General features: G+C 42.0%; 2 protein-coding genes across 4 annotated transcripts in view; one reads left to right on the top strand and one right to left on the bottom strand.

Annotated features, from left to right (window-relative positions):
- The first annotated feature begins 12,753 nt into the window (after window positions 1–12,753).
- Alg6 (ALG6 alpha-1,3-glucosyltransferase) lies at window positions 12,754–53,635 on the top strand. The gene is made up of 15 exons (XM_032901782.1): window positions 12,754–12,842; window positions 15,605–15,859; window positions 24,326–24,410; window positions 28,878–28,967; window positions 29,907–29,995; window positions 31,829–31,911; window positions 32,642–32,706; window positions 33,265–33,450; window positions 34,008–34,143; window positions 36,085–36,170; window positions 37,849–37,933; window positions 39,936–40,006; window positions 42,550–42,618; window positions 42,725–42,923; window positions 52,160–53,635. The coding sequence occupies exons 2-15, from the start codon at window positions 15,778–15,780 to the stop codon at window positions 52,355–52,357; spliced, it is 1,524 nt and encodes a 507-aa protein (XP_032757673.1). The 5' UTR covers window positions 12,754–12,842; window positions 15,605–15,777; the 3' UTR covers window positions 52,358–53,635.
- Window positions 53,636–59,319: 5,684 nt separating this feature from the next.
- Itgb3bp (integrin subunit beta 3 binding protein) overlaps window positions 59,320–72,089 on the bottom strand; it is a 58,835-nt gene continuing 46,065 nt past the window's right edge. For all 3 annotated transcript variants that reach the window (XM_032901779.1, XM_032901778.1, XM_032901780.1), the window contains 2 exons: window positions 61,518–61,565; window positions 59,320–59,519 (listed from right to left, as the gene is read on the bottom strand). In XM_032901779.1, coding sequence (XP_032757670.1) covers window positions 61,519–61,565 — 47 coding nt within the window. In that variant the 3' untranslated portion in view covers window positions 59,320–59,519; window position 61,518. The remainder of the gene's footprint in view (window positions 59,520–61,517; window positions 61,566–72,089) is intronic.

Below are 72,089 nucleotides of genomic sequence, written 5' to 3'. Positions count from 1 at the left end.
TTATTTATTTATTTATTTATTTATTTATTTATTTATTTATTTATTATGTGCACAGTATTCTAGGCTGCATGTATGCCTGCAGGCCAGAAGAGGGCACCAGATCTCATTATAGATGATTATGAGCCACCATGTAGTTGCTGGGAATTGAACTCAGGACCCCTGAAAGAGCAATCAGTGTTCTTAACATCTGAGCCACCTCTCCAGCCCCCTTTCTTTTTTATTTTATGGCAGCTCACAGTTAATAAGTTATGTTGAGTTTTAGAAAAGATTGAATTATGGGCTTTTGAGCAGCACTAGAAGTGTTAGAATTTTGGGAGTTTTTAGAAATGGTCTAAATGGAATTTTACATTATGAGATGAATACTATACTTTAAAGAAGAGGAAAGAAAGTTTTGTTTTAAGATTATTTGATTGGGTGCCAGTTGACAGGTGGTGACAGTTAATTTTCATTGCCAACTTCACTGGATGCAGCAGGACCTCAGAGATGTACTGGCAGCATGTCTGTGAGGGTGGAGAAGAAAAGTCTAATGTAGTGTGGTCTTTTCCGTTCTAGCCCTAACATATTTTTCTCATTACTATATTGCCCTGCCTAGTGGCCTTTTATGGGACATGGACAGGAACCGAGTAGAGATTGAGACACCATTTATTGAAGTTGGTCATTTTTTAGTGTGTCCACAGTTGAAACTAGTTCCACGGGATCTAATGCCGCCTTGCACCTCTTTGGGAGCCTGCACTTAAGTGGTGCACACACAGACACACAAGCACATACACACAGGTAAAAATAAAATGTTGATAAGATTTCAAAAACACGAATGCCCAGAAGTTGAGGACTTTCTAGCATGCTCGATATAGGTTCGAGTCCCAGCCTGGGTTGAGGAGCAGTAAAAACCAGGGATATACCAGGGATGTTAGCATATTTGCATATATCTGTAATCATAGCTACTTGGATCTCTAAGAGGATCATGAGTTCAAAACCACCTACCTCAGTTACATAAGGAGTCTATCAGAACTACATAATAAGATTCTGTCTCATAGGAAGAAAGAAAAAGAGAAAGAAAGAAAAGAAAGAAGAAAAGCAGGAAAGCTAGGCAGAGTGGTACATCCCAGCACTCAGGAAGCAGAGGCAGTGGATTTCTGTGAGTTCAAGGCCATCCTGGTCTACATAGTGAGTTGCAGGTCATCCACAGGCAGTGAGACAATGTCTCAAAATTAGTCAATTAAAAGGGAGAAAGTGAAGATGAGTTAGGAATATAGCAATTATAAAAACAGGTTCCTAGCATGTGGGAGGCCCTTAACTCAGTCTCCTGAAGAATGACACTGATAACAACAACGACGACGACGACGACGACGACGACGACGACGACGACGACGACGACGACGACGACGACGACGACGACGACGACGACAACAACAACAACAGCAACAACGACAACTACCACCACCCCAGAGATGTCAATTAGTTTTATTAACTTTCAGACCTCCACAAAGGTGTTAGAGATATGAAATTTGCCAACATATTTATAAAAAAAAAAGAGAGAGAAAAGAAAAACAACCAAAAACTAAATGTAAAAGACTCAAGTACAAAAACCAACATAAGAATAAAGAACATCATTTTGGTGGGCTGGAATGGTAGAGCACTTCTCTAGAATGCAGATCTTAGGTTCAGCCCTCAGTACCGAAAACGAGGAAGATTTATGTGTTTCCAATAGACTCAGCTACACAAAGTCAGAGTTCTGTGGCCCGCACTTCGGTAAAAATTGAAGTTTTCTCATTTTTAAAAAAATCCAAGTTTTCTCATTTGTAGGAAGGGGTTAATAATGTCTGTCTACCATTTTCGTAAAGCCACTTTGAAGGTCAAGTGAACTGTGTACAAAGGACTTTTGTCGATGCTTGAGCGGCACTCAAGGACGTAGTTAATTCTAACTCTGTGCTATTTGGGTGACTTATGCCCTGGAGGGGGCAAGGGTGCGATGAGACTTGGCAGTTTCAGAAGGATGGCAAGCCGAGGTCAACTGAGGAAGCTCTACTGACAGGAAAAGAGAATCTATTTCAAGGAACGATTGGGAACAGATGAACAGGTTTCACTCGAAATCAGGATGTTGGGGATCTGTGTAGAAAGGGCTTGTTTTCTTAGTGAATGGAGGAGAGGCTAAAAGCTACTCTTAAAGTATGATTTGTATATAGACTTTGTGGTACATTCATAGTCCCAGGACTTAGGAGATGGAAGCTGGAGAAGGACCTGAAGTTCAAGGTTATATATACCAAGACTGAGACCAGTCTGTGAGGAAGTTTGAATTAATTACTGACAGAGTGGGGAAGAAAAGGCTCGGCAGTTAAGAGCATTGGCTGCTCTTCCAGAGGACCCAGGTTCAATTCTCAGCACCCACGTGATCACAACTGTCTGTAACTCCAGGTCTAGGGGATCTAACACCCTCACTCAGACAAACATGCAGGCAAGACACCAATGCAAATAAAATACAAATATAAATAATTGAAAAATAGTTCTGATAAGATATATTAACTATAGTTTTAGACAACAAAGTATTATAGGCCAATAACAGAGATGTATTTCCTCAAGGTTCTAGAACATGGTGGTAGGCTTCTGAGATACCACTGAAACCCAGAAGTCTGACTCAAAAACCAGAAGAGTTATGGAATCTTGAGATTCCAAATCAAAACATCCTTAGGGTTTATCTATCTATCATTCATTCATTCATTCATTCATTCCCACTTTTCTCTGTTCTTTCAGCTCTCAGACTTGGTATTATGTAGCCCAAGCTAACCTCAAATTTGAGTAGCTGGGTTGACCTTGAACTCTTGATCCTCTCTTCCTGCCTCTACCTACAGAGTGCTAGAATGATATGTATGGCTACCAGTCCCAGTTTATTCAGTACTTGGAATAGAGCCTAAGGTTTTATGAATGGTGGAGTAACTGCTCTACTCACTAGGCTGCACCACTCTCCCTGAGGGTCAATTTCCTACAAGCCCTTCTCCTGAGCTCATAAGTGGCTCTCCTGTCATTTTGAATTCTTTATTGTATGCCTATATCCAGTGCTCCTCTTCTATTAAACTGTATTTTATTATTATCAGTGTGTGTGCTGGTTTGAATGATTGTCTCCCGGGTTTATGTGTTTGAGCAATTGGTTTTCCATTGGTGGTGCTGTTTGGAGAGGTTGTGGGGAGGGACAGTCTTGCTAGAGGAAGTCCGTCACTGGGTCTAGGGCAGGTTTTAAGAGTTTAACATCTTGTGACATTTCCAGTTTAGTTTCTCTGTTTATGGGTGTGGTACAGGCGTCTTACTCTCATCAGCATGCCTAGAACTGTAAGCCAAAATAAATTCCCATAAGTTCCTTTTGGTCATGGTGTTTTTATCATAGCAACTAGCCAATACGTGTGTGTGTGTGTGTGTGTGTGTGTGTGTGTGTGTGTGTGTGTGTGTGTGTGTGGCACATGGGCATGCATACTATGACATATTTGTGGAGGTCAGCATACAACGTTGTGAAGTCAGTTTTCTCTAAGTTTCCCACAAACTAAGCAGGTCTGTGGGAAAGTGGGATTACTGGTTGTGCCTCCTTGCCAGCCTCTAACTTTCCTATCCTTGTAATTACAGAGATGCTCTAAATTGAATTTGAAATGTCCCTTCTACTTAGAGGTGGTGAAACATGTAGGAGATGGGGCCTCGTGGAGAAAGCTAGATTGATGGATGTATGCTTTAGAAGGAGGTTCAGAGACCTGGGCTTCTTTCCCTCTCTTATTTCACATTTGCCATGAGCCCAATAGTCTTTTCTCACTAGACATATGAGCCTGTTTGGAGGGCACCTGCTGGGGTTTTCCAGAGTCTCATGTCACAGGGCCAAGAAGTGGATGAGGGACACATGATTCTAAATAGAAAGTTGCTTTTTAAACTATTTACTATTTATTTATCCAGTGTGTGTGTGCCCACTTGTGTGTGTGTGTGTGTGTGTGTGTGTGTGTGTGTGTGTGTGTCTGTGTTCACACACATGAAGAAGGAGGTCAGAGTACATCTTGCAGGAGTCAGTCCTCTCCCATCATGGGCATCCTGGGATGAAACTCTGGTCCTTAGGCTTGGTGACCAGTGCCTTCACTTGCTGAGCCATCGCTGGCCCTAAGAGACAGTGAGTTAAGAGAGGGAAAGCAGGTTGGGGATTTAGCTCAGTGGTAGAGCACTTGCCTAGCAAGCGCAAGGCCCTGGGTTTGGTCCCCAGCTCCGAAAAAAAGAAAAAAAAAAAAAAAAAAAAGAGAGAGGGAAAACAGCTCTTTCCTTCCGCTGCTGCGTCCGCAGCCATGAGTATGCTCAGGCTACAGAAGAGGCTTGCCTCTAGTGTCCTTCAGCTGTGGTAAAAAGAAGGTCTGGTTGGCCCCCAAGGAAACCATTGGTTGGAGAAAAAGCTTTGGAGTTTCTATAGTAAGTACTGGCTGAAAGAATACCTGTATTGCATAAAATTTACTTTGAAATTGTCATGTAGCCTATAAAACAAATATAAAACTTTAAAGAGTTCTTTGACAGTTTTAGACGTGTATATAGAAGATATTAGTCATCTGTATTCCCCATCACTCTCCCTCATCCCTCTTACTCTCTTGCTTAAGTTCTTCTAAACAAGCCTCCTCCTACTTCCGTGCCTCTTGGGTGAGTGGCCCACTGACTTTCATTAGGGTTGCTCACATGAGTCTAGGTGGGAGGTTCAAGGCAACAAAAGCAGTAGATACATCACTGAGGGAAGTGGTGCATCTCCCCTAGCAATCGTTATCTGGCAATAGTCTCTTAGGGAGGGGTGAAGCCTCATGAACCATTCCCTCTTTTTATAATGAGATGTCTGACATGCTGTCTTGTTCAGGTGACCACAGCAGTAGTAATTCCATAGTACAACAGCTGTGTCATGTCCAAACACATGTTTGTGTAGCACACTTCCCCATCTCCTAGCTCTTACACCCCTCCCCTTCTCTTTCATAATGTTCCCTGAGCCTCTGAGGAACTGATACGAATGCCCCATTTAGGTCAAGCATTCCACCATCATTTGATGTTGGCATGCTGACCAGTTATAGGTCTCTTTGTGTATTAACCACCAGCAGCTGCAACGGTGTCTCTGACAAAGACAGAGAGCAGCATTAATCTATGAATTTAATCTGTGGATGTAAACGTGAGTTTTAGAAGGTGACTTGTGACTGACAAGGTTGCTCAGTGGGTAAAGGTATTTACTTACACTACCAAGGCTGACGACTTGAGTCCAGGTCCTGGGATTCTCATGGTGGAAGGAGAGAACCGTCTCCCACCAGTTGTACACACACACACACACACACACACACACACACACACACACACACACACACGGTGTAATAAAAATATTATAGAAGATGGTAGAACTATAGGGGTAAAAACACTTGTGGGCGTTGAGAATTTTGGCTAACGGTGACTGGGAAGAGACAAGTAGGGTTTCAGATAACTGAGATAGTCCTTCTCTCTGAAGACTGAGCTACAGGGCCTCTGCGAACCAGGCCACCGCATGATTTTAGAATGATGAGTAAGGAGGGAATAAGGAGAAAGGGAAAATGAAAAAAAAAGTTCTAGTTAGATTTCTGTGTGAAGAAACACTGACTGAACACAATTGGAGGAGTAAAATCTGACCTGATACAATGATAATCAATTATCTTTTCAATATTACTTCTATGTTTATGTGCAGGAGGGTGTGTGCATGTGGGTACAGGTGCTCTCTCGGTGGACAGAGGCACCAGATCCCCTGGAGCTGGAGTTACAGGTGGTCATGAGCTGCCCAGTGTTGGGGCTGGGACCCAAACTCTAGTTCTCTGCAAGCGTGTGTGTTCTTAGCGGCTGAGCTATCTTTCCGGCCCAAATAAAATCTTGGCTAAGACTGCTTAACTGCACACCTTATTTTGAAATTTTGTAAAGTACAAACTCAAAAGCATTTGGGCTAACATGACAGTTTTAATTTATGTGACCATTTACTTATAAGGCAGATTGGTACCAAGGCAGACATCATCAAACCACAAGCACACATGGACGGCATACATACACAAAATCACATATGAAAATAGATTATTTTGTTTTTAAGAAATCACTCTTTGGTAATCTCATACACTACTACAATGAACTTAGACCACATCCATCCTCGTGCTCTGTACCACAAGTCCTCTTAGACACCTCGTCTACCTTTCTCTCTCAACTTCCCTTCTCCTCCTCCTTTCCTCAGTCTTCTGTAGCCCACTGAGTCCAATTAGAACTGTCCTTTGTTCATGGGCCTTGGACCATGGCCACACCCCTGAAGAAAGTGGACTCAATCCCCCAAGCAGCACCCACTGGCAATAGCTCTGTGGTAGGGGTGGGACCTCAGGAGCCCCTCCTTCTTCACGCTGGACCACTGACTGGTTGATCTTGTTTAGTTAGGTCTACACGCTGAGTCCAGGAGCGCCATAGCCCCGTTAAGGCTAAAAGACTTATAAATAGAATTTAAAAATATACCAAGAATCTCATAACATTTACTAACGTTTTTCAGTTTTAAAGATAGACTGCTTATCTGTTGTTTTATAGCATTGAGAAATTCTTAATCTAAAAACTATACTTCTAAAGATACGGCTTGATTTATTTACTTATTTATTTATTTATTTATTTTGTATATGAGTACACTGTAGCTGTCTTCAGACACACCAGAAGGGGACATCAGATCCCATTACGGATGGTTGTGAGGTTGCTGGGATTTGAACTCAGGACCTCTGGAAGAGCAGTCGGTGCTCTTAACCACTGAGCCATCTCTCCAGCCCACGGTTTGATTTTTAAGGTACAGAGCTGAACCTGACTATTGACTAAGCGGACTGAGCAGGCAGCAGCAGCTTGGCTTTATTTAAATTGGGTTTTAAGGATTTATTTTTGTTTTAATTGTGCGTGTGCGTGTACGTGTGTGTGTGTGCGCGCGCACGCACGTGTGCAGGTGTCTGCAGATATCAGAGGTATCAGATCCTCCGGAAGTAGAGTTACAGGTGGTTGTGAGCCACCCAACATGGGTGCCAGGAACTCATCGTGAGTCCTCGGAATGTGCAGTATGTGCTCTTAGAATGACTAATTTTTTTTCAAAGTTTAAATTGATAAAAACTTTGAAAAAACACCTTTTGAAACAGGAGAATACATGTGTCCCATGCATGTAAATAAACATATCTGTGTGCAGATATGAATCTGTGCTTGTGTGGAGGCCAGACAAGTGCCACCCCTGCCATCCCCACGGCCGTATCTGCAGCTACACGGAGGTTCGGTGAGCTGTGCTTACCTGCCAAGCTTCTCTGTGTTGCTTTAGTCACCCCGGGCAGCACGTAGAGCCATAATAGTAAGATCTAATGTGATAAGGTAGGTGTCCTGCGGCTTAAAACGCATGTGGTGGGAGCCTGAACTGCCTTACAGTCTGCCCAGCCTTCCCCATCTGCTGCAGGGGCGGCAACTTCCTGTCTTTGTGCTCCTTCCATTGGTCAGACAAGGTTGCTCTTGAATCTACCCCTCTACCCTCCATTACACCAAACAGCCCCACGATCTCTAACCCTCAGTCTTCGGCTCTTCCCTCTGGTTCTCTTCCCCTCTATAGGGGCGAGCCTGATGAAGGGGTCCCACCTGATGAGAAGGAAGACCCTACTTACTTGGCCAGACCTGCCACTCCTCCTGCAGGAGGGATCCCTGACACCAGCGTGTGTAGACCCTCTCATCGTCTTTCCTTCCCCGTTCTTTCTCTACCACAGTAGCCCACACACCCGGGAGCCTGATCTGGCAGCCATCTTTAGCATCTGTGGTGATGACTTAGCCCTGACACACCTTTCCTCAGGCTGCTGTGCTGAGATCTCTTCCACGCTGCAGCAGGAGCTCTTTTCCATTCCTCCATGCAGCAGACGTGCACTCTAAAGGTAATACTCCATCACCCCCTTACGTTTAGAGTCTCTTGCCTCATTCCAGTTCCAATCTGTTTATCCTTTTGGCTTAGAAACCACTACCAGGATACCCCATATTTGAGGATCTTTTAAAATCTCATTTTTTTTTATCTATCTATCTATCTATCTATCTATCTATCTATCTATCTATCTATCTATCTATCTATCTATCTATCTATCTATCTATCTATATTATCCATATCTATTTATCTATCTATCTATCTATCTATCTATCTATCTATCTATCTATCTATCTATCTATCTATCTATCTATCTTTTATCAGTCATCTGTCGTGTATGTTTGTGTAGCGGATGGCTTCCAGGAGTCAGGTCTTTCCTTCCACCATGTGGTTCTAGGGACTGAACTCAGGCTTCATGGCAATGCCTTTCCTGCTCAACCATCTCTGTGTTCCCATAGTTCATGTTTTTAAATGAAAGTGGAAGAACGCCTCTCCCATCTCGGGTCCCTCCTGGACTGCATCCTGTCCTCCCGGCTATGTCAGCAGGCAGCACCTGTGCAGTTAAGTCATCATCCCATCCTGCTGCTGATCTCAAGGATATGGCTACCAGCCATCCTTCCAACGAGGCCGTCATCTTCTACTCTCCTCTTGTTTCAAATGACAGCACATTTTGTTTTATACCATACATCTTGGTTTGGGAAACTACCATCCCATGGTCATATTGCCTCTACCATGTGTAGTAAGTTTTGGGGCCAACTGAAACTTGCAATCACACTTTTCATACTAGATCCATCCTTTAACTACCTCCGGGGTCCTTAATGTTAGCTCTTTGTGAGGGACCCAGCAGCTTCAGCTACAGCCAGAACAGCCAGCCTCCTAGTGGCAGCACCAGGTAATCAGGACATAGAGGCATGACATCACCTGGTTTGCCTTTAGTACACCTGTCACTGCCCAGCCAGCATCTGGGAGGAGCCCAGGTGCTTAGCACATTGTTACAGACACAGCTTCTCGCTGAGAGAATGTCCGGCTCTGACAAGGGAGTTCATCGTCTTTCCTGTTCCATTCCCCACACACTGGTGTTTATGAGATCCACAGCTTCACTGAACAGAGGGGACTGGGCTTGCCAGACCCACTCAAAGCCTCAGTCTGTGAGCATTCAACTTCATAGATTGACTGAAGGGGACTGGGACAGTGACGTCACTGCTGTTGTCCCTATTCTAAAACGCTGCTGTCTGTTTAGACACATCGAGAATGCTAAACAACGGTGAAGACAGTAGATGACCCGCCCACCTCCTGATTGGCTGCTCACCAGGCTGCCTAGGTCCTGGTCAGTGTTCTCCATCCCTGGGCTGGGTTTTAATCATTATGCAAATTGTTCTGTCCCTTTGAAAATTGGATTGGTATTTTGATTTATTGCAGACTTTTGGTAAAATCTCTCCCCAATCACTGTTGCCTCAGTCCTTCCCTCCGAACAGGTATGTGTGTGAAGGCTACTGATTAAAACCCTTTGCTGAAGTTGTTTATCAGCTTTAGTAGTTCTCTGATGGAACTTTTTTGGGATCCTTAAATATACTATCATATCATCTGCAAATAGTTATTTCTTTTAATCTGTCTCTGCTCCTAGAACTTCTTCTTCAGTTGTTTGAGTTTCTCTCCAATTGGGAAGAAGTAACCTATGTTTTATCTTAATGGCTATCTGCTGAGCCAGACTTGTCTCTGATTTGGAGAATACAACGGATTTTCTAGTAGACAGAATGCTGGTCTACAGTTCTCAGTCTTGGATCTTAGTTCCTTTACCTGAAACTTTTAATGGCTCTATTAAAATATAATTAACATATAATGAACTGCTTAATACTTCGAACACACAGTTTGATAAAAATTGCTATAAGCAGATTCTTAAAGCTCTCTTCTCTGAAAATGTGCATACAGTTTGGTCCCTTACAACTCTTTTCTCGTGCTCACTGATGTAGTCTTCTTCTGCCCTTCCTATCCTCTTTCCACAGCCCAGGAGAGCTAAGTAGTATTTTGCTAAGTAGTATGCTGAGTACAACATAATTTATTCATTCACATGTTGAAGGAATTCCTTATTATTTTCAGTTATTAAAAGTAAAACTGGTTTTTAAAAGAAATAATAAAAATACAGTGAGGGGAAACATAAATTCAGGAGCAAAAATGACAAAGGAATTCCCACAAACCAAGCAACTAACCAGTAACAATCACTAAGACAATGTATTACAGCATCTTCTGGAATCTACACACACACACACACACACACACACACACACACACACACACACACACACACACACTCACTCCTTATTCACCCCCACATATACACATACTTACACACACATTCACAATCACAGCCCATACATACATTCACCACACACACGTACACTCATATGTTCCAACCTCACACATATACACACAACTCACTCCCCATACTCACACACACACACACACACACACACACACAACTCACTCCCCCCATATACACGCCCACACATACATTCTCACCCCACAGACACACAGCCCACACATACAACCACACACCCCACACATGTGCACACACACACACACACTCCACACATGTACCCACACATATATACTTCCCACATGTACACGCACAATCACACATCTCACACATACATATACACATACATTAATACCTTCCTTTTTTTTCTTTTTTCTTTTTTTTCAGAGCTGGGGACCGAACCCAGGGCCTTGCGCTTACTAGGCAAGCGCTCTACCGCTGAGCTAAATCCCCAACCCCCATTAATACCTTCCTAACTCATACAAACACCACATACACACATATACACACACACACTCATCCCACACACGGTAATACACACTCACCTCACACACAGTTTACCAACTCCAAGATAAACACTGGGTCAAAAACTATTTGGCTTGAGAGGCAGGAAGAGGAGATTAATAACTTTATCACTTTTATATATATTTTCATATTCATGCTTCCGAGTTACTTGTTTTATAAGCGTTCTAGTTTAAATAGTAGCTGACCTTTTTCCCTGGTCTCAGTGGGACATAACATAGCAGTGCTCCATCTTTTGTTTGGCAGAAGCTAAGAACACTAACACGTGGATTTTGGTTTGCCATGCATGGTTCTTGTTCCCAAGGTGTTTCATATATACGATCCTGCAATGTGCTGGGCTTCAGACAGCATGTGTAAGCATGCTAAAGACTTCCTCAGCTCAGCTTCCTCCTTGTGGGTTACACACATACTCGCTGCTTATTTTCCTTCTCCATTAGCTCCTTTATTTCTTCAGCAAATAAAAACCTTCCGTCTATCTTTAGCTCCAGCGTCTTTCCTAGGTTCTGATTCACAAGCGGCACTCAAGTATTACTATTTTGTTGACAAATTCACTACAGTGTAGCATCTTCTTCCAAATCAATTCCAAGCTTCCTGTCTCGACACCTTGGGGGCCATCCCATAGTATTTTCCCCCTTTACTTCACTTCCCTGCACACACAGTATGGTACAAAGACTTGTATACATCTTCTGTCCCATTGACCCCTCCTAGTCCTCACCCTTGTCTAACCATAGCCGTTCCCTCTGACTCACCCTGTATCTCCAGTTTTGAGTTTCCTCCAGGCCAGCACTGCATACCCTCGGCTCTCTGATAAATGTCACTGATGGGCACTTACTGATCACTTCATTCCCACACCCTGGAGCTCCGAGTTCCTCATAACACCACCTTTCGTTAACCACCATGTAAGCTGGTGGTTACAGAAATGTTCTGCAGTTTTTCAGTTGCCACGAATTTGGTGTCAACTATTTCTATTGCCTGGATTCAGACACCCCTGCTCTTGGCTTCATCAACCTGTGCCTGATTTCTTCTTTCAAAGCTAAGGTGACTCAGGAGGAAGCCTTTCCTGTCAGTTAATAGTAGCCAAGCCAACTCATGTTGCAAAGACAGGCAGACAGACAGACAGACTTGGAGATCACTGGCCAGCCAGTGGAGTCAAACAGGTGAGCTCCAGGATGAGTAAGAAAGAGACTGTCTCAAAAGTAAGGTGGGGATGGATAGAGGAAAACACCAGACGTCTTTGACCTCAAGTACAGTTACCACATACTTCTTCTCTCACTCCCTAAGCAAAGCAGTCCTAGCAATACTCAATTTTTTTTTTTTACTTGCGTCGGAGTTGGTGTCTACAAAATGTCACAATTCAAAAGCAGGGTGTGAGGGAAGGAGGGGGGATATTATTTTTGGCAAATGTGGGAATGGTTGGTTCAAGTTGCCTGATGGGGCATGCAGTGTCTATTCTGGGACGGAGTTGGTTTTTTTTTTTTTTTTTTTTTTTTTTGGCGGGTCGGAGACAGGGTCTTGCTATGTTGCTCAGGCTGACCTTTAACTCCCCATCCTCTTGCCTCAGCCTCCCTAAAGATGAGATTGTCACCCCATGTGACTAGTGCTGCTCATAGGCTCAACCAGAGTCTCTTGAAACTGTTTCTCAGTAGAAGCAACTTCCCAGCCTTACTAGGCAAGTAGTCTTTGCTTAGCTCTAAGAAGGTAGGTTGGCTTGGTGGCTGCTGGAGGACACTGGCCCAAGAAGAAGACCTGACGCCCGGGATGAGGACTGGCCAAGGGCTCGCCACTGCGGAGAGGGCAGGAGCCGCCCCTCACAGGAATCTGTGGGCTAAGCAGCCGCTCCAGCTTTGGCCGCAGGCCCGGGAAAGAGGAGCAAGGGGCTTTCCACCTGCCCCTGACCTAACCCCGGCCGCCAGGCTTCTCGGATTCCAGGGCTTGCACCCCGCCTCCCGAAACGTGGCAGCCCCGCCCCTCCACGATGACTCCACCCCCTCGCCTTACGGGCTCGCTCCCGTGAGGGCGCTGAGAACGCGCGTGCTCCTCGGGCTGTGAGTGCGCAGGCGCTTTCTCTGGTTCTCTGTGGGCGCCAATTCTGGAGACCAGAGGCTGGTAAGAGCCTGGGGTTGCCCAGGTCTGGAGGCGGCAGGCAGCGTGGGGAGGTCCCAGTAGCCGGCTCGAGCGGGTGACTCGGAGCTTGCTGGAAGGTCTCGCCCATCCCCGGGACCTCCGGGGTGCGGCCGTCCTGCAGTGGTGACGCGGCCGGGCCGGAATGGCCCGGGCGACCCTGTCCCTGTGGTCCTGCGGCTCTGTCCCTCCCAAGCCAGGAGGCTGATGTCCCGAGGATACCTAAGCAGGAAAAGGAAGCAGCTGGGACTTGGCGGCCTGGCCCCTTGTTGGGATGTGTCTGCTACCTGTGCGTGGCCTCCTGAGAAAGTTGCTGAGCTGCTTTTGCAGGTGGCACAGCAGTCACAGTTTAAGGGGCCGGGGGTGGGGTGGGGAAATAGCCAATCGTGGAGTCACCGAGCGGCAGAGGCAGGCAGATCTCGGGTTTCCAGGCCAGCCTATTCTGCATTAGAGAGTTCTAGGCTAGCCATAGCAATACGGCGAGACCCTGTGTTTCACCGAATAACCACATATGACTCCCGAAAATGTCGTATCCCTTTCTCCTCTCATCTCCTGCTCCCATTTGTCCACACCCCACACCCCACACACCCCCGACCTCCTCTATTCAAATGGGTTCCTGCTTTCTGTCAACCGTACTCTAAGGATGGAAGGACATTGAAATGACTAGAGATGATCTTTGCTCCCATAGCAGTTTTGTTCTGAATAACAAGTGAATGGCATTTCCTCCTAAGCTCTTTTGTGGGAATACATGCTTGCGGATCCATACTGTACATAGTGTACGGGAAATTGTTGCTCATTAATTAATCACCCAGTGAGCACATCTTTTCACTGTTTCTCAGTTCAATATTCATTGCAAGACCTCTCCAGGGAACCGACCTCCTCATTAACCCTTCCCCCATGCCCTTAGGTAATTTTCCCCTTTATTTGTGGCAAGTTTACTGAGTCAGAAACTTTAAGTGAGGAGAACTTCAATTTAAAGAGTGCCCTCACCAGATTGGCTTGTTGGCAAGTCTGTGGTGCTTTTCTTTTTTTTTTTAAATAGTTTTTCGAGACGGTTTTTCTGTGTAGCCCTGATTGTCCTGGAACTCGATTTGTAGATCAGGTTGGCCTTGAACTTAGAAATTTGCCTGCCTCTGCCTCGAAAATGCTGGGATCAGAGGCATGCACCACTATACTGGACTGCATTTTCTTGATTGGTGATTGATGTAAGAGGGCCTAGTTCATCAGAGAGGCTCTGTAAAAGTGGCAGCATGATTTAGTGGCAGGGAGACACTGACTAAAATTTAAAAATTAGTCATTATTCTGACTCTTAAAAATATTTCTGGGGGGCTGCAGAGATGGCCCAGCAGTTAAGAGTGCTTACTTCTGTTGTACAGGACCTGAGTTTGATTCCTAGCACCTGGGTCAGGCAGCTCACAACTGCCTGTAACTCTAGCTCCAGGCCATCTGCACTCTTGTGGACATGTGCATACACCACACACACACACACACACACACACACACACACACACACACACATTAAAAAATAAATCTTAAAGATTCCTATAAGTACATACCTGTAATCCTAGTGCTTAGGAATCTGAGGCAGGAGATTACAGGTTGGTAACCAGTCTAGGCAACATAGTGAGATCTTGTCTCCACGTCTAAAAGATTACCATCAAATAGTCAGCCAGTTTCTGTTTGAACTTGGAGAGGAACTTCCTTTATGAGAAGCCCATTTGTGTTTGGACAGCGCTCATTTTCACAGATAGTTCCTTAGTGTTTATCTACGTATTGGTGTTCAGGGTTGAACCCAGGACCTACCACTGGACTGCACTCCTATCACATTTTCTTGCTAATAATCAACGCATCTGTTAAATGGGCCATCATTCGTGGGTCTGTGCAAATCCAACAGTGTTAGTTTTCCGTTGCCTTCTTGTCGGTGAGCACACACTTGATCTCTGCCCCCATGTTTAAGTACAGCGCTTTGAATGTATTGGGATTTATACATTCTTGTTAGTTCTAGAGTTAGATTTACTCCATGGTCGCTAGAGAAAACGTTTTGGCCCTGAGTGCCTCGTCTAATGTAGCTGGTCTTCTACCATTGTGCTTTTGGCAAGCTGGGGCAGCATGGTACCTGTTAAGCATTCTAGCATTTGTCAGTTCATGATGCCGATAATCCAGCTTGTCAAAAGACTTGTTCTTTTACATTTTCCTGAAGAAGTTTCTAGAAAATCGGATTATCTGGAACAGAGGACAGTTCATTTAACCTAGCAGTTATTACTCTCAGAGTTTGCTTTCTGTGGCCATGGTAAACACCATAACCATAGCAACTTTAGGGGAAAAATGTTATTTTGCTTTGTATGTTATAGTCCAGAACTGACAGCCCTCTCTTATGCCCCTTTCTCTCCTCTCTCCCTCCCCTACCTTCTTCCCCTTTCCCCTCGGCAACTTCCTTGGCCTTGGTCCTCGGGGCCAGTGAACTCACCCACCTGAGAGCAGCTTCCTAATAAACCTGCCTTTAAAACAAAGAAAAACAAACAAACAAACAAACAAACAAAACAAAACCCCAAAGCCTTCGTCCGTCTTATCTTTAGACACATTGCACCTTGTTTTACAGTATATGTCTCAGTCCTGGGGGTAAGGAGCCCTCTGTGGCTCTCCCAAGCCACCGCACCAGACCTCCCCACATTTCTGAGTGGCTCTGTGTGTTCTTTGTTGGAGTGCTGTGCTGAGTCAAATCTTGGTTCTTTCTGTTTTCTCCCCAGGCTACAAAGACATAATCAAGTTTTCATTGTTTTGAAGCCAAGTATCAGTAAAATCCTCTCAAGCTCCCAACTGCAGGGATGGTGGCATTGCTCTGAAGAAGGAGACAAGTGACTGACTTTGGAGGAAGCACTGTAGCCCTGGTTTTTGTTTTCCTCCCTGAGTTTGAAGAGCTATGGAGAGCTGGTCCTGGATGACAGTCGTGGTCTTACTTGGACTCACGGTGCGGTGGACGGTTTCTCTCAATTCTTACTCAGGTAGTGTACTTTTCCTGTCCCAAAGATTGGTAAGATTGGTAAATAGTCTTCCATGTGGCTTTCTTTTGGTTTTGCTATTTGACTGAAATAGAAGGATTTGAGTTTTTATTGCTATGACTGAGAAAATATATGCATCTAATTATAATGAAAAAGTTTAAGTCTACTGCGTGATACTAGAAGACAAAAATGTACTCTGGCTTGGACTATGACAAACTGAGGTGTGATTATGTCTTGAGCTTGTCCTTGAAGATGGACTTGGAGTCAAGGGGTTGTGTTTGTGGCTGTTTGTGGTGGAGAGGCAGGTTACTAGATTGAGAAAGGAGACAGTGGAGCGGAGTACAATTGAAAGGAGGGCTGGAGGGCTGGAGAGATGGCTCAGTGGTTAAGAGCACTGACTGCTTTTCAAAGGTCCTGAGTTCAATTCCCAGCAACCACATGGTGGCTCACAAACCATCAGTAATGGAACTGTGACCTCTTCTGGTGTGTCTGAAGACAGCTACAGTGTACTCACATACATAAAATAAATAAATAAATCTTAAAAAAAACAAAAGAGCAGAGGGATGGAGCTTGATGCTGCACACTGGGTTTGGCATCAGATTCAGTTCTGCAGGTGTGTGTATTTAATGCTTTGTGGCAGGTATTTAGGGCGCTAGAAATATAAAGTAAATATTGATGTCATAGAATTCAATTTCAAACAGATAATGAGTCATTGTAAGATGTGATAACTTAGTTATGTTTGAGGTACAGGGTGACAGAAGTGACTGATGGAAAGTACCCTAGAGCAGACTTGAGATAAGATGTCTGACTTAAGGGTTTGAGGGAAACATAAGAGAATACAGCTACCCATATGTAGTGTTAGAGTGACCTTAAACTCTAAAAAAGAATTCAGATTCGAAAAGTCTTCAGAAGGAATAAAAATGGGAGGAAAAAATGAAGAATTAATTGAGTGTGTCTGTGGAGAAGTAGTCTGGGGAGAAAAGAGAACCAAGATATAGCTCAGCACAGCTATTTTTGGAAGTGGCTGGAGTTTTGGTTCTACATTTATCTAGGCAATCTGGTGGTAGAATTTTCTGGCAATAAAGAAAGATGGTAGGAAAAAGGCCAGAGGTAAAGAGACGGAAGAGAACCAGTAACAAAGAGAGTCATGTTGAGCATTTACTGACGACTACTGCTGTACTCTTTAGTATTTAACAGAGCCATGGAAGATGGGGAATATCCAAGTGTACAAACACAAAATGGGGCAGCCCTGAGGAGTGAGGGTTATGACACTGGACATGTAGCCCACACTGGTCATTCACCAGCACTAATACATCTGAACATAAGTTGGTATAAGAAACAAAGTGGGCGGGTGAGATGGCTTAAGCTGCCTAGGCTTGGCCCCTGGCACCCATTGCTCCATTTCCAGAGGATCCATCATCCTCTGGCCCCCATAGGCACCATGCACATGTGGTACACAGATATACATGCAGGCAAAACAACTATACATACCAAAAAAAAAAAAAATTAAAAGAACAGAAAAACCAAGACGACTATTAAATGACAACGGGGTTCAAATGTGATCACTTGGGTTGTCAGTACTTGGCTTCTGAGAAAGAGGAGGACCGGACCAGCTCTGCTAACTGGTGAGGTTGTGTCATGATGGTACAGCTGCTGAGTCATGGTGAGAGCCCCATACATGCAAACATGGATGCTGAGTGTGCCAGCAACTTTTCTTCCACCCCTGCCCCTTCAGATGAATTTGAACTTTTGAGAAACTTTAAAATCGCTTGAATGTTAAGTAGTAAAACATGGGATTAAAACGTAGTTATTTTACCTTTTAGTTGCCTAATCTTGGGGGAGTTATTTAATTTCTCTGAGCTTTTATACAAGCAGGAGTGTCAGTAAATTGCTTGAGGGATTAATTCAAATAGTAAGTATGAACTGAGCTCTCTTCTTGTAGGAACAGGGTCAGCACATGGTCATGCCTCACCTCTGTCGATCATCACAGCAGATTATTTAACTCCAAATTTGGCCGGGGTGGTCACACACCTGTATTCCTAACACTCAGGAGGTAGAAGCAGGAAGGTCAGAAACTCAGGGCCCACTTTGGCTGTATAGTGAGTTCAGGGCCAGCCTGGTTTATATGAGAGCTTCCCTAAAAAACAAGCCCTCCAAATAGTATTGTTGCTGCACGGCCAAAAAGAGGCCTTAGTAATTATTAAGGCTTTAATAATAAGGAATGATAAATGGTATATTTCCTAGAGAAGATAACAACAGCTTGGTGGGCAGGGTGAGAATGCAAATATATATCACTTAAATTAAATTAAAGTGACTAGATTTGGAACAGTAGAGATTTTACTGGGCAGAAAATGGGTGAGAAGAACATTCTGGTGCATGAAAACATGAAACAAAGCAAGAAGGCTGGAAGAATACAGTATGTGCGCGTGTGTGCGTGCGTGCGTGCGTGCGTGCGTGCGTGCGTGCGTGTGTGTGTGTGTGTGTGTGTGTTGAGACAAATGAGTCAGACTGCCAAGCTAATTGTGAGGGCAGAAAGGACATAAGATCATATTCATTTTCAGAGCTAGTTCTAGAAGCGTCCTAGAATTTGGCTAAAGAGAGGCAAATGGTATTATCTATGTGCAGGGGTCACAGCATGCTTACCAAGTTTATTACAAGTATTGTTTCATGGAGCTGGCTATGCAGTTCACATCAGCCACCAGGCAAACAAACAGAACCAAGATGTTGTATAGGAGCCGTGTAAGCCTCCTAGTTCCCTAACTATAGCAACAGAATTTAGCAGCTCCCCGAGGAATTGTGAAATCAAAGAAACCCTTACACCCGAGTGCTTTGCCTTAGGTCTGGTGAAGAGCAGACAGGTTCGGTCCCTGATGCCCCGTAAGTTAGGTACGTTGGTACATTGCAACAGTCCCAGCTCTGGGGAGGGAAAGCAGAAGGATCAGGGTCAAGATCATTGTTGGTTACATAGACTGTTTATCAGAGCACTTTTTTCCTTTTAATTTACATTTTAAATGTTATCCCCCTTTCCGGTTTCCCCTCCAGAAACCCATTATCCCATTCCTCCCTCCTATAAGGGTGCTTCCTCACCCACCCACCTACTTCCTTCCACCTCCCCACCCTGACATTTCCCTACAGTTGGGCCTCGAGCCTTGACAGGACCAAGGGCCTCTCCTCCCACTGATGCCCAACCAGGCCATCCTCTGCTACATATGCAGCTGGAGCCGTAGGTCCATCCCTGTGTGCTCTTGGATGGTGGTTTAGTCCTTGGGAGCTCTACTCAAGCATGTCTTGCTTTAGGGAAAGGTTAGGCCTGTCTCCTGCTGTTTCTCAGATTACTTCAGCTTAACATCTGCATTATGTCATGGGTTGTACTTTGGGTAGCATCCAAATCCTTGTCACACTAAAGGTTAGAAATTCAGGTTAGCTTTCTTTAATTTACTGAATTATTCTTCCTTTGAAATGTGTACACCATCTAGGAAACTACTTAAATATATTATTGAATTTAATTTCTTCTAAAATTCATCCCCATTTTGTTTTTAGCCTTGGTTTTTCTCAGAACTAAGATACCGAATATTGTCTGTTGCAGTATGGGGAATAGGCAGGTTTTTATTTAGTACTAGTCTGTCATTTCTCACAGAGATTTACAACTCCTGAATTCTACCTAAAGTATTATAACAACATTTGAATTTGGTTTGTTATCTCCCTGAATCCAACCCCAAATCATATTGGTAGCTAAGGAAAAAGTTATTTAAAGAAATCAGCTTTTGCAAAATATCATTTATTAAAAACCATGACAGCATAAGATTTAATTGGTTGATTTCATTTGGTTTAATTAACCACACTCCTGTTTGTGAAATGTTGCATGTTCTTACCAGAAACAAGAGATGAAATTTATAGAAAAATGCAGTCAACTCTTCGAAAGTTTAAAGCTTACTCTATGCGTTGTACAGACTGCTTATTTATATTTAAACTCCACTTTGAATAAGTTAGCATTTAATAAAGTGTAAATTGTAGTGTTACTTAATCCCATTTTCCTGGGGATGGGACAGAACTGGGATTCTGTAAGTGCACGTAGGTGTGTTTTCTTTATGTGGTTCTCCTTCTCGTGTGAGTACGTTTGTAGACTTGATCACTGTGGAAGGAATCTTTTGCCCTTCGGAGTGAAGCTCCCACAGGCACAGTTGGGCTGTCCTTCTGGGCTGCTTTGAGGGCACTTTAGCAGTTTTAAAAACTTAAGTACTGATTTCATAGCCAGTGTCAGCTGAATTTATTGAAGTAGGTCAGACTCTGGGTAAAGACTGGCTCCCCAACCCTGAAGAGTCGTTATCCATGCTGCTGTCCGTTAGCAGGAGTAAAGCCTTCCACACCTACTGTACGGCTCCTAGAGCGCTTTAGGAAATCTACATAGTTTGATTGTTTTTCTTCAGGTGTAGGGAATCACCGAAGTGTTTTCTGAATTTATTATCCTAATGGCATTGAAAAAAGAAAAGGAACCCCTCCTTTTGTCTTCCCAAAGAAACCATGTATTCAGTGGTTGTATTCACTGAATTAGATTCACACACACACAACACACATAAAAAATGTAAATAGCTTGCTGAAGAATTCTTTTCCTTTAAGAAATTATTAGAAGAAATTATTTTTATCCTCCTGTTGAGTTTAATTGAGTACATTTTAAGATTAGTACATGCCTAACATGATGCTTATTTTGATTAATGGAAAACAAATTTTTCTGTTTCCAGTAACTAAAATTCATACTTGGCTATCAGTTAGGAGGTAGTATAGCCAAATGACAACATGATACGGGAAACATACATTTTTATGAGAAGTCACTAATTAGCCATTTATATTTTAGTTTATAAGGGAAGCTCATGGGGGATTTAGATTTGAATTGATTTTGTTTGTACTTTGAGACAAGGCTTGTGTAGCCTGGGCTGGACTAGTCTAGCCTGTGCTGCCAAGAATGGTCTTGAAGTTCCGATCTTTCTGCCTCCCCTGAGTGCTGGGATTACAGGCATGTACCACTGTCCCTAATTTGTCTTGAGACAGGGTCTCACTGTATAGCCAGACCAGGCTAGTATCAAACTCACAGAGATCTGGTTACCTCTACTTCCCAAGTAGCGGAATAAAGGTGTATGCTATCATCCTTGCCCCATTCACTCTTAACGTTTGAAGTGATTCTTACATTACACTCAACTCAACCTTTTTCCTTTTTTATGGTGTTAGGGATTGAACCTTGCACGTTCTTCTAGCACTGAGATACATCCATAACCCTGAGGTGATTAAAGAACTTATTTATTGTGCGTGTAACTTATTTAGTGCAGATGTGGGGACAGCTTGAGGGGGTGTGTCTTCCCCTAGTCCCTTACAAGGCAGGGTTGCACTTACTGTTTTGGGCTGGCTGGCCCAAAGGCCTCTGGGTGATTCTCTCCTCCTCCCTTGCTGTAGTGATACTGGGACCACAGATGCGCGCTACCACACTTAGCTTGTTACGTGGGTTCCAGGGATCAGATTCAGGCCAGCAGGGTTAGTGGCAAGCACTTGACCTGCAGAGCCCTATCCTTGGTCCTCTGAGGCGGTTCTTGAAGGCATCATGCATGAACTGATAGAAGTTCTATATGGAATAGAGAGTAAGCAATGAACAAGTTTTAAATACCATACAGTAAATGTGTCTGGGGGCAGGAACCAACACATAGGCTTTATATGCAAGCAGACCTGGATAGTTAGCCTGCCATCACAAGTGGATGCTGGGCATTCATTAATGGGGAACGAAGGACCCACATTGTTTGATTAAAAGCCTTGCTGTGTCCCACTACCTACACCAGCGTCTTTGCTGTGTCAGCAGTCACTGGGAGTCTGTCAGGTGCTGTTGAGTGGCACTGGGTGAACATATCCTGAGGAGACAGAGGAGTAAGATGGTTCATTCTGAGAGACAGGGCAGTTGCATATGTACAAGCGTGTTTGAACTGTGGGTCATTTCTTGTGCCAGTTACTCATGTACATGCCTATACACATGTGTATGTCTATACACAAGTATAGATAGTGTATAGAACTGCTAGTCTGCTTTTCCCATAATTACAGATTGTGTCCTTGTGCAGTCTAGCATTGGTATGATCTAGGCAACAAACGCGAACAACTTTATTAAACCTGGGTTAGATTTCAGTGAGCAGAGCCTCATGATTCAATGTGACAAACCTTCTCCTAGGTTAGAAGCAAATATGGCTATTTTGATTTCTACCTTTTTTGCTGACTTAAAAACCTGTGACTCGTGTACTTTTTTGGGCTTCCTCACATTTCAGTGGTCAACTGCTTGTTAAATAGGTGCTTACCATTTGCTAGGTGGAGATTTGTCATCTATGTGGGTATGATGCATGATGGGTAGGAGTTAACATGGGTTTTTAGGGACTGGAGAGATGGCTCAGCAGTGAAGAGCACACATAGGCTGCTCTCCCAGAGGACCCAGATTCGATTTCCAGCACCCACATGGCAGCTCACAACCGTCTGTAATTCTAGTTCCAGGGGATCTGACACCCTCACACAGACATACATTAAGGCAAAACACCATTGCACATAAAATAAAAACAAACCATTAAAAATGTACTATTTAAAAAAGATTAAAAAAGAGAGAACATGTTCTAGAGCCAACTTTCTGGGTTGATCCAGAGCACACTTTTACTGCTCAAGTGACCATTTCCTCTTTTCTCAGTCTTAAAGAAGGGAACTAATAACACTTAGTTGATGGGTTCACTGTATTTAGCACTAGACATACTTGTCAGTTATTAAAGGTTTGTTATCCCTTATTTATAACTTTGAAGATAACAAATTACAAGCTACTTTTCTCAAACATCTATTTACTTATTTATTGTGTGTGCAATGCTTGGCGTGTGGAAGCCAGGACAAATTGGTAACTGGTTCTCACTTCTACCATTTGTGGCCTAGGGATTGACCTCGGGTTTGGTGGCGGATTGCTTTAGCTGCTGAGATATCTCACTGGACTTGGAGTTTTATATAAATCACTTGAGAGTAGCCTGACCCTCATCAGTACATAGCCGGACTTTACTTCGGTGTTCAACATTAAGTTTTTTATTTTCAGTTTGTAAAGGCGATGTTTGTAGTTAATTTATTAAACTTTTTGGAAGTATTTGCATTGTTACTTTCTTATTGCTGTGACCGAATACCTGACCTGAAACCACACAGAAGAGTTTCTCTGCCCTCCAGTTTGAGGATTAGCAAGACTGTGGGGAGGGCACTGTGGCAGCAATGGGAAAAGGCTGTTCACACCGAATCCCCAGTGGGAAGGGAAGAGACCTGGAGTAGGGTGTCTGGCAAGCCTCAAGGTCCTGCCCCATTGACCCACTTCCTCAAGCCTCTACCCTGAAAGGTTCCACAGTCTTCCGGCTATGGACCAAGTGCTCAAACATGAGCCTACAGGAAACACTTCATATTCAGACCACAGTGCTGGTGGCAGATTTTCTCATGAAGTGAAAGTAAACATGGTGGTTGGCAAGGGTATCGGTGCTTACATGTGTGCTGGACAACTCGGGCTCCACGTCTGGATTCCATAAGGTGACAGGAGATTTCTGCCTCTTGAGAGTCGTCCTCTGATTTCTACACCTTTCTCTCTCTCTCTCTCTCTTACACATACACACACACACACACACACACACACACACACACAATGTTGTTGGATTTTGTGTGAGTGTGTGTGTGCGTGAATGTTTGTTCATTACTGAGTCTATGTATTCTTTTTTCTTTTTAGATTTATGTATTTATTTCATGTATGTGAGTACACTGTGGCTGTCTTCAGACACACCAGAAGAGGGCATCAGATCCTAGTACAGATAGTTGTGAGCCACCATGTGGTTGCTGGGAATTGAACTCAGAACCACTGGAAGAGCAGTTAGTGTTCTTAACTACTGAGCCATCTCCCCAGTCCAAAGTTTTCTTTTGTTTTTTTGTTTTTCTTTTTGACTATGTTTTTCTGGAACTCACTAAGTAGACCAGCCTGGCTTTGAATTCATAAAGATCCTCTAGCCTCTGCCTCTCCAGTGCTGAGATTAAAGGTGTGCTAGCAAATTAAAAAAACAAAACAAGATAAAAAAAAAAAAAAAAACCAATCCTGCATGCCATACACTTGTAATAAACTGAGTGGTGCTACAGAGGCCCTGTGTCCTGAGTGTCTGCTGTGCTGGGCTCTGCACTGGGTGTCCGCCTGTCTGGTATCTGCTCTAGCGGTCCTCTGAGTTCACTGTGTGGCTCTTGAGCTTAGGGAGGGTAAGGAACTTTCCTGTCATGTGGTCACTCGGTGACTTGCACTACTGGATTCAGGCCTCAACTCTGACCTTGGTAACTCCTGCATTCCTTCTCTAGTTCAGTTGTCCCTGTAATATAGGACATTTTTATAAGGAAAATAAAAATCCCACAGAGTATGCTAAAAGTTCATTATTATTCTCTTTTTGCTTTTCGTTCTAGGTGCTGGAAAACCACCTATGTTTGGTGATTATGAAGCTCAGAGACACTGGCAAGAAATTACCCTTAACTTACCAGTCAAACAATGGTATGGATAATTTTGGCTTGGTTTTATTGTTTGTTATAGTTAATATAGATTATCTGATGGTGTTTAAAAGAAAAACCCCACTTTCTTCATCTCTTGCATATTGGGCCTCATCTTTGAAGTTTCGCAGTCCTGAAAATTATCCATACACATACCCAGTTGGCTACGTTTTGCTATTAACCTGAAACTTCTAATTTTTAACATCTTCAAGCTGTATTTATCCTTATCATGTGTGACAATGTGGGCGTGCACTCATGCCACCGCCTGCCTGTGGTGGTCAGAGGACAGCTCTGTGGAGCTGGTCTTCTCCTTCCACATTTACCCAGGTTCCAGGGATCAAATCCAGGCTGGCAGGCTTTGTACAAGCACTTTCACCTATGGAGACATCCCGCCAAGCCCTAAGCTATGATCTGATACAAGAACCTGTGTGTCTTGGAAACCCTCTGGATGGAGATCAGCTGAAAACAGCAGCATGAGCAGACAGTGTCTTCGCTGTTTCCTTATCTGTACTTTTTTCTCTAACACTTACCGTGACATCAGCTCTAGGTAAAAACAGAAAGGTCTTGGCTGTGTGTGTGGAGCTGAAAAGGAATGAAAAGCTTTCAATTTGTTTTCAACTGAAAATTTTACTTCTGTCCCTTTGGCCATCTCTGAGTAGCCTGCATCTAGCGTGGGTCCTGGCATGCTGCAGACCCCAGTGACCATCTCTCGAAGGCATTCATTTCTCTCTTACGTGGTCTTATTTCTGGGGTTCTCTCTGTAGTGTAAAGCGAAGGTCACTCTAGCCGTCAGTGGTTTCATGAAGGAATCTTAGTGATGTAAGGGTGAAGATTGTAGGTCAGAGGTCAGATCCCGGCTCTGTTCACTGCTGCGGTGACTTTGCAGATTTTCTAACTTTCTCTTGTAGTCTTATCACTTGCATAATGGAAGTGATCGTGTGCATACTACGTTGGTCCGCAAGGGCTTTATTAAGGCATTTCACACATGCTTGTTCTCACAGCCTTTACCTCTTCCCCTTTCCCTACCACTGGTGCCCTTTCTCCCCAGCCAAGAGCCCCCTTTCTGTGCCTTACATATTCCACAGCCCTTTCCTTTTAAAAGGAATTAAAACTTTTTTGTGTGTGTCTGTGTGTGGGCATCCAGAAGATGGTGTTGGATCCCTGGAGCTGGAGTTAGAGGGTGTGAGCCTCTCGACATGGGTACTGGGAACCAAACAGTGGGCCTTTCCAGGAGCAATACTTACTCTTAATGTTGAGCCATGTCTCCAGCCCCTCCCCCATTACAACGTCCCCTCTTCTTGCCCCTTAATGTCTTTTCTCCTTTCATGCTCCTTTTCTAGTTTCTCGACCTCCATATATGCATGTGTATGTGTGTATACATATACATATATACACACACATATATATATATACATGTATGAAAATTAAGATTTAGGACCCACATGTGAGAGAAGGTGGAGCAGTAGCCGAGAGCTGATACAGGCAGAGAGAGAACTGGGCCTGGCTGGCTTTTGAAACCTACAAGCCCACCCTCAGCGACACACTTCCTCCAACAAGGCTCCCCCCCAGTCCTTCTAATCTCACCAGTCCCACTCCAGATGAGTAAGCATTGGGATGTCTGAGCCTCTGGGAGCCATCCTAACAAACCGCTTGCACTTGCCAGACAAGGGGCTCCAGCACTCTGCTGTCTTCTTTCACACTTCTCTTCTCTTCTCTCTGTTTACGACAGTCCCACCTTGTAGTCCAGGCTGGCCTGGAGTGATGCTGCTGTCTCGCCATCCTGAGTAGCTGTGATTACAGGCCGTGTGCCTATGAGCCTGCCTCCCTTTCTTAGGAATTACTCTAAGACTGGGACACAGTCCTTAACCGTCCTTCCTCCCTAACGCATGTGTCTGAATGCTTACAGCCTCCTGCCATCTTAGCACCTCTTCCACTCAGCAACTGTAGTGAACCTCATGTTAGAGGTTAGAGTAAGCAAGAGGCAGCCTTTTCTTTATTAGAAACCCAACCAAGTTGTTCTGGTTAAAATGTAATCTTGAAATTACTTGAGCTCCCATTGCTGTGTCCATCCCAGTAGTATGGTGGTTAACAGTAAATTAGAACTACTGCTAAGTACTTAGGTTTTTCCGGGTGGTAACTTGACAGCTTTACATGTTTAACTCAGTTGTTTAGCTCAGGTTGATCCACACCACTGCTGTTGTTGTTCTTGGTGATCATCCCATGGTACTGGCATCTCCAATATACTAGGTTCTTCTGCTGCAACTAGGCTTCACCAATAGCCTCTCACAGGCTCTCTTCATGGTGCCAAGCTTCAACTCCTTTGCATGACCCCTTCAGTCCTGGGCCATCAACTGCAACTGAGGGTGCACCTTTACCAATGGCCTTCCATGGCCTCTCACAGTGCCCAGCCTCAGCTGCTCTTCATGGCCTCTTCAGAACCGGTACCACCTGGGTGACTCTTACACATTACCAGTCCAGCTGCAGCACGGGGTACAACCTTGGCTATCTCTGGAACACAGCTCCTTTGTGCTCTGAGAAAACACGTCCCAGATTTTACCTCAGTGAAGCTGGTCTTTTCTTAACCACCACTAATTTCTCAGCTTCAGCTAACCAGCACTCAATTGTCCCAGTTCGTAACCAGCATCTATTCTAGACTCCAATGACAGAGCCACGTGGCTAAAGCTGTTGAGTTCTGCTGCTTGCTGGAGCTAGAACATGGCCCCCTGTTCTATTACATTATCACCAGCTTTCTGTTTTTCAACTCTGTTGCCTAAGCTTGGCTGTCCTGGAAATGCTCTGTAGACTGACTTTGAACTCAGAGATCTGCATGCCTATCTCCTAAGCACCGAGATTAAAGGTGTGGTCCACCAAGCCTGGATTTAAGTTTTCTTCACCTAGAATTTGCTCTGGTCTAGGCTGGCCTTGAACTCAGAGATCTGCTTGTCTTTGTCTCCTAGATTAAAGGCTAGTACTTTTAGCTGGGTGGGATCTTGTCCCAAGGTCACTATTTTCTTAATTCAATTTAATTAATATCCTTGAACACAGGATTCAGCTCCATTTCACTTCCTGGTGCCCCTTTAACACTCGAACCAAATATTTTATATTTTTCCTTTCTCAGCTTGCTACACTTGTTTAGAATATTCTTCATGAGACTTAACTAGAGAACAAAGTCTATGATGGGCATTTCTGAGACTTCCTTTGTCATTGGAATTAATTTGAGTCTTTTTACCTTAGCCTCTGGTAGATTCTTCAGACAAGTGCAAAAAACAGCCACATTCTTCACCAAAATACCACAAAAATAATTCCTAGACCACATATTGAGATTCTGCACTGAAACCTAATTGTGCCAGGTTCACAATTCAAATCACTCTTCAGTGACGAAGTCTTCCATATTCCTACTAAGGATAACACATTAAGCCCCATTTAAAGCATTCCTCTGCTTTCCAAATTTAAAATCCCCAAATCCACATTCTTCTAAACAAAGGCATGGTCAGGCATACCACACAATACCTCACTCCTGGTACCAACTTCTGTCTTAGTTTGGGTTTTACTGTTGTGAACAGTCATCGTGACCAAGGCAATTCTTATAAAAACAACATTTATTTGGGGCTGGCTTACAGGTCTCAGAGGTTCAGTTCATTATCATCAAGGCAGGAGCATGGCAGTGTCCAGGCAGGCATGGTGCAGCAGGAGCTGAGAGTCCTACATCTTCATCCAAAGGCAAACAGGAGAAAGCTAGCTTGTAGGTAGCTAGAAAGGATCTGAAAGCCCACGCTCACAGTGACACACCTGCTCTAAGGCTACCCCTCCAAATAGTGCCATGCCCTGGGCCAAACATACTCAGATCACTAAGGTCTGCATTGTCGCAAATTGCTCCTGTGACGGGGGAAAGTGGATGGAAGAAGTTGCTTAGCTACAAAGGACACTCTAAGAAATATATTCATAGAAACTTAATTTTCCTCTCACAGACAGTGTTTTTTCTTTTTTCCTTTTTTTAATAATTCCTTCACATCTTTAACTGGAGGAACCAAGCACCTTTACGGACTCTAGACGAGGTTTTCCCCATTGGTTCACAGACTCTTATATAGCAGGCCTGAGTTACATATGCTAGCTGAATTATTTTCAAAGTCCCGGTCGAGCCTTCTTATCCATGAAGTCTTCCTCTTTCCATGTGTTCTTTGAAACTGGCCTTCAATTTTTTAAGATCATGCATGAAAAGTGTTGTTTTTCTAAATTGTCACAGTATCAGACACAAATTATCTTGTTCCATATATTTTGTTGTATGAGTATAATTGATTTACTAAAGTCTACTAAGAGAGTAACAATAAGTCCCAGCCCCGTTTGTATTTGATGTCATAGACTAATTATTAATGTCTTAATTAGTTAAACCATTGAACTTAATTTTAATTAAATGGCATGAGATGTTAAATTATGTCTTGAATATTGATAATGGTGTCTTTTGTTTTTCCAGGTATTTTAACAGTAGTGATAATAATTTACAGTACTGGGGATTGGATTACCCACCTCTTACGGCCTATCACAGTCTCTTATGTGCATATGTGTGAGTTCTTCTTTAGTATAAGTGAATATTTATGCTCTTAGATACAGTGTGATCTGACTTATTAAAGAGTTATTGTTTATAACCTCAATCGTTTTACAAGCTTAAGAACCACTTTCAGAATTTGAACCTTTCTGTAGCTTGTGTATGCTCTAGAATGAATGCAAGGCTTACGTTTGTTTTGGAGCAGAGATGTTATTAACAGCACATCAGCTGCCAAGTGGTATTTAATATAAGACAGCTTTCATTTTTCTGGAGTAGCCAAATAAATTAAAACTGTAGGTCCAAATGGCCTTAACCGCTGTGCTAAGTTAGAAACTTACAAGTTAGTGACGTACGATTGGTACCCCCCTTTTTAAATGAAGTAGTTTATAGATGAGGACTTCTGTTTTGGCGGGGATCCCGTTGACCTCTGTAGCACAGTTTCTCTTAGACTTGAAGTGTGTCAGCAAGAATCTGAGGAACTTCTTTACCTTGTCATGATTTGTTATGTCAACTTTTAACTGTTTTACTTTATAAAGTAAATTTTCACGGGTTGAAAGTAAAGCACCAAAACTTCATGGTGGCTAGTTATTATCTATGGAAAGTTTCACTTATCGATAAGAATGGCTGAGCTTTACATAGTATTCATGATGAATATGCTTATTAAAGGCATTATTATGGAACCCGAAGAGGATGTTTTTAATAATGAAACGTGGCGTCAGATTGTTTTCTACACTAGGATGGCGAGGGTCAGACATCTGCATATCACACGGTTGTATTGGCCGATGACCTACTGCTCTACACACAGTGAAGTTTACCTGATTAAATACAAGGAGTAGAGCTTCCGTTTTGACCCTATTATCAGCAACAGATAATTCTTAAAGTCCTGTGTTCTTAGATGTCCTGATTGCTAGACCCGAGAGGAATAAAGTGCATGTGTGTATATGGTTTTATTTGCAGGGCAAAGTTTATAAACCCAGACTGGGTTGCTCTCCACACATCACGAGGCTATGAGAGTCAGGCACACAAGCTCTTCATGCGTACCACAGGTAAAATAGCAGTTGGTACTGGCTCGGAATTTAAATTTTTAATAAGAATTTGGGTAAATTGATAAAAGTACTCAATTGAAAAAAAGCATTATTATTTTGTTTGTTTTTGAGACAGTGCCTCACTATAGCTCTGGCTGTTCTAGAATGTACTATGTTGACCAGGATTGCTTTGAACCCACAGAGGTCCACCTGCCTCTGCCTCCTGAGTGCTGAGATTAAAGGCATGGATTTGAAATTTATAGTTATGCATATGTATATATGTAAATGCTGTAGACTAAAAGTATATGTAACCTTTAAACCAGGAGTAGAAGAGTAAACCTGGGTATTTCATTTTTATTGTATCACTTGATCCTCTGAGAAATCAACTGAAATGAACTTATTGTCTCACCCTTATTTAAAGCTCGGGGAACCATCGAGGTGCAGTTGAGTGAGGTGGGAAACTTGCCGTAAATCAGAGAGTAAGAAACTGAAGCTGAACTTGTTCATGGCGCTGCTTTAGGGCACTAGTCCCAGGCTCCTTCGGCCTTTCTCAAGGCGAGCCTCCATATGTTGTGTGGGTCAAACATTAAACCGTCCATAAGACACCCTCTCTGTCACTGAGTGGTGCTGGGGACTAAACTAAGGGGCTTGCGAGTCAAGCCCCTGCCACTGGGCTGTATCCCCATCCACAGGGATCCCCAGCACACAGAGCATCTCTGCGTGCTTCTCCAGGAGGCTGAAAGTGAAAGCCTTGATTTCTGTGAGAGCATTGCCCAATAAGACTTTATTCTAGCTCACGCCTTTTGTTGCTAATTAGCCTAGGTACACAGTGTGCTTACCTGTTACAGACTTTCAGGCCCAGGAGGTGACCTGTGTCTGTCTGTCTGTCCTTTTCACATCTCTCCTGCTTTCAGTGCTTTAACCCTTTTTGACTGCATATTCATCCCATGGTTCACAGCATCCAAAGTAGCATCTGTGTTTCCAAGAGTTACAGCTTTTAGGGCAGCCCTAAAGAGAGTGCTAGGCATTGCATATTTCTTTCTTGTATCAGGATAGCAGACTCTTGGATAGTACTGTTGTCCTTTGTTCTAAAAGGACTACTGTTTTTTTCTCTTTTTATTTTGTCTCTGTTCTGTTGTCCCCCACCACCCCATCCCATGCTCAAACACACACACACACACACACACACACACACACACACACATGCACACAGACACACAGACACACACCTACCTTGTGTGTATTTCCACTTTCTTCCCTCCCCGGGGCTCTCAAGCTCTTTTTTACTTTTTTTGGAGATGGGGTCTTGCTGTTTTATTCTTTTATAGCTGGTCTGGAACTCATGAAGCCCCAGGCGTCATCCTACTGATGGGTAAAATAATGCTCATGAGACTTTCTCCAACTTTTTTCTGTGCATCAGCTAATAAAAGTTTATATAGTTATAAGTTTTTATGAATAGTACCATTAAAAGTTCTCCTTCAAGTTGTTCTTTTGAGCAGAATATTTTGAATATCAGATAGAGAGAATATACTGTGTCTTCCTCTGCTTTGAGCATTCATTTGATGGCTAAGAAAGCAGCAAGTGCATGACTCTGACATTGTCTAGTGATGCAGCGTTTATAATCAGCTGTAGGCAGAGGGAGCAGAGGGTGTAGAAGGACCATGGAGGCATAGGAGGATGGTGGAGGCTGTAGGAGGCTGTAGGAGGATCTAGGAGGACGGAGGCGGCTGTAGGAGGACGGAGGCGGCTGTAGGAAGATGCAGGAGGATGGTGGAAGACAGAGGCGGCTGTAGGAGGATGGGGGCAGTGGGTTGCTGGATCCTGATGAACTCATCTTCTCTGCTTGTGTTTCAGTTCTCGCTGCTGACTTGCTCATTTATATACCCGCGGTGCTTTTGTACTGCTACTCCTTAAAAGAAATCTCACCTAAGAGAAAGGTAACTGCTAACCTTGCTTGACATTTCCTCTCTGGATGTAGGTGTTATTACTAGCCTATTTAGGATCGACTTTGAGGAAGCCCTGATCTTTGGGAGTACGTAGGATAATGAATATTTTATCTTCTATTGATTAATTTGCATATAAAGAACAACAGTTAACTTACAGTAATTACTTTAAGTGCTTTCTAGTAACAGAACGCACTGAACTGTAGAACTGCCTCACAGTTGACCCGCGCCGTGCTGCGCTAAGCTCAAACATCAGAATTTTGAGCTGGCTCGCGTGTCTGTCCACAGTCATGTTCAAGTCTCCTTCCTTGAGAATTTTACATCGGCTGACGACATAGCCAATTAATAGATTAAAACTGTCTTTCTGAGTGTGGTGTTGAGGCATATTTAATTCCAGCATTGTGGAGGCAGAGGCAGGTGCATTTCTGTGAGTTGAGGACAGCCTGGCCTACACAGTGAGCTGTAAGACAGCCAGAGTTACACAGTGAGAGTCAACAAACAACCAGATGAAAAGTCCCTTTCAGTAATTTTACTTTTTATTTAAGTATTTTCTACTGCCTCCAGGAAAACTTTAGTGTCTTAGTAGGTGACTTGTGAGGAGGAATATTTCGATTAAGGAAGTACAGTGTCTCAGGAGGATGGGACACTCTTACCATGTTAGGTGCATGGTGTACATCACTCTGCTGTGGCAATAATCTCTCACCCACCACACTTTTCTTCACAGATCGCCAGCGCGCTATGCATATTGCTGTACCCAGGTCTCATTCTTATCGACTATGGACATTTTCAGTATCCTTTATTAAACTGGACATGAAACCAGCCACACATTACGAGCTCAGTTGTTAGATTTTTTTTTTTACTGTCCCTTTTCTGCATCTTTGCTTTTTTTTTTGTGCTTTATAGAAAATTATCCTGTCTTTGCCATTAACACCTCTATTCCATTTGTCTTCTTAGACATATTTTGAAATTCTACCTAACATTTTCCTTCTCTTCCTCCCCTTTTCTCTTGATTCTTTATCTGATTAACACATAGTATAAGGGATAACAGTAATTGTTATAATTAAACTTGCTACCAGAATAGTTTTATTCTCTAGATTTGGCACGTTGTGGAGTAGTTTACCAGGAGGCTGTGGTACCTACAGCTCTCACGTCAGTTGCTGCGACCTGATTTAGCACACTTGACGTAGCTTTGTGTATATTGTAGACATTCTTTAACACTTTGATGCTTTCAGTTCACATTTAGAAGTAAGCTTTTATTGTACACAGATGTTATGTTTAAATGAAATATGCCCTATACACTGTAGGTCCTGTCTCTTAATTGAGCTGATTTCCTTGACACAGGAACATGTATAATTCTGTGAGTCTTGGCTTTGCTCTGTGGGGTGTTCTTGGAGTATCTTGTGACTGGGACCTGCTAGGGTCATTGGCATTTTGCTTAGCTCTAAATTATAAACAGATGGAACTTTACCACTCCCTACCATTTTTTTGCTTTTTACTTGGCAAATGTTTTAAAAAAGGCCTCAGAGGAAAGGGGTAAGTAACTTTCAAAGCATAGAATTCAAAATTTTCAGGGAATTTATTTGCATACTTAATCTGGAGGAAGGTGGTCTTTGGCTTTGGTAGTTTCTCCTAAGTGTGCTGGCCATGGGTGAATGGGGCGAAAGCTGTTGAGCCATGTTCTGTATTCTTGTAAATCTTCATAACTACAGGACCGAGTGACCAACTTACACTTTGGAGGCAGTGTGGGCGGGTTTGCAGAGCATGGCTGTAGAGTGCCGTCCCTTTAGAGCTTGTCATGCTATCTGCTCACTAGAAATACTCCTACTGGACAGTTTTCTTTAAGGCTGCATCCCTTCACGCCTATAGCAACGGCATCCAAGCTAAATGCTCATTAGGGTACTGGTGGGTCCTTGGCTGGAGACATGAGTCTTTTAACAGTGGTGACATTTTCAGCTGTGTTGTTAGCGGTGTCCCGTTTTAAATCTTTATGGTAGTATTGATGGACGTATTGTTACACTTGTAGTTACGGTACCAGATGATAGTCACATCTCTTCTCTCTGTCTTACTGCTCACCCGCCTCTTTGTTCTAGGTCTGCATTGTTCATTAGGATAGCCTGTACTGTTGTGGCCTCCTTCCTTCTGTGTTGGCTGCCATTCTTGACAGAAAGGGAGCACGCCCTGCAGGTCCTGAGAAGACTCTTCCCTGTTGATCGCGGGTTGTTTGAGGTATGATGAATGGACCCATCCTTTTCTATGGCTGACCTCCTCTGTACCCTTGGGGAGCCTGTGCAGGGGACACCAGGAACAGGAACTCCCATCTCCCCTCCAGTCAGCCCGTCCGTTGTTCGCCCCAGTGTACGTCCCTCGCTCAGTTGGCAGATTTTAGTGCCTTATATGAATAGGTAATGTTTTTGCCATAATTAGGTCCATAATTCAATTGTACATTGTTTCTCGTCAGATTGGTCCTTAATAAAAGAGCACTGGATGCCACAGCCACTGAGTTAGTTAACAAGCCCGCCACCGTGTTGGTTTATGTTCTCCTCTTTGTTTGCCACAATTATTTGTTAAGCTGATAATCCTGTTTGCCTCAGAAAGATCTCATCCTTCTTAGGAAATATATAACCTTCATCTGTAGTAATTTTTAATGAGAGCCTTCCATTTAATTCTAGTTTAATCACTCTTGTTAAACTTTTATTGCATGAATAATTTGATCATTTAGAATTAGTAATTAAGCTAAACAAACCATTTATTTCTGGAACAAAAGGTCTTTTAATAAACTTAGAGACAACATATTTATAGATAATTTGCTTTTGAATAACATTTCTTTTGAAAAGAATTAGAAAGCATTTCTAAGTTTTGAGTAGATAATTTCTATAAAATATTTTCAGTGCATTTGCAAGAGGGTGGGATAAGCATTTTGAAAGAGACTGGGTATTGTGTTTATTGCTGTGAAGGTAGAGGGGTGTGTGACAGGTCAGTGTATAGATATTGTTCATAATCCCCATTGTGGCTAACATCACTCATTAAGTGCTAGACCCTGCCACATAATTGTTCATGGTCCCTATAGTTCTAAAATGGTCGTCGTCCTCCCTATCATACAGATAGAAAACTGAGGTCAGGCATTCATAGACTTGCTATGGGACAGACTTGTGATTTCAAATCTTAATACCCTTAAAGCAAAGAAAAACTCGACTATTTTTTTGAATACAAAATCTACCTGTTATTTGCTGTATCTTCAATGTCACAGAGTGTCCATGATGGTAAGTATGGGATGATGTCAGGCATAGTGTATCACTAGTCCCCTCAGTGTCCATGATGGTAAGTGTGGGATGATGTCAGGCATCACAGTGTATCACTAGTCCCCTCAGTGTCTATGATGGTAAGTGTGGGATGATGTCAGGCATAGTGTATCACTAGTCCCCTCAGTGTCCATGATGGTAAGTGTGGGATGATGTCAGGCATAGTGTATCACCAGTCCCCTCAGTGTCCATGAAGGTAAGTGTGGGATGGTATGAAGCACATTCACAGTGTATCACCAGTCCCCCACTGCTCTCAACCCCAGAAGCTCTAGATCTGGTGTTTGACCCAGAAGAGGAAGTGGGCAGAATACTTGTTAGAGGTAGAGGCCATCCCTCTCTTGATGTCATCATGCCTGCACCGCTGTGAGATTTGCAGATGTGAGAGAGGATAGATTCTATTATCTGGGGAGCTGAAATAGCAAATTTCATCTTGAGTGAGCCTAGCACAAGTGCTAATGTTTTAAAACTTCTTGATTTATTAGCAATTAGTATTGTCATTGCTAGTACCTATTAGGTAATGTGACAGGAAGTTAAATTTGTAATAAAATTGGGCAAATGTAATTAATATTTATTTTATAAATTTGGGGAGCTTTTGGCTTCTAGTCTGTTATTTAGTATTGTGTTTATTAGAATGTAGATTATAGCTTACTGACGCTTTACATAATCTGCACTTCAAAAAAGGAAAATGCTAGAGGCTGCGAGTGTGTATTCTTAGTGCTTGAAGAGTTTAATGTACTTTCTTATAAATGTGAATGAAAGTTTCATGTCTTGAAAGTTTATTACCTGGAGATTATAGGCTTTTCTTCATGGGGTTTAATATTTCCTTCAATTATATAAAAATGTAAAACTAACAAATCTTTTTTTAAAGGATAAAGTAGCCAATATTTGGTGCAGCCTTAATGTTTTTCTGAAGATTAAAGACATTTTGCCTCGTCACATCCAGATAGCAATCAGGTAACTAACAAAGTTTTTATGTAGTACTTTATAAGCCACTCCTCAAAAACATCACAGTAGTATGTTATTTATCTGAGCAGGTTATTAGTGGCTTTCCACTTAGTACCATAAAATTCTGTGTCCTGTACCTCCTCCCTCCAAAACAAAGTTTTTCTGTGTAGCCCTGGCTGTCTGGAAACTTTCTTCGAAGCCTAGACTGGCCTCAGAGATCCATCTGTCTGCCTCTGCCTCCGCAGCTGGGATTAAAGGCGTGCACCATTATGCCCAGCTCTTCCTCCTCCTTTGATCTCCCTCTTCCCCTCCCCAGTTTGAATTATTTTATGTGAACATTCGCCTTATTTTTTTCCTTTAAGTAGAACATGTATTAAATATAATTTAATATTATTTTGAAGAATCATGATTTTTATAGGTGTGCAGCCAACATCAGCCAGAAAAGTACAGCAAGTTAGAGATTATCGAGTGTGTGAGTTTCTCATAGGAATTGGCTAGTGCAATTGTGAGGAGTTGTGGGGTCTGGCTAAGGAAGCCTCAAGCCCACAGGGTAGACATCAGCAATATCTTGGGAAGGAAATGCAACTGACTGGCAGTGACTATCAGGAGGGCTTCCAGTGACTGCTAAGCCCCCAGGACAGACTCACCATTGCTTGACTTCACTTAGCAGATGAGTATTGCCTATCTGTGTGCAATCTCAGAGTCATGGGTTTGATCCCCATTTTGGGTGCCATCTGTAGTGGTAGCCAGTTAATCTCTATTTAAATCAACCCAAATCACTACCTGTTTTGGGTTCTTGAATGAAAGACACCACACATGGCCTTATATTTTAATATGTCTTAAACAGCTCAATAGTTGGGTCATTTCTAAACCTCCACATGGCTAACACACTCTCCCCTCTGATATTCCTGAATTATTACTTACTAAAACCTGTATTCCATCTTGGATGTCCCGGACCCAGGCCTCTTGTGCTGAGTTTCCCAACACCTATGTCAGGGCTGTGTTCTCTGTATGGCATCTCTCTGGTCTGGCATCTTCTGTCTCGGCATGGAGGCTCTCTCTCTGCACTCCCTCGGTCCCTTGTCCTGGAATGCTAAAAGTTCTGCCTCTGTCTCCCTGCCTAGCCATTGGCCCCTGGAAACTTCATTTACCACTAAAAACAACTGGGGGCAGGCACCCTCAGTGTCTTATATGTGGATTCTCCTACAATTTTTGGGGACCCAATTAAAATAATACAAGCATTAGACCAAATCATGACACACTCTCTTATGATTGGTTCTTTCTGGAGTTGAAAAAGACTCAACTTTTGTGGAGTGAGGGCCAGGACTCTGCTGGGAGTAAAGTTTTTGAATAGAGTTGTCTTCTTAGGTCTGATAGTGTTTTTTTATTTTCTAGTGTTTGGTAATTGACCTGCAACTATGATGCATGATATTACATGTACATTTTACATGATACGTCATACATGACATTAAATGCTGAATGACATGTACAATACTCAGTACTGTTTAATTTTGTATTATGTCAGAATTGTGTGCAAAAGTGTATATACACTTCAATGTGTATGTTTCAGTCACATTCTAGTTTAATCTGAGACCTTAGATTGTTGAGTGCTGTAATCTTTCTACTTTAAAAGGCAATTGTTTTAGCTGGACTTCTAACTCAGGAAACACTTTTTATTGCTTTTTAGCTTTTGCTTCACATTTTTGAGCTTGCTTCCTGCATGCATAAAGTTGACAGTTCAGCCCTCTGCTAAAGGATTCAGATTCACTCTGGTGAGTTCCTCATTTTTCTCAAGACACCTCATACTTGCTATAACTGACTTTCTTGTTTGGGGCAGGATTGGGTGGGCTGCAGAACAAAGCACTGGTCATGTGACACACTGAAGACTGTCCGTGCAGATGCTGGATTAGGCATTAGGCTGAGCAATCAGAATCTTTAGTTCACTTCAAGAACTGTTGTTTTTTGCTCTGTGTTGATTGGTTAATGAAGGTCACAAAGGTGGCAATAATATATGTCCGTATGTCCATCTAATGCTGCTGAGCAGGTGGCACTGTTTGGTTGGTACAGACCAAGTCTGGGATGTGGGGGTGAAGGGCGAGGTCTTGGAGGAGACTGTAGTCTTGCTGAACAAGTGGGATTCCAGTCAGCTGTGGGAGGTTAGGCAAGGCTTGGAACTTGTGGACAGCTGAAGGCAGAAGACAGCTTGAGCTATGGAAGGACAGCAGGCGGGGAATGGATGTTACGTGTGTCCCTGCCTGTTTCTGTGTGTCATGCGTAGGTGAGAACAAGATAAAAAATGGGGGAATTTCAGAAGATGTCATGTTTGGTTGAGAGGCTTACGCAGGACAGGCAGAGAGACAGATTTGGGCAGAGGATAACGGAAACCTTTGGGTCGTTTAAAGCATAAAGCTTAAGTGGTTGGGGCGAAGTTGAGAGAAGGAAGGACAGACTCCACGGGGGTGCAGATTTTATTGTAAGGGTACTAGGAAGCCAGTGGGGGTTTGAGACGGGTATTATGTGATTGAAGGTCTTAACCGGCAGTGCTACCAGTTAAGCTACTGTAGTGGTCAGCTGACATGTACCTTGCTTTGCCAACACTGACAAAGCAGAGTGGAGCAAAGGGGATGGCTGTTGTGTGTAGGAAGTGTCAGCGCATTTACAGAGTGACCTGTAGGGCCTAAGTTGTGCTTCGGCAGCAAGAGCCCCCCACAGACCCGTGACTTCATAAAACAGAAACAATGCCGTGGATTTGTTTTGTCTTCAGTTTTAGATTTTGACCCTTTTGTCTTTTATACCTAACAAGTTTACATCTATTTGTGTGTGTGTGTGTGTGTGTGTGTGTGTGTGTGTGTGTGTGTATGTGTGAGTGTATGTGTGTGAGAGTGTGTGGTGTGTGTGTGTGTGTGTATATGTGTGTGAGGTGTGTGTGTGTGTGTGTGTATATGTGTGTGTGTGTGAGTGTATGTGTGTGTGTGTGTGTATATGTGTTTGTATGTGTGTGTGTATGTGTGTGTGATATGTGTGTGTATGTGTGTGTGAGAGTGTGTGTGTGTGTGAGTGTATGTGTGTGTGTATGTGTGTGTATGTGTGTGAGTGTGTGTGTAAGTGTGAGTATGTGTGTGAGTGTGATAGTGTGCATGTGTAAAGCAGAGGACAGCTTATGGGTGTTGGCTCCCTTTTTTGACCAAGTGGGCCCTGGATGTGGTACCCCATCATCAGGCTGCGCAGCACAGGCCTTTACCCGCTGAGCCATCTTGCTGGCCCCATTAGCGTTTAAGTAGTTTTCCAAGTTCCAAGGGGTGATGGGGTTTGATTGTTGTATTATCTCCTGTACTTGGTAGATTTTTTTATGAGTAACTGAGTTTCACAACCATGTTAGATGGTTAGATAGCCTTTTAATAATCTCCGCTTTGTTTTTCATTTATTTAATTAATATTTTTTTGGGGTAGGAGGCTTTACTCGTACCACAGCCAGTCAAAGGATAAACTGTGGGAGCCAGTTCTCTTCTTCCACCATGTAGGTCCTGGGTCCTGGGGATTGAATTTGGGTTGGCAAGCACCTTATTCCCCCTGCACCCTCTTACCAGCTCAAAAATTATTATTGGCTTTTTAAATGTACACACTTAAAATTAGTTAAATAATATGAAAGTTCTGTGTTTGGTTTTTACCTCTAGGTAGTAAGTAGAATTTGAGTTGGATGTTTACTTAGATTTGTAATCACAGTGATACGTCTTTCACACTGCTGAATCGTGTCTCACCCTCTTCTTTCTCAAAGGTTAGCTGTGCACTATCATTCTTTCTGTTTTCTTTCCAAGTACACGAGAAGTCCATTCTCTTGGTATCACTGTAAGTAGAAATCTTTGAACTATTTAGTTATTACAATGTTTACTATATAAGGATGTTTATAAAAATGTTAATTTAAATGTAAAATAAGACCACACAATACTTTTGAATATATTTATCTTAGTCATTCTCAGAAGGGTAATGCTTTAATTTTACTTTATAAAATACATTTTAAACCAAAACAGTTGACAAAATTATTATTGACATATTCTCTTGTCTTCCAGGTCTTCATATTTTCTATATACTAATTAAACACATCCCTCAGGTGGCTTTCCTGCTTCTCCTCTGTGCCTTTTCTATTTCATTCATTTCCACATCTACTGATTAGCCTTATTCTCTCTATGATGTCTTTCATATGTTGTGTTCTGTTTCTTTGCCCTCTACTCCCCTATACCACAGCCTGTAGATGAAGGTTTCAGACCCTCTTGGAAATCCTTAGAGATTATTTTGTTAAAAGACATTACAATTTTCCATTCTTCATAGAAAAAAACTGGGCGAAATTGGGGCTGTTATCCTAATACTAGGATACTAAATACCATAATAGAGTGTAAGCCTAGAATTGCATGGGAATCCTCCCCAGTTCAGTCCTGTCTGTCTCTGCCTTATGCCATGCCCTACCTGGCGCTCTCTCAGTGATCGTATGGAAGATACCAGTGCAAAATGACCAGGGAGATGAGGGAAGTGGTTCTGCTTTTCTTAGGTGGAACCTAAAGCTCCTGCTGCCTCTGTGGAAGGCCCCTTGGCATAAAGCTGCTGCACACGGTCCTTGCAGATGGGTGTGGTTGTTAGCCCTGAAGCCCACACCTGGGTTAGGGCTAACCACTTAAAGGGGACAGTAGTCCAGTTCTTGTAGGATCTTGTACTGGCTACTAGAAACCTTGGTTTTTATTCTGAGGGAATGGTGACCCAGGCATGTTTCCTCTGGATGAAGTGGAGAGGGAGTAAGGCCCTGAGGACATAGCAGGTATGCTACCTAGACACACTTGAGGTTAAGGACTGAGTAGTGTCCATATTTATTCTTTTCAGAGCAATGCCTACGTGTAACACAGTTCTATTAGTGCATGACTTGGTATTACATAGTAATGGGATGATACCCATTACTATGATAGTAAATGGGAAGGAAGACTTAGAAAACCTTACTTCTTGAGTACTTCTCTGTGCTGACAAACCCTTTCTGATTTAGCATATTGAAGCATTGCAATGGAAATCCTCTGTGGTGATTTCTTAATAGGAAACAGTGGTCTTCAATGCCAAGCTTAAGTCTCTTTGTTTGTCTGTCTGTCTGTCTGTTTTTGTTCTTTTGAGGCAGGGTTTCTCTGTGTAGCCCTGGCTGTCCTGGAACTCATCCTGTAGACCAGGCTGGCTTTGAACTCAGAGATTCGTCTTCTACCTCCTGTGTGCTGGGACTGAAGGTGTGCGTCACACCGCCCGGCCCAAGCTTGAATCTTATATCCAGTTGATATGAAGAAACCAGTCCTCTAAGAACAGGGCTATATTAGTTACTGTTCTGTGGCTGTGGTAAAGCACCATGGCCGAGGCAACTGATGGAAGGAAGGGCTGTAGGTTTATGGTTCCAGAGGGATAAGTGCCTGTCACCATCATGGGGGAAGCATGGCAGAAGGCAGGCACGGTGGCTGGAGTATCAAGCTGAGAGCTCACATTTTAATCATAAGCATGAAGCAGAGAGAGCACATTTGAATGTCACATTGAATGTCAAAGCCTGGCTCCAATGACATACTTCCTCCTGCAATGCTACATGTATGTCCTAAACCTCCCCAAACAGTGCAACCAGGTAGGGATCGGGTATTCAAATACCTGAGCCTCTAAGGGGACGCTCTCATTCAAACCACCGCAGAGGGAGAATGCTCAAGCGTTTTGGAGAGATTAATAGTAATGGCAACAGTAATTCAACAGCTGTCCCTCTTAGAAAACTGTATTTTGTATTGCTAAAAATAAATATTAGGGGATACATGCAGAGAACAGTGGAATTAATCATTGGCTTGAGTCACATGGTTAAGTGTCAGCTGTGGAACTAGGACTAAGCTTCTAACTAGCCTGCTTCTCCATGAGCATGGACGGGGTAATACCCTAGACACCAGAGAAGTGGCGGCTCCGTTACCAGCATCTTGTCTCCAGTTCTATGACCTTGCCCTTTCCACGTAGCTTCTAATTATGCAGTTTTCATATTTCTTTTAGTTTAATACTTTTAACCTGTCCGCTTCATAATTCACCTTTGTTGTCCTTTCTCCATTGATGTTTGTAACCCTTGGGAGTCACTTTGTGTTTGCAGAGTAGAAGGACATGCTTTCTCTGGTTTTTTCCCTGTGGGACTGTTCATGTGGCACATGAAGGACTGTTTGCTAGTGACCTAGTCAAGTGGCAGTTAACTAGACAGTATGGAGAAGTTGACACTTTCTGAGTAGTCACATGGAGAACTTTTTTCTTTTAAACTAACCTTGAAAATCAGACATGTATAGTTATTTTTTTCAGGCTAGGGGTAAAATTATATTTTGTAACATTAAAATGCCTTTTCTTGTCATTTTTAGACCAGTCTGCTTAGTTTTAACTGAAATTCCTTTCATGTCAACCTGGTTTTTACTAGTTTCAACGTTTAGGTGAGTCAAACCAATTTCCATATAATGTTTCCAGTACAACTCTTCCAGTCCTTGAAAAGTTTGCACTGTAATTATTGGTGCTTTGCTGTTTTTCTCTCCTTTACAGCATGCTGCCTCTTCTATTAAAGGACCAACTCCTGTTGCCCTCGGTTGTGACAGTGATGGCGTTTTTAATAGCTTGTTCCACCTTCTTCCCAGTGTTTGAAAACACTTCTGAAGAACAACTGCAGCTGAAGTTCTTCGCCGTCTCTGTGAGGAGGCGCCTTCCGGGCTTCACTTTTCTTCCCAGAATTATACAGTGTTTGGTAAGTTAGGCAGCGGCCTTGCTTCTAGCATGTAATTTCTGCATGTGTACCACATGCCTAACACTACACAGAGGTCAGAGGGTAACTTCTGGGAGTTGACTGTTTCCTTCTACCGTGTGGGTTCTAGGGATTGAACTCCGGCTGTCAGGCCTGGAGGTAGGTGTGCTGATCCGTCTTACTGGCCCTGTTCAGTTTTTATAAGGAGTATATTTTTTTAGCATATTACTATATTTTTCGAATTACTGAATTTTTGTTGTTGTTGGGATAGGGTCACACTCATTATGTAGGCCAGGCAGTCTAGAACTTGCTATGTTTGCTGTTGTGAACACGACATAAGAAGCATATGGCTCTCTGTGGTACACTCACCGACTTCCGTCTTTGGCTCTATATCCAGGAGGTAAGAGGTAGATGGCATAGCAGTGTGTAGGTTTGTTTTTGTTTGTGCTTGTCTGGGATGCTGCACGCTCAGTTCTCTAACTGCTGCTCTGGTTTCTCACCCCTAGCGGTGCATGCGCTGTCCTTCCCCACAGCCTGACCCACAGGTTGTCATTTATTTTTTATGAGGACAGCCATTCCTTCTAGGGAAAGATGACAATCATAAAGGAGTTTTAATTTGTATTAACCTGATGGCTTAGGATGTTAAGACTTTTTCGGGGTTGGGGATTTAGCTCAGTGGTAGAGCGCTTGAGGCCCTGGGTTTGGTCCCTAGCTCCAGAAAAAAAAAAAAAAGGAAGAAAAAAAAAAAAAAAAAAAGAAAGACTTTTTCAAATATGTATTAGCCATTTGTATTTTTTTTGATCTGAATGCTTGTATTTCTTTTTTTTTTTTTTTTTTTTTTGATCTGGGGACCTAAAAACCTCTTGGGTTGCTAGGCAAGCGCTCTACCACTGAGCTAAATTCCCAACCCCTTGGTTACCATTTCAATGTTTTTTTTTTTTTTTTATGTTTACAGTTTTTTATGAATTATAAATATGGATCTCCTCCACCCCCTACCTGTAAGCTTTCTTCTCTCTTTGATGATTGTTTCTTTGGCATTTCCAAAGTTTTAGGTCTTAGATCCATTTTGAACTGATTTTTACCCAGGATAAGATATGGATATAATTGAATTCTTCTACATGTGCATGTCAGGTCCCCAACACTATTTTGAAGAGGCTTTGTCAAAGATGACTTGGTTATAGATATTTGGGTTTATTAGTGGGTCCTCTTCCCATTGGTCTACCTGCTTATTTTTGTGCATTTATATGAAGTTTAGATTCCCTCTTTCTCCCCCACACCCTGGTTCTTTGAAGAATGCCATTGGATATTTAAAGGAGAGTGTTGTTGAATATATAGATTACCTTAAATAATATAACCATTTTTACAGTATTATTTTTTTACTGCAATTTGTTTTGAGACAGAGTTTTATGTAGCTTAAGATGGCCTTGAACTCACTGTGTATATGAAACTGGCTTTGAACTATTGGTCTTCCTGCCTCTGTCTCCTAAGTGTTAGAATTACAGGCATAGGTGAGCATGCCTGGTATTTAGGCTGTATTTTCTTGATGAAGTTTTTCCTTCCCTCAGTTCCTCCCAGATCCTCCCCAACTCCCTACCTACCCAGCTTTATACTCTTTAAGCAAACACAAAAGAACCCCTATACACACAAAGGGAAATGAAACCACAAAAGACTAATAAGACAAAAAATGCACAAGCAAAACAAAATCAGAAAAAAAGTCTACAAAAATATTGAGTTTGTTTTGTGTTTACCAAATACTACTTGGCATGGAGCCTTCCCTGAAGTTTGGCTAATATTACTCAGCGAGTCTCCTTTGGAGAAAATTGGTTTTTCCTTTGCCAGTGGGTATCAATTCTTATTGGTTAGGGGAGAGAACTTTTGTCCATTTCCCCTTCTCAGTGCTGGGACACATCTGGTTTGAACCTGTGCATGTTTCCTCAGGCTCTGTGAGTTCATATGTGCATCAGTCCTGTTATGTCTGGAAGATACTGTTTCCTTGGAGTAATCCATTACCTTTGGTTTTTATAATTTGCCTCTCTTACCCTAAGAGAGGCCTAAGCTTTGGGAGATTTGGAAGTGGGGGCTTTGCCCAAGACATCCTGTTTATGAATGGTTGCTCCAAAGTCTCTTATTTTCTGTACATTGTCCAGTTGTGGGTTTCTATGTTCCCATCTACTGTAAGAAGTTGTTTCTCTGAAGAGGGCTAAGTGAGTCATTAATCTGTGAGTAGAGTGGAATGTCATTAGGAGTCATTGAATTGCTGTGTTCCTTTAGCAGAATCATAGTAGTGGACTTTCCTGTAGGTTCTTGGTCACTTTAGCAGTGTCACATATGGGTTCCGTCTCATGGAGTGGGCCAGTCAGAGAGAGGTTGGTTACTTCCGTAACAGTTCTGCCACTATTACACCGTTCTATCTCACAGGTAGATCGCTGTTGTAGGTCACAGGGTCTATAGCTAGGAGGTACTGATGATTACCTCTCCGGTGGTGTAGAGTACTTTACAGTCTTCGACAGCATCCTTAAATGCACTGCTCATTGAGCTCTTGACAGTTTTGCACTGTTGGTGATCCATACAGAAGGTTGGTGACATAGAAGTTAAGAGGTGAACAAGAAAAGCAAGGTTAGATTAACTTTCTTATTCAGAGGTTTACATGGAAAGCAAGATGTAAAGTTTATTTTGTGAGCATGTCTGAATACTTGGATGTATGTAGAACTGTACCCTCTTGTGACAGCCACAAGGTGGTCTTTTCAGTGAAAAGTGTCATAGGCTCCTTGATTATTCAGTTCATTGAGTACTTACTATGTACTCATTGCAGTACATAGTACATTGCAGGTTGAAAGTACAACAATGGAAAAAACAAGAATACCTTTTATCATGTTATTCTAGTGGGGAAATCAACAATGCTAGCATGTGGGAAGCATACAACACAGGGTGGTTAAGTAGTTTAGAGAAAACAAAGCCAGGGAGCACAGACAAGGGCTGCTTTTAAGTAGCAGAGTCTTCTAAGGGACTGAACTGACAGATGGACTATCCCAGGTGGGAGGAGTCAAAGTGTGGTATCATGGTAGCTATGTCTCCTTACATGAAGAAGAGAGTTCGTGATGCACATAGCTGAGAGGACGAATATCTGAACAGGAATATGTCCAGAGCCTTGGCCACAGCATAGTGGAAGCCGTGGACAGATGACTGTAGCTGTTACTGCAGTTTTAAGCTCAGGTGATACAGATTCCAAAGTGATGGAAGAATTGAACACTGTATGATACAGGTACTTCCTGAAGCTCTTGTTATGACTGTTAGTATAAAACAGCAAGAGCTGTAAGATTCATTGTTGTCTAAATTGGGAGAAATCTCAGCATGCTTTTTTTTTTTTAACAGTATTAAATATTATGTGTACGTGTATGTCTCTGTGTGGTTTTGTACATGTGAGTGCAGTGAGGGCCTTGGCTCCCTTGGAGCTGGAGTTAGGAAGCTATGAACTGCCTGGCATTGTTCCCGGTAATCAAACTCCTATCCTGTGCAAGAGCAGTTTGTGCTCTTAACCACTGAACCATCTATCTCTTCAGCTGTAAGGCACTCTTGTTTAGCTAGTTCAAGATCATGGCAATTCAACTATTTTGAATATTTTCAAATATTTAAAATTATTTCTTAAATTTTGTGATTTTATTTCAGAAAATTTCACACCCTCCCACCCCTGGACTCAGGGACTTTGCTTTGAGGGAATACTTAGGCTTAATTTGATCTGGTATGGGCAAAGCATTTCTTTCCACTGGGCTCTCAGAGTGCTGTCCTGATGGCATCATTAAGGGATCCACTCATGTCCTTCTTCAGGAAAGTCACCGCGGATTACCGCGGATTCGTCCACTCACTCACCCGGCTTTTGGGTATCTACCCCACTAGGGATAAAGTGATGTTGTCTGGTTAATCTACATCTAAGGGAGCTCGCTTGAGCTAAGTGAGTCAGTATGATATCTCCTGGTCACATGTGGAGATGGACACTTAATGAGATTAGAACGTGGTTCTTCAGCCATGAGTCACATTTCTGATGCTCAGTAGCCACACGTGTTAATACTCGTGGACTGGAGAGTGCAGAAGAACAAATTTGTAGAAAAGTTGTATGCTCTAGAGAAGCAGGTTACTAGAAATGTGTTTTTACTACTGATTTTGACATTTAATCAAATAAGTCCTTGTGATTTTATTTAATGTGCCTCTAACTTTTCAAGTCCAGAGAACTACGTCTTGTAATTCACCATAGCACTAGCTCATTGAAAATATTCAGTGAATGTGATTTTCACATATCACAAAAATCAGATAGGTTATCCTGCTTAGCCTAGAATATTATATTCCACTGGGCCTGGTAAAAGTGCCATCACCCTAAGTAGTGATATCAGGTATTCCTTGTTAGGGCCTTACTCTTCAGTGCCTTTGTGGCATGAAGTGTGGTAGGTAGGTAGAGGTTCTGAGGCTTGGCCAAAACTATGACGTCGGGAAAGGAAACCCCAGGGCCCTGGCAGCCAGCAGCCTCCTTCCCAAAGAGATCTTGACTCTTGGAGGCTCCTCAGACAGCAGCAGCTCCTGGTCTTGCCTTGGTTGGCGTCCACACAGAAGATCCCTTGTACTCACATAGTTTTAGGAGACTTGTCCTCCTATGACACTGCCTAGCCTTGGAGAAAAAAAAAAGCATACTTGCCAGAAAGCCATTGCGTGACTTTGCTAGATCCCTGATCTTCTGGAGGAAACAGTTCAGTACGGATGCTGTGGAGGAAACCAGAGCTGAACCAGAACACAGCAGGAAGAACGGAAGGAAGGCAGGCGCTCCCATGACCACTAACGGCAGCAGCCAGCCATAAGGAAGGCTGACTGCTGAGTGAGCCCTGTGTATTTGTGGCTCTCACACTGAGCATGGTTCATGCTGCTCTGTATATGAAGAATGTTTTCATGATGCAAACAGGACTAGTTATTTTCCATCAGATATGAAACATTCATGGAGTCCCAAAAGGAAAAAAAAATCACTGAATAAAGCAATGTGAATGCCACGCTACGTTTCATAGTGTTCTTCACCCAGAAAAGCCAAGCAGAAGTACAGGAGCCTGCACAGGAAGTGTACTACGGTAGGTGATGGCACTGGGTCAGCTGTGCAGGGCTCCCACGGCAGAGCTTTCTGAGAACTTGTGCCCAGATGATACCACTCAGAATTTTCTTAAGTAGGTTTTTGCTCTTCTTCTTTATGTTTTAGTCAAAATGCTTTAATTTTGGTGTGCTCAAATACAAATTTCCAATCAGAATTTGTCTTCATTATATTGAATGGACAGTGGTAAAGTGTGCCCACAACACACACTGTGATGTGGGGAACTCTGTAGACCAAAGTTGCTTTTCAAGAGAAATAACTAATTTGAAAATGAAGTCTAACAACATTACATAAGTCACTTCCATAGATTCATAAATGGAAGAATATTCATCTTACATATAAGCATTGATACCACTTCTGTGAACTAATTTATTTCCCCCCCCAGAAAACCCATCTCCAGGGGTATTAGAGGAGACAGGGGACAAGAAGGAGGCTGGAACTACTGTGGTGTCATTGCTGCTTTGAAAATCTTTGCAGCCAAATGAGTTATGTGGCTGTAATGATGGACTTTTTGAATAAATTAATAATTTGGAAATACACTAGAAAGTATTCCTTAAAACCGATTGTCCTCAAAGTGCAGACTTCAGGAGTCACTTCTGTATTTGAATGCTGTATAGAATAACTGTTAGACACCTACTGATTCTTCCTGACTATAACCGAGGGAAACTGCTGTCAACTCAAGCATTGTGTGAGACTGCAGGCTTTTATTTTCTCAAGCTACCTTTCAAAAGTATTTTTTTTTTAGAATAACGTAATTACAGAATGTTTCCATGCCTTTCCTCTTTCCAGACTGCGGTACACCTCCTTGGTGTCTTTCGAATGCATGGCCTCGTTTTTCCATGAGTTGTTTGTTGTAACAGACACATATGCACACACATCTATACAACTAAACATGAAGACAACCTGCCCAGTCTGCATAATGTTATCTGTGTATTTCAGGGACCATAACCAGAGTGTGCTCCTCCCTGGGAAGAATATATTTCTCACTCTCTGGCTCCTTGCCTGTGCTTTTTGTATAGGATTGAGACCTCGTGGACTTTCCCAACCACAGCAGCACACATCTCTACTGTCTCTGTCCTTGTTCAGCTTGTTTAGGTAGACATGTTGGTCAGACTATGGGTCTAGCCTCTGATATGAATAGGAAACAGGGTATCAACAGCAACTCTCTGATCTCCAGGTCTTACATCTTTGCATTCCCTTTGCAATGATTCTGGAGCCTTAAGTGTGGGAGTTATTTTATAGATTTATCCATTAGGACTGGGCTCTACAACTAAGCATACAATTGGTTGTGGTTTTCTGTAACAATCTCCTTCTGCTTCAAAGAGAAGTTTCCTTGATGAGGGGTGAGGACTATACTTACCATGGGCTTAAGGATAAATATTTAGAATGTAGTTTGGGATTATGCTGGTTTACAGGTTCTCCTTCAAGAATTTCACTATCCCTGAGTATTGGCTCGGTTTCCAGTACCAGGCATGGTATGTCTCTTGTTGGTAAGTCCAGTTAGAGAGCTTCTGGTTACCACCAAGGTATGTGTGCCACTGCTGTACCCTTAGGGTTATAGTGCCATGCTGGTCATAGTTGTGGTTTATAAGTGCTGTGTTTGGGTAGGACTTCTGTTTCTTCCCTCCTCTGAAAGCTTACATGAGACCTTCTGAACCATGAAAACTAGTCCTCCTAAAGGAGGCTTTCAATCAGTTCCTGCTCAGGGGCCTCTGCGCACTGTGTCTGAAATGCATGGTGCCTTAGCAATAGGGACTTACCTTCCACTTTTGAGGACAAGAGGGGTTAACGGCAATAACATGTAATGTTTTGGGAGTCTCTTGCACAAACCTTCACAGATTCAAAAGAAGTCTCCTTGGAACTATTTTGGTTTTTGTTAGATGGTCTTTGGCTTTTGGGGACAGCGTTATCAGCCGAGCGAGGATAATTTTATTTAAATGATATCTGTATACTTATTCACTTACATGTTCAGTAGGCTTTTTTCTTTTGAGTAGTTAGTAGTGTGATTCCTTAACACTTACTCAGACGTACTGTTATTTTACCCTCCTCTTCTCTACTGCTCTCCTCCCCCTTCTCTAATTAGAGCCTGCTCCCCAATTTTCCATTTACCCCATCCAGATCACTTGTACCCTGTCCCTGCTCTATTGCTGTCCCACACTCCCAGCCCGGCCAGGGCCTCTTATACTGTCCTGCTTTCTGCAGTCACTCTCGACTACGAGTCACATTTGAAGCCAGAAGTCTCATATGAGAGAGAAAATGGAACATTTGTCCTTCTGGGGTGTGAGTTCATGGTATTTTCTAGTTTAATCCATTTACCTGCAAATTTCAACTTCTTTAAACATCTGAATAACACTTCATACTTTACACGCACTACATTTTCATTATGCATTCATTGAATGTTGAAAGAAAAGCTGCTTTTGGAATATTGTCTAATAATGTAAATAAATATGCCTCTCCTAAGATCAATTTTTTCTTTTTCTTTTTTTTGGAGCTGGGGACCGAACCCAGGGCCTTGCGCTTGCTAGGCAAGCGCTCTACCACTGAGCTAAATCCCCAACCCCCTAAGATCAATTTTTAAAGAGGACTAGTTAAGTAATTTCTAAAATTATGCTTATAAATTGTGTGATTAATTGGCAACTCAAATATTTGGGAGTAAGGAATTAGGCAGCCCACTATACAGATGAGAAACAAAGCCATACTTGTTGGAAGATGGAGTTTTGGTCTTTCTTAGGTGGCATTTGGGACTGCAAAGGTCTAGAATTTATTAGTCTAATTTAAATCCTAGCAGGCTGGAATTGGATTAATTTAAAGTGAGGCCACAATGGCTAAGAGCATGAAGGATAGACTTATTAATGCTGCCACTAGCTTCTCCCTAATACCTTGTGGGATACCAAGTATCCTGTAGAAAAGTGTATTTACAGTTACCCAAATGTATATTGGTCTGGGGAGATGGTTCAGTAGTGAATGTGCTTGCTGTAAAAGCTAGGGACCACAGTTCAGATTCTCAGAACTTGTACAAGCTGGGTGAGCATGGTGGGCTGTGGAAATAGGGAGTGCCTGGAGGAAGTTAGCTGGCCAGACTAGCTGAACTGGTGCATTTGAAGTTCTGTAAGAGATAAGAGAGTGACAGAAGACAGCTGGTGTCAACCTTGGGCCCTCATGTGCATGAAATGTGTATACATGTGCCCACACAGGTGTACATGTCTATGCATTAAAATATGCATTAGAAAGACAGGATGACTTAGCAGGTAAAGACACTTGCTCTCAAGTTTAACTTCTAGGACCTATGTGATGGGAGGAGAAAGGTGACTCTGGCAAATTGCCTTCTGACTTACACACACACACACACACACACTCGGCCTGAGTATACTCCTCGCCTCTCCCCAAAACATCCCCACTAAAACAAAGAGACAAAGGTTAACAGTTTAGCTTCATATGGGACCCCTCTGGAGAGCTTTGACAACAGGGATTTATATTTAAGGGTTATCCTTAAATTTCTAATAGCTTGGGGGTATGGCCTATGCATATGCATGGAGGGCTCTGTCAGATAATTCTAACATACAGCCAAAGCAGAGATCCCCTATAGGACAGCTTGTACACTGTCAGCTCTCTTCAGTTCTGTTAATGTACAGCTACAAATCAATGTTACCTAACCTGTCTAAGTCTGCTCTCTGTTGCTGTGAGACAGGCCATGACTGAAAGCAGCTTAGGCAGGAAAGGGGTTATTTGGATTACGTATCTGGGTTATAGTGTATTAGGAGAAGGGACTCAAGTGTAGCTGTGGAGAATTGCTGCTTACTGGCTTGCTCATTATGACCCACTCATCCTGCTTCTTACTCGCTCAGGATCACCTGCCCAGGGTGACACCACCCCACTGTGTTAGAACCTCCCACATGAAAATCAAGAAAATGTACTGCAGACTTGCCCAAGGCCATCTGATGGAAGCGGGTTTTTTGTTTTTTTGTTTTTTGTTTTGTTTTGTTTTGTTTTTTTTTTTTTCAGTTGAGGCTCCATTTTACCCAGGTGATTGTAGTTTGTGTTAGGCTGACAAGAAAAGCAGCCAGCACACTAGCAGGACTGTCTGTACCATTTAGTGATAATCTGTTTTCCCTTACAGTTTCTTTCTTCAGTCATCACCATGGTCCTTCTGACGATTTTGAGTGTAACACTGGACCCTCCTCAGAAATTACCAGACTTGTTTTCTGTACTTATATGTTTTGTGTCCTGTGTAAACTTTGTATTCTTCTTGGTATATTTTAACATTGTAATCATGTGGGATTCCAAAAATGGAAGAAATCGTAAGAAAATTGACTAGCTATATTCCCAAGCAAATGCAATCTTTTTGTTTATGTATAATTGAACAACATATCTTTAGAATCATGGAATTATAGGAAGAGAAATGGTGAAAGGCATTGTTATTTACATAAAATGTACACAGGACCAAAGCATTTGTTTTCCAAGTATGTTTTTGGTAAAGTATATTTTGGTAATATTCACAGATATTTAAATAGTAAAATAAGAGCAAAAATGTCCCAGCTGGTTGTAGTAGCTCACATTTGCAATCCCAGTACCAGCAGGTAGAGGCAGGGGTACTTCGAGTTCAAGGTCATCCTTGGTTATACATAGCAAGTTTGAGGCTATCTTAGGCTTCGTGAGACCCCTGTCTCAACACAAGGGGAAGAGAAAAAAAAATGTCCTTAATGCCAATATTTAGTAATGGAATGTATTCTAAAAATTGTAACTTTAAAAAACTATATATTTTATATATAGGCTAGCCTGAGCTACATGAAATCCTGTTTTAAAAAACAAAACAAAGTCAGACAAAGTATGCTTTAATAAATTTAAAATGAATTTATTGGAAGAATTAAGCACCTGACTTGTTTGGATACAAGTGATAAGCATCTCGTTTAGAAGTTGCATCTCTGGGCTGGAGAGATGGCTCAGTGGTTAAGAGCACCAGCTGTTCTTCCAGAGGACCTGAGTTCAATTCCCAGCAACCACATGGTGGCTCATAACCAGCTGTAATGGGATCTGGTGCCCTCTTCTGGTGTGCATGAAGATGTCATACTGATATGCACAAAATATATGTATATATGTGTTTGTATACATAAAATAGATCTTTAGAAGTATCTCAGGGAATTACCATTTTTCTTAATTACTGAGAAGGCACGTTATGCTGTTTGAAATTTGAATTGCATTATTGCATATTCAAAATTGGGTGCTTATAGATTAAGTGGTATTTTTATTTCCAAGAATGTAGACCCTCTTGATGCCATTTTTTAAAAAGAACTTTTATTGAATAAATTAAGAAGTTTGAAGTCTTTTTAGTTACTCATGGTAATTAGTTCTAAATTTCTAGAGTCATTCTAAATTAAAACTATCTTATCAAGGACTCCATTTCCCTTTCTGTTACCTTGTTTCAGGTTTCCACTGATGTAACTGTGTATTCAAATCATGTCGAACACTGGCTTTGTCCTATTGTAGGGCTATCCCTTCACCTATATCAGCTGGTAAAATGCATGCATTGTGTTTTACTTTCACAGGAAAGCTGCTTCTTTAGTCTCTGACAAAAATTAAAGTCACTTTACCACTAGCCTCATTTGTAGTTTTTTTTCACAGTATAGTCACCAGAGCATTAAAGTCATTAAATGGCATATTCAAAAGGGGTATAAAGAATTGGTTATGGGCAAGACTATATCATAGGCTGATACTAGAAAATATGTATTTCTCAGTTTGACAAAGCAGATGTGCATGAGGACTTCAGGGGTAGGGTCAGCACAGAGAGGCAGCCTTGGTGGCCGCAGAATCAGAAGGCAATATGGCTATGAAATTGCCCCGCTGCCCATGGTTGCTATCTGTAATTGCTGGGCCCAGCAGGCAGCATCCTGGCTGCTTTTACTTGAACCTTCTTTTACCTTTCATAATAATGTATCTGCATTTAACACAGAAAAGCTGATTTCCATTAACTTCTCAGGAGTTCAGTAGTGCAACTCCAGAATAAAAGTATTAAGAAGTAATGTCAGGTTCAGTGTCTGTTGTGCACATAAGTTCTGTCAATAAAAATACAATTTTTTAGATGATTTAGTCTAATCATACTAAATTTCTATCAGCTTTAAAGGAGCTACAGTGAGCAATGTAAGTTAGTAACTCATATCCAGTAGAAACCAGTTAGAATGCACATAGAGCTAGGCCTGCCAATACACACGGGTCATCTTAGCACTTGGTAGCTACAAGCAGGAGGAGCATGAGTTTGAGGCTAGCCTGAGCTACATGAAATCCTGTTTTAAAAAACAATTCTTAATAATAAAAGAACGGCTGGGGGAAATCACCATCCCTGACCTCAAGCTCTACTACACTTATGCACACTTGATCTTTGACAAAGAAGCCAAAAATATACAATGGAAATAAGAAAGCATCTTCAATAAATGCTGCTGGTCTAACTGGCTGTCTGTATGTAGAAAAATGAAAATAGACCCATATTTGTCACCTTGCACAAAGCTCAAGTCCAAGTGGATCAAGGACCTCAACATAAAACCAGATACACTGAATCTAATAGAAGAGAAAGTGGGAAAGAGCCTTGAACTCATTGGCACAGGGGGAAATTTCCTAAATAGAATTTCAGTGGCTCATGCTGTAAGATCAAGAATTGATAAATGGGACCTCATGAAACTGGAAAGCTTCTGTAAGGCAAAGGACATAGTCAATAAGACAAATCGGCAACCTACAGATTGGGGGAAAAAAAAACTTCACTAACCCCCACATCTGACAGAGGGCTAATATCTAAAATATATAAAGAACTCAAGAAGCTAACCACGAACAAACCAAACAACCCAATCAAAAAATGGGGTATAGAACTAAAACAAGAATTTACAACAGAGGCATCTCAAATGGCTGAGAAGCACCTAAAGAAATGTTCAAAATCCTTAGTTATCTGAGAAATGCAAATCCAAATGACTCTGAGATTCTACCTTACGTCAATCAGAATGGCTAAGATCAAAACCTCAGGTGACGAGGTTTTGGCGAGGATATGGAGAAAGAGGAACACCCCTCCACTGGTGGGATTGCAAACTGGTACAACCACTCTGGAAATCAATTTGGAGGTTTCTCAGAAAACTGGAATAGATCTACCTGAAGACCCAGCCATACCACTCTTGGGCATATACTCAAACGATTCCCCACTAGGCCACAGGGACACATGTTCCATTATGTTCATAGTAACCTTATTTGTGATAGCCAGAAGCTGGAAACAACCCAGATGTCCCATGACAGAAGAGTGGATACAGAAAATGTGGTTTATTTACCCAATGGAATGCTACTCAGCTATTAAGAATGAGGACATCCTGAGTTTTGCAGGCAAATGGATGGAACGAGAAAATATCCTGAGCGAGGTAACTAACTCAGACCCAAAAGTACATGCACGGTATGTACTCACTAATAAGTGGATATTAGACACACACACACACACACACACACACACACACACACACACACACACACACACACACACACACACAGTACAGAATACCCAAGATACAGTCCACAGAACTCAAAAGTCAAGCTGAAGTGCCCAAGTGAGGATGCCTCAGTCCCCCTGGGGAGGGAGAAGAAAGCAACCACAAGGTGGGAGGGAGGGAGGGACCTGGAAGGGAGGGGGGATTGAGGGGGGGAAGGGGAAAACATGACCTGGTATTGGTGGGGGAAAAAGACTGAAGCCCTGAGGGCCAGCAGAAAGAATGGAAACAGGTGACTTCAGGAGGTAAGAAGTTGGGAGGACCTTCCAGAGATCTGGGAGGTGAGAGAATCTCAGGACTCAAAGAGGGGGACCCTAGATGAAAATCCCTACAGTGGGGAGAGGGAACTTGTAGAGCCCACCTCCATCAAGTAAGGGATGGGGTTTCTATCCTCACAGTCAAAACTCTGACCCATAATTGTTCCTGTGTGAAAGGACTGCAGGGATGGAAATGGAGAAGAGCCTGAGGAAAAGGTCCAGAGACAGGCCCAAAGCAGGGATCCAGCTGAAGGGGAGGCCCCAAGGCCTGACACCATTACTGAGGCCATGGAGTGCTCACAGAAAGGGACCTGTCATGACTGCCCTCCAAAAGACCCAATAAGCAGCTGAAAGAGTCAGATGCAGATATTTGGACGTAAACAATGAACAGAAGCTGCTGACCCCCGTGGTTGAATTAGGGAAAAGCTGGGAGAAGCTGAGGAGGGCAACCCTGTAGGTGGACCAGCAGTCTCAATCAACCTGGACCCCTGAGATCTCTCAGACACTGGGTCACCAACCAGGCAGCAGACATCAGCTTATCTGAGGCCCCCGGCACATACAGCAGAGGACTCCAGGTCTGGGTTCAGTCAGAGAAGATGAGCCTAGCCCTCAAGAGACAGGAGGCCCCAGGGAGTTTCCAGGTCTAGTGGGATGGGGTCATCCATGTGGAGAAGGAGGGGAGTGAGGAGGAGGTATGGGATGTGAAACAGTTGGAGGGTGGACTGGGAAGGGAATAAAGTCTGGAGTGTAAAAACAAAGTGTCCTTTGTGCTTCTGTAGGTAGCTTCCAAAGCACCAGATCCTCCTTAGAAAATTTCAGTCTCTCAAATAACCTCAGGACATAGGATGTTTTAGTAGATACTGACACTAAATTAAGTAAAGATCAGAAGCTTATTTTTGTCCCTGTCAGGAATGAGAGTTCTGTTCCTTTCAGATACACTTTAGAGGGAAGAGGCTGTCGAGAAGTTCATCTTTCTCTACTCCTTCCCTGGGTTTGCTTCTTAAAGTAATGAAGAGAAGAGGGTGTAGGTTCAGCTCATATAAAGCGGTCCAGAACCTATCCTTTCAGGCCTTAGGGAGAGGAGAAAACTTGTCCAAATCATAAACCACAGTGAGGGAGCAAAATACTCCTAGAAGTCCAGGTGGCCAAAGAGCCCACTGTTCCAGGAGGGGCCCAAGATGGACGACTAAGGAGTGGCTGGAGGAATGCAATGGTTCCAGTTCTCAAGGTTTCCTTTCTGTGCTTTAGAGGAACCGGGCCAGGTACATCCCTCCCCCTCCCTCCATACAAACATTAGTTTTGTGTGTGGATCTTTCTGCTTTGTCCTTCATGTGGCCTCTAAGGGTGATAAAGCGAGAGTCATCTGATCTACAGTGAACAGAACTGGGAAGTGATTCTCAGCAGACCCAGCTGTTCTGAACGGCTAATGCTCAGTGTATCAAGAAGTCAAGCACACAGTAACCTCCTTAAGCGCATACCTACATACTCATTACATCTGAAACAACCTACTTCTTAACCCTTTATCGCTAATTCAGGGTACTTTATGAAATGTTCTGGCTTGCACCCTAGTTTTCAATGTTAGAACAATCTGTATCACTATATTTCTATTAACATTATATTTGAAGACATATCAGTAAGTATTCTTTGTATCTCACAGACAGATATAAAAAGAATCTTGCTTAAATAGTTCCTGGCAACCTAGTAGGAGTTAGGTTAGACAGTTGGTTGAACTACTACTTGGTGCCAATGCCATTTATAGTAATAACTTTAAAAAACACTTTAAGTTATCAATCTGAAATGTTTCTAAGTGAAAAATGAGTTCTTTTTAACTTTGATTTTTGCTTCACATTTCCATACAAGACTTTTACTTTTAAAATGTAGTAGAATCAAGTAACATGCTGACTATTTTTGTCAAACCTTCCGGTAAATGCCAAGTGAACAGCATTTTTTCTTTGCAGTTCAGGTCAAGAACAAACGACTTAGAAACCACGTTATAGAGATGGCTCCCCTTCCCCTCTTTATCCTGATGGCACACAATTGTAACACAAACACCAGAGAACCACACATCTAAGCTAATGCTTCAAAAATCAGGAAGGGACCATGTACTTGCCCCATAGTAAAGGTATTTTCTTTACATTTATTGAAGTTGAATTTACTTCAAAACCAACTTATATTTAAATGTCTGTATTGATAGTTCATTTCAGTGTTTTCTAAATGCATGAAATCTTAAGATGTTCACAATAATTTTCTCTGTAAGCATAGACAATGTCCCTAGAGTGGAACAATACACACTCAGGACACCAGTTCCTCAACACTTCTAGATTTTCAATAAACATAACCTGTAAATTAATAAGTAGCTGGAACTGTACATGGGAAAACTGGTTGCTGCTTCACCTGGTTTATTGTGAGTTCCAATAAAGTATGTTACTCTACAAAACTAGAGTCATAATTCTAGCCAGAAATGTTAAAAGTATATAGAAACAAATGTGATAGAGACAGTATAGAATTCAAGACTCCTGTACTGCAGTGCTTAGAGAGTCAAGAAGAAATGTATTATTTACATTGAGATTATCTACTGGTGTGCGCAGAAAGTTTAAATTAGCTGCAAGAAATTTTATCTAGACTTGCACCTGCCTAGTGCTACAAGTTGGTATTTACTGGGCAGATTAATTACACACGTTTCTTCTGTGCCTTTAAATATGATCAGGCAGATGCAGACTGTTCACAGTGAGCACATTTCTTCTAAGTGCATTTGGGATATAGAAGATGGTTATTACATCATCACCAATTTCCAAATTAACACATGTCTCATACATCACTTAAGGAATGATTTAAATCTATTTGCCATGTAATCTGGTACTTGCTTTAGGCACTAATAAGCTCCCGTTTGCTTATTTTTGAGTCTTCTGGGCAAGATTCACCTTCACAAGTTTGTCTGGCTATTCTGACAGCATTCTTTACTTTGTGTAAAGAAATGTGAGAAATACATTTGAGAGAATTTTGATACTGCAGTATGACCCACTGAAAACACAATTTAGATGCCTTTGTCTACATGCCTTAAGGGGCTTCCAGCAGGTGCTTCCTTCAACAGCTGCCAAGAAGTGGGGTGTGGTGACTGTGACAGATTCCTATTCAGTATGTCCCACTGGGGACTCCTAGTGGTGACAGAGAAGCTCACTTAGATTTAGGAGCACTGTGTCAGGGAAGATAGTGGCAAACGCTGACTGAAACCTTCATCAGCAGTTACAAGTCATGCGCAGTGGTGGGCTCTGTGTGAGAACTTGCATTTGATTGCTAGAACACATTAAAGCCAGAGGCAGTAGCATGCACATAGAGTCCCAGCACCCACTGGACCCTCACAGCCAGCAAAACTGGTGTTCATTTTTGAAGAAGAGACCCTGTCTTAATATGGAAAACACGCTGACACCTGAGGTTGTCCTGTGAGCTCCATACATGGCCATCGTAAATATATACCTGCACCCACAAACACATACAGGCATATACACAGATTTTTGCACAAAAAGGCAGTGTACAGCGGATGCCTTTATTTTTTTCTATTTAGAATAATCAACATATCTTCTACCTGTCTTATAAGATGGGTTGCAAACTTGACAGTCTTTCACTGACTCTTTACTTCAGTCTTGTCTGCATTCTTATGGTTGACTAGTATCCAGGTAGGTTAACAGAGTTGTCAGACTTGAAGGTAACACTATAAAGGAGAGAAAAGCTCTCATTAAAATGTTACCATAAAGACACGAGTTAGGCTAATAGTTCAGTTTACTCTTACAAAGAAGTACCACAATCCCCACTTACAATCCAGTATGAGGGGAACCTGGAGCATATATAGGGTCATAACTAGGTAGTCGAGTTGGTATTGAACATCTTTGGGCTTTAAAAAGCTATTTTTATTTTATACTAACACCAGACACGACACTGCAAACAAAGTTTTCATTAGTCAACTCTGGTTGTTGGAAGGACTACTAAGAAGGATTTTGATCCAGGATCAAGCAGAAACTTAGTAAGATTTATGTTACGGTACAACAGGTGGTGGCAGTGTACCTCCTTCCTGGCAACCACAAAGTCTAAGGCATTCTTGAGACACTTGCTGTCTTACAATGCTGCTGGCCGTCTGATTACCTGAGTGTGATGACTGAACCCTTCCTCTTAGTCTCCCTTTCTGAAATTTTGTGCTTGCACACTTCTTTCTGCATATTTACACAACTTATCAAAATTTCCCAGGTTTTTGGAACCAGATATGGTTGGTCCATGTTCATCATTTCAGCATTTAGGAAGGTAAAGGAGGAGGGCTGAGGTCAGGCCTGGGTCTAGTGTGGAACCCTGTCTTTTTTTTTTTTTAAAGGAGAAAACAAAAACTAATTTTCAGTTCATCCATCTACTAAGTACATGGTATCTGTCACTAGAGTGTATGTGGCTCCTGGACAGAGGCGATGTAAAGTAAATTAGTAGGATAGTCCCACTCACCTTTAAGACATCCTCAACGCTCTAAAGCCCAGGATTATACCTCAGCTGCTCAAGTGTGGGATGACAGCTGTGTGCACTACACTAGGCTAGAGCTGGTGTGAAGTCCTCAGTCTCTAACTAATTACCTTGTCACACTTTCCTGAGTCGATGTATGTGTGTTGTGAATTTTCTAACACTGCTTTTGCTTCACTGGTACTCACAGCAGAAAGCAGTGTTTATAACCATTATCAACTTTTCCTTGGCTCTACACCTCATGAAAGGCAGAATCCAGAACATTTACTGGCCTACATTTTACTGGCATTATAGGTCATTAATTTTACACACCATTCTTTCTCATGTGTAGTCTCACTATCACTGCCTATTTCAAGTTCATGGGCCTTTGTGTTTCCTGTCTCATGTGGTCAGACTCCCCTGTCCTTGTCAGCCCAGCTGCAGTCACGAACATTAGGCAGGTCAGTGGTCTTCAGACTTAGAAATGAAGCTTTTGCCTCTAGTTTGGGGCAGTACGTGGAGTTCAAGGTTAGATTCCATATGGATTCCAGTGGACTCCACTATGCTTTAAGACCTGACCCATGTTAACTGCTAACTTTTATGCCAGAGAGGCTTGCCCTATGGGGCATTATCTGTTTCTCCAAGCTGACACTGTGATCCTCATTAGAGTCATAGTATTTGTGCAGCAGGACAGAACCCTAGAATGAAGGATCTTAGCTTGTGTGATTTAGTATAACTCAAAAGTTTGTTTGTCCGCACATCTAAAATGCTTTTAGATCATATCACTTCTGAATGTGTTTTGAGGTTTTTAGCAAAATTGAGTGCTATAAACCCTAGAAAGGAACCATGAAGAAGAACAATTGAGGGAGAAGATGATGAAGTAAATATACTTGAGACAGCATACCCCCTGAGGCTGTGGTCTACGCTTGGGATAGACGCTCTCTTCACTAGGTAAGAGCCAGCCAGGCGTGTGGATGAGATGAGAGAAATGCCCATAGCAAGCAAGGCTATTCCATCTAGTGAGGTTCTGAACACATCATACATGACATGGTGAAACAGTCTTTATGTTATAGTTAGCTACTAGAAAAAGGTTATCTTTACAAAACAATATAATTGCTTTTAAAGGAAAGCTATAACTAATTAATTAAACCTTACAATGTAAGTAAAATGCTTTTACGTGAACAAAACAGTGAAATTTAACAAGGTTAGCTGACTTAGAAAAGTAAGACATTACCTCAGTTCAAAATGGCTTTAAGGAATTCAAAGCTGTTAGGATGATGTTCTATATGGAAAAGAGATTTTTTTTCAGAAAACAATTCAAAATAACTTGCCACAGTATATGGTACAAAGTAAATATTGCATTAAGTGAAATTAAAATAAAGTTGGGGGCTAGAACGATGGTGCAGCAGTTAAGCGTACTTCCTGTTCTTGCAAAAGACCCAGTTCTCATACGGCAGCTTGAAACCATCTGCAACTTCAGCTCTAAGGAGGGCACACCCTCTTCAGTATCTACCCTGTGTGGGTACTGCATGAAGAGGTGCATTTACATATGTGAGGAAAACACCAGTACACGCAAAATAAAAATAAATAAATCTTTTAAAAAAACTTTTATTTTCATAATAAACAAGTTTGGGCTTCATAATTTTTATTTCAACATCTTGTAGGCTCTACTTCAGAATATTACTCTTAAAATGATAATGGCGGAGAAACTTGTTGTATGCCTGCACATTATACCAAGAGTAGCAGATGCTGTTGCCATTCTTTCACGCTTCACTATGGTTCCTGCCCTTTGTAATGGACTCTGTGCTCCTGAGAGCAGGATGAGGGCCGCCATGTTTTGTTGTTTTTCCCTAAGGCCAGAAGACTAATTCATAACAGGTACTCTGCAAACATTAAATTAATGAAGGACATAAAGAGAGCAACCATAAGTTTTGAAATTTTAATCCCAGCACTCAGGAGGCAGAGGCAAGTGGATCTCTGCAAGTTTGAGGCCAGCCTGATCTACATAGCAAGTTCTAAGTTAGCCAGGACTACATAGTGAGCCCTTATCTTAAAACACATCAACCAACCCAACAAAACCAAAAAAATTTAAGTGTTTGAAAATGCTAGATAATTCTTGGAATCAGACAACACTTCTTGTGCTGTAAGGTATCTAACTTTGATAGAGAATATTAAAAAAATTCTTAGACTAGACATTTATCCATCCCTCCCTCCCTCATTGCACTGCATAAGGGACATCTGATCTGGGTTCTCAGTAGGTGCTGTGCTCTAGTTACACCCCAGCCCTCCCTCTCTCTCCAGATTGTGGCTCAGGCTCTGTGGCTGCAACACAAGAAGGCCACTAATCTGAGAGTGACAATGCACTACACAAACACACTTAACAGCTGACAAGGACCATGGGAGCCTATGACATGGAACAATTGTGCTTCCCTAGGAGAATGGTGAGCTTCACAGAGCATGGCCCATTTGAGACTGACTTTACAGTTAGATAAGAGGAGGCTTAGAGGCCGGGGAAGAAAAAGCAGTTTATGAGAAGGAAAGCAGCAGGGGCCCCCGCATTCTGTGGGCTGTAACTAAGTGGGAATACAAATGACCTCCCTCCTCCTCTGAATCTGTGATAGACAGCAGGCCACCTCACACAATTAGCTATATAATAATGCAAATATACTTTGTTACTTATGTGTCTAAAATATGTATGCAACTAAGCAATTTGATGTGAGTCTTGGGGATGGGGTTAGTTTTTCTGACTGCTTTTCAGGGTTAAAATGGAAAATGTTCACCTGTCAGGCAACAAAAAACCAATTTCTATAAATGTGCCAGGGTAATTCTTCTCCTCCTCAAGAACAGTCAGTCCTCAGTCTAGTCATTACTATCCTTTTATAGTATTTTTATTTAATAAAACCTATTAAGGCCACCATACAAATCTCTTTACTTATGCTTTTATCTTTTAACTGATCAATTTTTATATTGCTGACACCCCTTCTTCACCATTTGTTCATTTAAAAATTCATAGCACGTGAGCTATGTCTCCAGGGAAGTGTCTATAAAATTTGTTACAGCTGGCAAATGGGTCTGAGTCAGTGGTAGCACATGACTAAATGCTTCACAGAAAATAAAATTTGTTTCTGTAGTAAGCAGAACTGTTTAAATGTTATTTATTTTTATGTTTCAAAGAAAATATATTGTGAAGTGCTGCATTGATTTAAAAGGCAACAATGTCTGTGTACACGCTGTAGAAGGGAAATTTATGAAACCTTTGCACAACTCCTTTAATTGAATTTTCCAAATCTCTCACCACACACAAATAATCAATATCTTGTGCAGAGAAAAGCAGTCAGAATTATTACAGTCTTTCTTTTCAATTTTGTTGTCATCAGCACATAAGAGCACCTGGATGTTTGTACTGTCTGCTTGCAAGTTATTTACACCTTTTCAACACATAATTGCTATTAAGTGAGTCCAAAAGTGTAATTTTGACATTTGCTACAGATTTCTTTTGAAAGAAAAATTATCATATTTTAAGTAAAGTATAAAAATTTAAATCATGGAAGAAAATTATGTAAAAGGCTTTGAAAAGTAATAACCCTGTTTGGCTTTCCTCACATCCAAGACAAATCTTAAGTCTACGTTCTGAGCCGTTGGTTACAGTAGTCCCGGAACAGCAGTGATGCTGGAAAGCAAGAACAGTAACACTGCGGACAGGAGAGGTCTGACCATCGACAGATGCACAGCAATGAGTCCTCATGAAGGAGAGAGCTACAGTGTGCATTAATATGTATCTCTGACACCAAAACTAACAGCTCTCTCCAAGTAAATCCAGGAAAGCACAGGAGGGAATTTTAAAGAGAATTTTCAAACTCAAATCTGAGTACTTTTAAAACTAAAGTGTCTGAGGGAAGAAAAAGATGCTGCTCAATATTTAAGATAAAAGATGAAATGCCAAAAGGGCAGTCAATAGTCTTCAAGAAGTAAAATTATTTGGCCAATATGATGAATATCTTTTCAAGACTGAATTGTGAGAAGTCTAACAGTTGGTTAAAAATACCTTGGTGGTGGCTAGAACGAAAGGGCAAGGCCACACCAAACCACTCTGTGGTGTCAGCACAGGGGTCAGCTTGTCCTGTAGCCTAAAGGACGTGAAAGCTTCAGAATCCTGTGGCCAACATGAATTTTACAATGCTAGTTAGCTAAAGAAAACACAGTCTGGGCCTTTTTTTTTAGAAGACCAGAGCTAGGAGTTCTGAAATAGTTTCTATTACAAATAGCTGAGACAATCAACTTTTTTGAACACTGTAAAGTTCAGATGGCTATGCAGCATTTGAAATATGCATTCTGCAACCTACACAATTATCCTCAAAACACAAAATGTGTTTTGGACTGAAACTGCGTCTCTTGATTTCTTATCTTGGCAGCTGCTCTACAATTTGCTTACATTCTTTTCAAAAACATTTTGTTTACTGGAAGTCCTCGTCACAGACAAACAATGGTGGCATTTTTTAATATCTCTAGAAAAAACGAAAATGCCAAGTGCTCCAGAATGCCATCTATTGACTAAGGAGTATCTGTAAGAGGTTGTTTTTAGTGGGGTTGATTGTATAAAGCAAATACATTTCATGCCTCACCATGTGATCATAGTGTGACATTCCATCATCGGTCTCAGACCGCTGAACAGTCAGATGTCTTAGATCTTAGGCATAACAAATTTAAAATAATTATGAAAATTCACATCTAAATATAACAGAAAAGGAAGCTTTCATTCCATCTTTTCCTAATAGTCATAAAGCCAATATTAGTAAGGGAAGTGACCTTAGTCTTATATCCTGAGTAACCAAAAGAAGCCTTCCTTTGTTCCAGAACCTTGAGTTAGCGGAAGAGGGCTGTTATTCACTAGTCTAAAAGGCATTCTGAGTCACAGGACTAGTTCTTATTAACGGGTCAGCGACCTCTTCAGGTCGCTCAGTTCCATGAAGCCTCCTCCACAGGACCTGCCAAGTGCCTGCTTACTTATCTCTGGAGTGTCACCCGGATCCTCCTCTTCCTGCAGGAGCTCCAGCAAGTGGTGCTGAGTGAAGGGAACTGGCACTAAGGTTTGGGGAGGTGAGGACAACAGAAATGTTGTAATTCTCCTGTACTTGCCTGTTTTAATTATTCTAGGAAAACTTTAGAGGAAACTAGAGGGTTCTAAGAAGAATGCCATCCTCATCCAAAATGGCCACCGTAGGTACACACTGCTGACAGTGAAACAAGTAACTGGCCTATTCCCATTTTTATGATTACAGAAATGAAACAAATTTGGTACTCAATGTAAGGGCTGATTAAAAGAAGCTGTGATGCTATGCAGATTCACAAGATGTTTTAAAATTTAAACAAATCTGGGTAATAAGAGAAAAAAAGTAAAGTAGGAAGTGTCAGGAAGTCAAGCAGAATCTCCAAAGGAGCAGGCAGGGCGGGTGGAGCTGTAGAACTAGCAAATGCTTCTTAATCAGTACGCGATGCAGATGAGAGCTGTTGACTTAGTAAGAAACGTTCTGAGCTTGCTTATGTGTTTGTGTTATGTGTGCATGCCGTCTTTAACAACTTTAACCCCTCCCCACCCCGACACTGAAAATACGCATGGCAGGAATCAAGAGACAGCAGCGGGGAAAGAATCCAATACAATGTAAGAGCTCAGATTCAGACTCCAAGGAAGCACATGGTCATGAGTTGTAAAGTGCTTTTAGTGACTTAAAAACACAAAGAGCTACTGTAGCCTATGGAAATGGGGGATTATCAGTGCAAATAAGTGGTAGATAGGCACTGCAATACTGGTATATGTTATGAAAATGGGTCTTTATATAGTTTTTATTTAAGTCACAACAATAACTAATGCCTACTGGGAATTTCAAAATATGATTTAGTGATACAATTTCTTCTATGAATGAAAGAAACCCAACCTGTAGAAGCCTGACAAGTCAGTCCATACGTCTGAAAACAACACAGTAGCTAGGAGGCTGTTCTTGCATAAATGCACAAAGAATTGAGGTGCAGTGGGTAACTGAAAGGAATGACATACTATCCCCAAAATGACAACTCCCCAAGAGATTTTAGTTATGTATTAATACTTCTGGAAAGTTCTTTAGAATTACTTGAGATAGCTCAGTGGATGAAGGTCCTTGCAGCCAAAACCTGATAACCGGAGATTGATCCCCAAGAGCTACCTGATAGAGAGATTCTTGTAATCTGCCTGCTGATCCCTTCAAGTGTGCCATGGTATATCCCTTAATTAATGAATTAAATGTAATAATTTTGTTAACTAATTACCTGAGAGTTTTTCCTTCATTTCTCAAAAATTGGTAAATGCCAGTTTTAACTATTAATACTTCTAGGAAAGTATGGATTTTTAAAAATACATCATTGGCACAGAAATATAGACTTCTAGGGAAATAATAAACATATAAATGTCATATTATAATCTAAATCTTGTCAGGTTAGGAAGGTGAATCTGTGGCATACTGCACTCAAGCCATGCAAAGCTAAAGGAGGAGAAGAGACCCCAGTCCTTTAAACAGCTCCTGTGTGAGACCCTATGGCACAGTGCAAGTGGGAGGCACAGGAGCCTACTTCCCCCTCTCTGCAATAGCTTTGGAGGTATCTTGCCCTGGTTACCCTTGTGTAATGCAGCTGGCCGCTGTATCTGACTGGAATGTGGCATTTTTACTGAAGGTTATTGTTCAAGTTAAGCCCACTCAAACACATTAGACTGGTTGGTCCAGTGTCATTTACATTTATGTATAATCTGACAACTGGGGTGACCAGTTGACTTCACTTGTTTTTGGGAGAAACATGGACTTTCTGAGTCATCTGACCTTTAGATGGAGTCCCTGCTTTGTAACTTAACTGCCAATGACTTTGGTTAAGTTAGTGAATTCTGCGTGTTTGTTTATTGTCCATAACGACAGTGAAAATAACTATCTTGTAATATTGCTGTAAAGATATCCTGAGCAGAGGACTGGGAACACAGAAATTACCAGTACTCAATAAATGGCAGTTGCTTATACTAAAGGATGGTAGCCTAAAGTATGACTAGTCAAAAGCCAGCTCTACTCGCCGAGACTGCCGAGTGACATTATGCTGTAATATTAAAATTCTCATTCTTCTACACATAACAAAGTATAATTCAGTCATAATACAGGAGGTCTCTGTTGGGCACCTGACCAAAGTAGCACTCAACAGGAGCAGCCCGAGACCACTGCTGTGAGGCTTGGTGGTTCCAGGCCCTCCATCACTCACCCACAGGAACTGCAGGGCAACTCCTGGGACTGGAAGCAGAGACCCAGCAATCAATACACTTCAAAACCGCGAGGAAGGACCTGAATTAAATCAACTCACTGCTTAGCAAGGTGGGATCTGCTGAGAGCCAGGGTCTACGGAGGAACAGACACAAGTCCCCAATATACTTGGTATTCCTTAGTAAGTACTGCTATGCTCCTCTGTCCCAAGCCTCCTGCTCATCCTTGGTCCCCATTCCGCTGTGAGGTAGTACAAACTAGGAACCTGGAGAAGACTGGAAGAGAACTTAGATTCTGGAGTTGATTTGCTGTTACTTCTTATGCTATGGGTTAGACAAGAGTGGGTTATAGAGAGGCAATATTGCCCCTGTCCCCCGTTTCTCAGGCAATGGAGGTCAATTCTTCTATAGATATCTGTGTCATCCTTGAGGTTATAGTGTTCCCCAAGAATAGAGAGGACTCTAGATTATGCTTAGACCCCAGATCCAAGATTGAGGTGATAATGGGTTGGGAAAGGCAATGATGGCTAATTAAGGGGGACAGGGAGCTACAGGCACATAGGACCCGCTGTTCTTCCATGCTCACCTAGGCTAGGCTGAGCATACAAGGGCTAGTGTGCAGGCTTTGGCTAGGGCTTCTTCCTTCCTCTTAGGAAAAAAAATCCCCCTGTTGCCCTCTTTTCCCACCTCAAGACTTTCCTTTCCCATCTTTTTGATAGACTTTCCAGAAGAACACAACAGCTTGGTTTGTGTGTTGTTTCCTTATTGCAGCCTCCTGCCGTTTGGATTTCTTTGCCCCTCATTTCACCCTAACTTTAGCCAAAACTGCTTCCTCTCCCATGACCCCCCCACCCCAACTCCACTCTTCTATGATTTCCCCCTCTTCTCCCCTTTGCTTTGTCTGGCCAGTACTGCCCTGCCCTGCCCCCACGCACTAAGGGACACTGCTCACCTACAGTCCCATCAGTGCTCTTCTGCCTCCTAAAATTTGGTTAGGATTGTTTTCATTTGACCGTTACTGTCATTTCCAAGTGGGCGTGTCCAGCTTTGACGGTGGCTGCGTTTGCAAACGGTGTGCTACCTTCAGGGGAGTATTAGGGGTTAAGCCTGCTGCCCTGAGTGTGTGCGCTGAGGGGTCTGACTAAGCTAGATTTGTAGACGAGCAGAAAACAACACTATAACCTACTACAACCAAGTTACTCTCCTACATTGCAAACACGTTTACATGAAGAACACAGGTGATTTAGAAAGGAAAAAAAAATCAACTGAAGATTTAACTCCAGATGTGTAAGTCTCAATGCAAAAATAAAGAAACATGAAAATCCAAGGCATAATGATTCCTCCAAAAATCATTTATCTCACAGTAATGCCCTTTAATGGGAGTGAATTATATGAAATCTCAAAGACTTAATATAAAAGAATGATTATAAATTATTCAAAGATTTCAAAGAAGACAAACTCCTGAGTGAATTGTAAGAGAACACAAATAGCTAAAAGAAATAAAGTAGTCTGGTGTTAATAGACGGCTCAGTCAATCTAATCCCCACCACCCACATAAGACCCAGGCATGGTGGTGTGTCTGAACTCCCAATACTGGAAGGGCAGAGACAGGCAGATCCTGAGAGCTTGCTGGCCAGTCTGGGAAATCAGTGAACTCCAGGTTCAGTAAAAACCTCATCTCAAAAACTAATACAGAGGGCTGGAGAGGTGGCTCAGCAGGGAAGAGCATTAGCTGCTCTTGCGGAGGACTTGGGCTTGATTTCTAGCACTCATACGGGGCTCACGATCACTTCTAACTCCAGTTCCAGGGGATCTGATCCCTTCTTCTGGCTCCCATGGACACTGCACACATGTAGCACACATACATACACATAGGCCAAATACCCATACACATAAAATAAATATAAAAATAAAAAATGAGATGGAGTGTGACAGGAAAATAACTGGTGTTGACCTCTGGCGTACAAATGAACATACACAGCCATGTGCACATATATACACTACATGCAAGTACAAAAACAAACAAATAAACAAACAAAAAAGAGACAAGCCAATACAGGATATAAAAGTGGAAAGAAAAAACAACAAACAGAAAAAAATCAAACAAAAGCACAGTAAAATGCAAGAAATTCAAAGTTCACTACATCAAATAGGGCTCCATAGGCAGAATAAAACAGGAGAGAGCAGGATGCTAGGGCTAAAGACAAGAGAGAGGAATTGCAATATGCAGACAATGAGAAAGATGAATTACTAAGAAGGGATAAACATAATGTAGAAGACTATGAAAAGATCAAGTCTGTAAATCATGAGGAGGAAGGAGACAGACTTCATGTTACAGGCATGAAACTAACTCATAATACTGTTCACAGTGAAATCATTTTATCATTGAAGAAGAAACACTTTTCATGATTCAAACCAGCTAAAGGACTTCATGACACACAGCTAGGCACCTTACAGCTCTCCTACTCCCAAGCTTTTGGAGTCGGGACATGCACAAGGGCCAGTGGTTGACACTAGATACTTCAAGGACTCCACTGGAACAAAGAAAAGGATAAACTCATCCATGGTGCTACAGGAAAGAATAAAACACATTAGAACAATAATCTAGCAAGAAAAGACTATAGAAACCCCAGACACTACAAAAATAAAACAAAAACAAAAAATCAACAAAACAGCAGCAATACAATAGTTTAGATCCCTAGTACCCATGTAAATGCCAGGCGCATATGGTGGCTCATCTGAAATTCCTTTTAGTATTAATTCTGAATAGTAAGGTTTCAATGCCTTAATCAAAAGACACAGACTGGCAGGTTGAATAACAAAGCAGGATCCACCTGTTCGTTGTCTCTAAAAACACACTTGACTATCAAAGAATATTTAGGCTCAATGGGCAAAGCACTTGCTGTGCAAACATGAAGACCAGAGTTTGGATCCCCAGTACTCATGTAAATGCCAGAAGGATATGGTGGCTCACCTGTAACGCCTGTGCACAGAAGACAGTCACAGAGACCTCAAGAGCAAATTGCCTAGCTAGGTTAGCCAAACTGGCAAGCTGTGGTTTCAAGTAAGAGACCTGCCATATATGTTAGGTGGAAAACAGTCAAGGAGGACACTCAATGTCAAACTGTGGCCTACACACACACTTACATCTATGCATATGTTTATGTGAACATGAATACACACATGCATACCACACATGGGCAAAACAAGACAAAAGAAAAGGGCCAGACATGACTTTAGAGTGAAAGAATGTAAAAGCATATTTGGAGAAATTGAAACTAGGAAACAAAGCAGATATTGTTCTAATATCTGACAAACTAGCTTTCAAAGCAAATTTAGAAGAGAGAAGGAAGATTGATTATATTGATTAAAGCAACAATCCACCCAGAGGACACTGCCATTTTAAACATGTGCACTGATCATGTGTGGACTTAATTTCACAAATGAAATACTACTACATATAGTGACTTGGATGAATCCTAATACATTAGTAGTGGGTATCTTAGTTAGTGTTCTGTTTCTGTGAAGAGACACTACAACCAGGCAACTCTTATGACAGGAAAGCATTTAACTGGGCCTGGTTTACAGTTACAGAGGTTTAGTCAAATAGCATCATGGCACATGTTGGCAGACATGATGATGGCGAGGTATCCGAGAGTTCTACATCGGAATCAGCAGGCAGCATGAAGAGAAAGAGATCCACTGAGCCTGCTCTGGGCTTCTAAAACCTCAAAGCCCCACCCCTCCAGTGAGTCTTCACCTCCTAATCCCTGTCAAGTAGTGCCACTCACTAATGACCAGACATGCAAATATGTGAGCCTATAGGTGCCATTGCTATTCAAACCACCACAGGGGATAACATCAATAACCTCCTTTTTCTGCACCCTGACAAAAAACAAACACTGAAAACAAGTGAGTTACGTGAGATTACAGATGGACCTAACAGACACTTCGGAAGACTCCAACCAAACACTGAATAATACACATTCTTCACAGTATAACATAGAACTTTCTCTAAAGTAGATTATATAATACAATATACAGCAAGTTGTAACAACAATAACAAAAAAGAAAGCAGAGATAATTTGTTGTATGTTATCTGACCACAGTGGGATAAGATGAGAAGTCAACATGAAAGCTGTAGACTCTATACGAACATATACAGATTGGATAACAATGCTGAATGACGAATGGGTCACTGAAGGAATCAAAATGGAAATGAAAAATTACAAGAACTGGATGAAATTAAAAACATACAAAAAAGCCATATGAAAACAGTTCTATTAAGGGAATTTATAACTACTTTAAAATACAGAAAACATAATGATGTAGATTAGGGCCTTGGAAAAACAAGAACAAGCCAAACCAAAAGGCAGAGGTAAAGAAATAATTAAGATCAGGGTAGAAATCAATGGAATGGAAGTAAAAAACAAAAAGACAAACAATAACAACAATGTGAAGACTCAATAAAACAGTTGGCTCCTCAAAAAGATAAACAAAAAAACAAGCCCCTAAAAGCAACAAAACTAAAACAAAGCA

This window comes from Rattus rattus, chromosome 1 (assembly GCF_011064425.1).
Source record: "Rattus rattus isolate New Zealand chromosome 1, Rrattus_CSIRO_v1, whole genome shotgun sequence".
NCBI classification, from domain to species: Eukaryota; Metazoa; Chordata; class Mammalia; order Rodentia; family Muridae; genus Rattus; species Rattus rattus.
Note: the sequence above shows the minus strand (reverse complement) of the source record. Positions and strands in the feature narration are given on the sequence as shown.

What these genes read in the sequence shown, in the direction of transcription:
- Alg6 (XM_032901782.1), top strand. Translation starts at nt 15,778, where the DNA reads ATGGAGAGCTGGTCCTGGATGACAGTCGTGGTCTTACTTGGACTCACG. An exon ending in TTCTCTCAATTCTTACTCAG is followed by an intron (nt 15,860 to 24,325) that starts GTAGTGTACTTT and finishes TTTTCGTTCTAG; the next exon opens with GTGCTGGAAAACCACCTATG. An exon ending in ATCGACTATGGACATTTTCA is followed by an intron (nt 32,707 to 33,264) that starts GTATCCTTTATT and finishes ACACAGGAACAT; the next exon opens with GTATAATTCTGTGAGTCTTG.